General features: G+C 36.9%; 1 protein-coding gene across 2 annotated transcripts; it reads right to left on the bottom strand.

Annotated features, from left to right (window-relative positions):
- Positions 1-46,661: 46,661 nt before the first annotated feature.
- On the bottom strand, positions 46,662-60,287 carry LOC122295501 (cucumisin-like). 2 transcript variants are annotated; one of them, XM_043104536.1, is made up of 11 exons: positions 60,129-60,287; positions 59,873-59,961; positions 57,485-57,669; positions 57,089-57,332; positions 56,460-56,970; positions 56,204-56,307; positions 55,826-56,044; positions 55,578-55,689; positions 55,097-55,310; positions 54,900-55,007; positions 46,662-47,207 (listed from the first exon to the last, which is right to left on the bottom strand). In XM_043104536.1, exons 1-11 carry the CDS (start codon positions 60,222-60,224, stop codon positions 46,795-46,797), a joined length of 2,295 nt encoding a protein of 764 aa, XP_042960470.1. In that variant the 5' UTR covers positions 60,225-60,287; the 3' UTR covers positions 46,662-46,794. The 2 variants fall into 2 exon arrangements, with proteins under 2 accessions (XP_042960470.1, XP_042960471.1); XM_043104537.1 differs by having other exon boundaries at positions 57,485-57,579.
- Between the last annotated feature and the right edge of the window lie 11,802 nt (positions 60,288-72,089).

Genomic DNA, 72,089 nt, shown 5'->3' with positions numbered 1-72,089 from the left:
TGGGGTGGCTGAACGCCGTCATCGGCATATAGTGGAAACCGGCATGTCCTTAATCCATCAAGCTCATCTTCCACCATCCTACTAGAACTTAGCTTTTCAAGTCTCAGTTTACCTAATAAATCGCATGCCCACCCCTCTACACTCTCTCAAATCTCCCTTTGAGGTTCTATTTAAATCCAGTCCAAATTACCACAAACTTCGGATTTTTGGTTGTCTATGTTTCCCATGGCTTAAACCTTATTCTCAACATAAACTGGATCCTAAGTCTCGTCCATGCATCTTCGTTGGCTATTTCATCTCACAGAGTGCGTACAAGTGCCTCGACCCTGACACTCATCGTATTTTTCTATATCGGCACGTTCGCTTTGATGAAACTATTTTTCCTCATTCTCACAAACCGTCCACTTCTTCTTCTCCACCTGCGCACTCCTCCTCTCAGCTTCTCATACTTGATTCTCCTATGCCAACTCGGTCTAAGACACCCTCCAGTGATCATGCTATCTCGGTTCCTCTGTTGGAAGCTGCTAGTTCACAAACATCGTCACTGCCTTGTGTTAGTATCTCCCCTGCGTAGCCTTCATGTGATAAGGTACCTTCTCCCCTGCCTTCTCCTACTGCAGCTCCTGAACCAGTCATTGAACCCAGACCACCTCAGCCTTCTTGCATGGTTACTCGCTCCATGAATCACATTCATAAACCCAAGTGACTTTTCATGGCTACCAAACATCCTTTACCTCCAGCTTTAGAACCTACTGGCATTCAGCAAGCTCTCAAAGACCCTCTTGGCATCAAGCCATGAGTGATGAATTCATAGCACTGGTTCGACATGGTACTTGGAAGTTGGTTCCTCCCCATCCTCGATAGAATCTCATTGGCTCCAAATGGGTGTTTCGCATCAAAAGAAAATCTGATGGCTCTATTGATCGCTTCAAAGCACGTTTAGTTGCCAAGGGATTTCATCAATGACCCAGAATTGATTACACTGAAACCTTCTCCCCAGTTGTCAAACCTGCCACCATACGCATCATTCTCTCCCTTGCCGTGATGAATGGTTGGTCCATTCGCCAACTCGACGTTAATAATGCGTTTTTACATGGCACCCTTCATGAAGATGTGTTCATGATGCAACCTGCCGGATTTATTGATGCCTCCTACCCTCAGCATGTTTGTCATCTTCAAAAGTCCATCTATGGACTGAAACAAGCCCCGTGGGCTTGGTATCATGCTCTCCATGACTGTCTTTGTCGTCTTGGCTTCACAAAGTCTGCCTCTGACCCATCGTTGTTCATTTACAAACAACACAACATCGTGACCTACTTTCTTGTCTATGTTGATGATCTGGTTCTCACTGGCAACGACTCTCAATTTATCTCTACAGTCATTCGTCAACTTGGAATTCAGTTTTCCTTGAAAGACCTTGGGCCTCTTCATTTTTTTCTGGGCATTGAAGTCATTCCTACAACTGCTTGTCTATTTCTTACACAGCATAAGTACGTACGTGAACTTCTTCTCAAAACAGGAATGGACGGTGCCAAAGATGTCACTCCTCCTTTGGCAACCTCAAGTCGACTCTGTCTAGATGATGGTTCGAGTGCTGCAGTCAGTACCACATATCGGAGTGTCATTGGTGCACTCCAGTACCTGTCCCTAACACGTCCCGACATTGCGTTCCCTGTCAACAAGCTTGCTCAGTTTATGCATGCACCTTCTGAAATTCACTGGACTGCTGTCAAGAGGCTTCTCCGGTACCTCAAAAATACCCTCTATCATGGTATTCATCTTTGTTGTTCACCCACTCCTCAGCTCCTTGCCTACTCCGATGCTGATTGGGGAGGTAATCTTGATGATCGCTCTTCTACCTCAGCATATATAATTTTTCTTGGTGTCAATCCCATTTCATGGTGCACTCGAACACAGCGAGCTGTTGCTCGCTCTTCCACCGAAGCGGAGTACAGGGCACTTGCGAGTGCCACTTCTGAAATTGCATGGCTCCAGTCCCTTTTCCATGAGCTTGGCGTCACTCTTCCATCTACTCCAAAAATTTTATGTGACAATGTCGGTGCTACCCAATTAAGTTTAAATCCAGTACTTCACTCTCGGATGAAACATATCGCCATTGATTTACATTTTGTCCGAGATTATGTCAGCAAAGGTATACTTCACGTTGCCCATGTATCCACTCAGGATCAACTTGCTGACTTAATGACTAAGGCACTCTCTCGTCCGCGGTTCCAGCTTTTACGTTCCAAGATTGGTGTCGCTGATGGGAGCACCATCTTGTGGGGGCGTAATAGATGATCACAACAAATCTTTTTAATCACAGCAAATCATTTTCCTTGATTTTGTCTAGCAAGAATTACGAAGTCAACTGTATTCACTTTCCATATTTTTCAGCTCATGTATTACTCTGTTTTACGTACAGCAGAGCCAATCACGTGCTCTTTCCTTTCTTGTGTATATAGGTATATTTGTATAAATAGAAACCTCCTCTGTAATATACAGTGTGACAGAAATTACAATAAAATACAAGTGTTCAAATTCTCTATAGGTAGCAAGTGGAAATGGAAGCTGCTTTCATCTGGTGGTAAGCTTGTATTATGAAAACAGGTCTTTACATGTATGACCCATTGCTCATGCAATTTGGGATCCTCGTCTTCAATGCCTATCCATATACTTTGAATATACACCCCAAAAAGGTTATTAATCAGCTTCATTAGTTTTCTCAACCTTTTTCCATTTGTACTCTCTAAAAGTACATGGAACATTAGAGAAGCCAAAATAAACTCATGGTCAGAAAATTGGAGTTGAGAAGGATCTATATGATTCAGAAGGGTTATTTAGCTGTACAACCTGCTCTATTATAAAAATATCTTATTGAAGGCTCCCGCTGGAATGTAACTTTATCGAACCAGCATGGAGGCAGTCGATTAGTATAGGAAGTATCCAAATTCCCCATTTCTTTGAGATCAAGAGTAGATCAGAGTCTGGAAACACGCAAAGGAAGGGAATTGTACCATGAAATCAGCTTGGCATGTATTGCAAAAGCGTACCCAGGTTTTTTACTAGCCAAAGTAATTTGGAGTAATTTGATCTCTCATTAGTATTTGTTAGGAAATTAGCATTTGATGCTATATCTGTTGATGCAATTATCAGAAGATGTGGCATTTCATTAGTTTCAATATGTCATTGCCGTAAATGGCATCTAATATTGAAAATATTGAGCGCTTATTTGCTGAAGGAGATTAAGCTTGTTGATATGGGAGCATTTTGCTGCAATCCTTGGTTTTTCAAATCTCATTTCATTACTATAGACAGACAGGTTTGTGAGATGGTGAGTAAGCTTCTATTTTGGTTTCCATAACTCTTGTTTTTACTTTACAGGGGACGTATGGCTAGCTCGAAATGCAAAATGGCAAGGAACCTGTGGCTGCAGCAGTAGTCCAGAATATAAAGCTTTGTGTAATTGAGTGTAATGGCCTCATTACACCATCTTTGCAGCTTCAATTTCATGCTCAGATCTCTCTCTACAGGTTTTGGGTAGTAATCCTATTGAACTCTGGGTTTAGAGGCCTTTACCAGGGACTTGGCAGCCTGTCCCCCTTCTGGACATTTAAAGTTTAGTATTAATGGGTCTGCTCTTGGAAATCCTGGTATGGTAGGATGTGGTGTTGTGTTGAGGAATGCAGATAGCGAGCTTATGTTTGCATTTTCACTTTATTTGGGAAATAGAGCTAACACACTGGCAAAGTTGATGGCATTGAAATGAGGTTTGTTGAATTGTTTACAGCTAGACTATTCAAATATTCTCTTTGAAACTAATCAGCTATTGTTGCTCAATGGTTTCATAATTCTACTTCTCCACCATTGTAATATTTTCATATTTGGGAGGACATTCTTGGATTCCAGCAAGCATTAGATTATTCTATACATCATTCTTATCGAGAGGGTAATTTTGTGGCTGATCATCTTCCAAAGGTAGGAGCTTCGGCCATCTCAGCCTATTCTTTGGCTAATCAATTGCCATCTTTGGCATTGGGGGGAATGTAGGATGGATGTTACAAGAATGTCTCGATTTAGTCACTTTTATCTGATAGCATGTTAACATTTTTTATTTTGTTTTGTAGATTTCAACTGCAATTAATACAGGGTATAGATATAGTTTTTTCAAGGCGTTGGTTTTGATGTGATTTCTTCTATCCCCCAAACTTTACTTGTAAGAGGTATTTATTTGCCAAAAGTGTGGGTTATCAATAAAATAGGAGTATCGCCTTTTTCTTTTTTAAAAAAATATTGTTTTAATTATTTTATCTCTATCTATCTCCTCCATTATGCTCTGCATGCCAGATGCATGCACTCAAGAAAAACCCAAAAATCATGTAGAATGTTTGTTGTCGTTGTCTTTCTTATCGGGACAGCCATAATGTTTGACGTTTGCGAATGAGTATTAGAAAGTGAGACCAGGTGAAGAGGGTCAAAGTTTCACACATGTTGTCTTCAGTAATAAGAACTAGCATTCGTTTAATGAAGGGATAAGAATTTAATGCATTGGTTTATGTGACAAAAAGATAAACCATACAATAACTTATTTTTGGGTGTAAGGATTGAAACATAGAAATCTATTTCAGATCATATAGCAAAACCCACAAGGATTCAATGATGAAAGCACTTCCAAATTTGGTGGCAGTTGGCAGAGAAGATCATGCAACTTTAGGTGTCAAGGTCAAGGTCCAGGTCTTCACATCATTTATGCAGAAAAGATTTATATAGGAAAGATTATGCAGCACATTGAAGATATAATATGATTAAAGACTTTGATGATTTCTCATTTTTCTTTTGGAAAATGATCCGTAACAGTTTGAGTGTACAAGTTCTACGTATTTATTTTGAAAAAAAGTTAGTAAATTTAAAATTCATGTAAAAACTCTTTTTTTTAAGATGAGTCTCATGGAGTGAATTGATGATTGAATACTTTAAAACTGTATATAATCTTACTCTTTTTAATATATTTAAGATGAAATATCAGTTAAAATCTCTACTAATTCATGTTAGATATAGTAATAAGTTATGCACACTCAATTTGAAAAAGATGTGTTTATTATTAAAAAATTAATTTTTTCATAGAAATCCCACGCGACTTACGTATTTTATGACTATAAATATTATTTCTCTTCCTCCATGATAGGTTTGGAGCATGGGATAAGACAAAATTCTCATATCATCATTACAACTTTATCAAATTCTCACACAAAATATTATAAACAATTCAACTATTTCAAATTCCAATTCAACTTTTTCAAATCACTAAACAATAATAATATTAAAAAACATCTTAAAATTTCATCTAAAACTAAAAATTCTCATCTCACTCCCCAAACCTATCTACTCTTCTAACTTATTATTCTTTAGGCTTAACAATTGAATCTTAAATTAGAGTACTCAATATAGTTTTGAGGTACAAAGGGTAATTTCATTTTATTAATTTTATAATAAACCCACAATTTTAAGTTTCTCAATTTTCGCTTAACAGAAAATAAAAAAATTAAACCAAAAGTTTTTTATTTTTATTTTTCCAAATTAAACGTGGGTTTTTTGAATCAGAAAAAAGAGAAATTTAGCCAATTTTTTTTCGTTGTTCAATTTCTATTTTAAAAATGTTTAAAAACAAAACGCAAACCATTCCAGCAACGGTTGGAAAAGGAAGAAAAAACCCACAAAACCCTCAGTTTTTATACATCCACGAGCCGTTAGTTTATTTCCATCGTCCAATTTGAATAGAGAGAGACTTCTAGTTCTAGAGAAATCCCTCGTTAATCCTCACCTGTATTGGTTTGGTCTTTGCTCTCGATTTTGCTCAATCAGTATACCTTTGTTGTAAAAAATTGCCTCTCGATTAGTTGTTTTCAATGCTAGCGGTGACTTCTAATCTAAGCCGAGGTCGCGAGAATCAGACGTGCTCGAGCACGAAATCATTTGTCTGCTCGAATTAAAGATTGATGGTATGTACTCATTTTTATCTTCTCCGTTTTGTCTGCTCGTGGTTAAATATTTGAGATATGTTGCCTCTTTCTCTTCTCCCTTTTGGATTGATGAGCATATGCTTCTTGTTCTTCCTCTTAGTTAAGAGTGCTTCTCACATTTTCTTGTCCAATTTGTGTTGATAATCACTTATAAAAAAACAGTTAATCTCCTATAAAAAAGTATCTTGTTGATGGTAGATGTGCTAGTAGTCTGTAGTTCTGGTAGTTATCCTTGATACAGACTAAATACATTCGTAGTCATTTAAACCAAGTGTTTATTGTAGATATTTGTTCATTTCCTTGTAGTTCAGTCTCTTGTGGATGGAATTGGGTTTTGGCTTCAAACGTACAGTTACATCTCTGGATGAATTTTGGTCTTTATGCTTGCACAGGAAAAGCAGGTTGGGCTGCACCTCGTCTTAAGGATGCTGTTTTATCTCATGACAAGTTACGTGAATATGTGGAGGTGTGCCCATATTGTTTTAGCCATACTTCAGGAATTCTGGGTTGTGTAAAGTGGAACCTGATTTCTAGGAGGTTCCCACGTGGTCCCCCCCGCCGGGGTGTTGGGGGGCTTTAAATTAGTTTAGTGGTTTCTGCCATATGAGATGGTGGAGCAAATGCTTCTATGATAACTCTCTTTTGGAAATTGAAAAATTCCATGTATTATTTTGCTATCGTGTTTAAATGATAAAGTTTTTTATGCATTCTTTTTCAGATGATTATTGCAATGCGGACACTATATTAGAAGTGCAAACTGGTGCGTGGAGACCTCAGGGAGTATAATATACTTTATTTTGAGGTGTGTGTGTGCATACACATATGTGTTCATCCTTTTCTTTCCTCGTATTGAATTGATTCCATGTGCACTTGGTGAACATCTAGATTTATCTTGTGATTTGCAGGGTCACTTGTATGTTATAGATGTCTCTCAATCAGTTGAGATGATTTTCTGCCTTGTTTTGTTCCAAGCTGTACAGTTTCTACAAAAAAGGTTCTGCTATAGTTTTAACTATACTTCTTCCTCTATTTGAATCACTTATCAATTATGTTTAGGCCTCATTTTTTATGTGTTAAACTAGTAAAGATCAGTATGTATTTTTTTACCTTCTACTCAAGCTAATAACTAAGTAAACAACCAAGGATTTCATTTCAACTAGTAAGTTTTCTGTTAGGATTTTCTGGTTTATATCTCTTGCTGTTTTTATGCTATGTCTACACATAAATCATGCTTATTTCCAATTTTTCTTCAACGCTAGTTCATTGCTTGTGTAGTTGGGATTATAGTTGAAGGAGGGGGGTTTTGAAACAGGTATACAACTAACTTATTGGCTGTACAAGCTAGTGCAGAAAATTCAGTAACTTTAGCTCTGATTCCTCTTAAGTTCTAGCCCCATAATTTGCCTTTATCTCATCTCTTTAACTCAACCTCAATATGTAGGAGTACCAAATGACCTTAAAATCTCAGACCAAAGCCAGCTCTAAGTAGCTGGAACTGAGGGGAACAACAATACACAGCCCCTCTCTTTTCTTTCTATTGTTCAGCTCTCATCCGCTCCAACATTCCCTTGTTTTAGGCCACATCAAGAGGTAGAAAAACCTTCATAGAAACCACGAAAACAATAGTGAAGTGTATAGAAAAAGGAAGAAGCTCGAAGGTTAGAGAAACAAATCAAACTAATTCAAGTTTGAGGTGAAAAAAAAAACTGTCCTAACTTACTATGTTTTTGGTTTAATTTAACAGTTCCTCTTCGGAACGGTCATGCCGTTCTCAACACTTAAACGGCAACCAATAACAGCCCGACACGTCAGCGGGCTTCATCTTAATTCCATGCAGCACACGACAGGAGATAGCCCAATAGATTTTGTAAAAACAGAGGGAAAATCGTTCCTGGTTCCCTCAACGTCGCAGCCTTCACTCACGTCGTCCGTCGCACTGCAGCCCGTCGCAACCTCCAGTTCAGGTCGTCGCAGCCTCTAGTTCACGCCGTCGTAACCTCCACCTTAGCCCGTCGTAGCATTCACTTCCGGCCCAAAAATCACTTCGCACACTTCAGCCTCAGCCCGTCGCACATGGTCGGTTTTGCATCCAATAAATTCTTGTTTCCAGATTTATGTTCATCTTGTTTTCAGATCTATTACGTTTTGGGTTTTATTTCGTCTCACATTCAGTCGATCTGTAAAGCCATTATAAGTTATTATTGTAATCTTGAATCTGATGCCATACGCTTGACAGATTTATTGAATGTAAACTCCATTTCCAGATTCGGTGTGGATGATTCGAAATAAAATCCCAGATAATATTTGGGTCGGTGTGTTTGTTCATCCTTATGTTGTGAATATTGTTTTAGCAAAATGGAGTCATACACTCTGTTATAGGTGACTGATTTGGAAGGTAGAAAACATCCCATTTTAGTTGTTCATCACTGCTAAATCCACTTAAGGTATATATCAGTGTTAAAAAAAAAAAAATTAGTCGGCCATCTAAATCATTAAAAGATGATTATTGGAATTTTCATCTTGTTGAAAATTTATTTTGGCATGTGGTTGGTGGAGGTTGGAATCTAACATGGCGTTAATTATAATGCATATATGCACGTCAAATTCATTAACTGTTATGCTTCTATGTTTTTTTTTACAACAAAAATTTTTATTACAAGAATTGCTATGCTTCTATATTTATAACAGAAATATTTATTACAAGAATTGCTATGCTTCTATATTTATAACATAAAATTTCAACACAAGAATTGTTATCCTTTTTTATATTTTTTTATAAGATTTTCTGTCAAGTTCGGATAGTGATGAAGTTGAGATCATGATGAGTAGAAATTGTCCCGAAGTTGAAGATGTTAGTAGTGATGCTGAAATTGGAGTAGCACAAAATGATATGAATGTGGGTGTGGGAGACTGTGTGAATGAGGGAGATGAAGTGAATGTGGAAGAGCGAGATCGAGCGGTGGAAGATGGAGTTAATGTGGAAGTGGAAGTAGAAGATGGAGATGAAGTCAATAAGATTTCCAGTTCGAGTAGTAGTCTTATTGAACCATTCGTTGGGAAGGAATTTGATGAGGTTGAAGATGCTCAAGCATTTTACAAGGCGTATGCAAGACGAACGGGTTTTGCAATGAGGACCAACCATACTCGATTATCAAAGGATGATAGAAAACTAATTCTAGTAGAGTATGTTTGCTCAAGGGAAGGATTTCGGCATGAAAGTCGGAAGCAAATAGAACGGAGAATCCCTGAACCTGCAGAGACAAAGATTGGGTGTAAAGCAACGATGTGTATAAAAAAAGATTGTCAAAAGTGGACAGTATGCAAGTTCATCCGCGAACACAACCATGAGCTACTTACACCGAGAAGCACTAGTTTGCTTCATGGACATAGAGGCGTAACACGTGTCCAAAAAAAACTCATTCTCACTTTGAATGAGTCCGGTGTACCAACAAGGAAGATAATGTCGGTGTTGAGCAAAGAATCAGGTGGTGATTTTAATGTTGGATGCATTGGTAAGGACGTCGAGAATTTTTTGGGAAATAAAAGAAGGAAATTGTTTGAAGAAGGAGATGCACAAAGATTGTATGCGTACTTTCTTGATAGGCAGTGTAAAGAACCTGGGTTTGTGTATTCCATGCAAGTTGATGAGAATGGGTGTATGGGAAGTTGTTTTTGGGCAGATGCAAGATCAAGGGCCGCATATCAATATTTTGGAGATGTGGTCATGTTTGATGCGACTTACTTGACAAATATCTATAAGATGCCGTTCGTGCCATTTTCAGGGGTGAATCATCATCACCAAACTATAATGTTCGGTTGTGCATTGTTAGTTAATGAAACAGCTGAATCCTATATTTGGCTATTGAGAACTTGGCAAGAGGCAATGCTTGGGCGTGCCCCTTCAACCATAATTACTGATGATGATAAGGCGATGGCGAAGGCCATTAGTGAGGTCCTCCCAAATACAACCCATAGGTTGTGCCTGTGGCATATTTTACAGAAATTCCCAGAACATTTGGCACATGTGTATAACAAGTTTCCGGACTTTCAAAAAGAGTTCCGTCATTGTATCCATGAGACAATAACTGTTGATGAGTTTGAGCAGGAGTGGAGTTCAATACTAGCGAAGTATGGTCTAGTGGATAATGATTGGCTGCAAAATCTTTACAACCGAAGGGATAAGTGGGTTCCAGCTTACTTGCAAACCACATTTTGTGCTGGTATGTCAACAACCCAAAGGAGTGAGAGCATGAATAAATTTTTCAAAGATTATGTTCGTTCGAGTACAATGGTGAGTGATTTTGTGCATCAATACGAGAAAGCCTTAGATGCACGTTATTTCAAGGAGAAAGAGAAGGACGTGCGCACAAAATCGACACGGGCGATTATGAAAACGTTATGGAAAATTGAAAAAGATGCAGCCTCAATCTACACAAGGAAGTCTTTCATGATCTTCCAGGATGAGCTATTCAATAGCCAACGGTACATTCCAACCAAAGTTGGGAAAGATGGTGAAAGTAAGATATACGAAGTCACACGGAATGACAAAGAATATCCTATTTATCAGGTCACCTTGGATAGTGGAGAAGTGAAGGCAATATGTACTTGTCATATGTTTGAGTTTGTGGGGATTCTTTGTCGGCATATCCTATGTGTCCTTGGGAAGAAATCGAAATTAGATTTCTTGCCACATCATTATATTCTAGAGAGATGGACCATCAATGCTAAGAGCCGGACTATTCTTGACATACCAACTTCTGATGGGAATGTAATGAGACAAGATGATCCAATGTTGAGAAAAAGTAAATTGATGATGCAATTCTATGATATTGCCAAACTTGGCTCACAATCAATCCAAAAATGTCAACACCTCTCTCTTGCCTTAGACAAGGTCCACAAGGAGTTACTGTCAATGGAACAAGTTGAAGGAGAAAAAAATTTGGAAGATGAAAACATGTCAATGAATGATTCACAAATGTTCAAATCACAAGTCGTATCAAATTTTTCACAAGTTTTACAAGATCCTCCACGGGTGGCAACTAAAGGCCGACCGAAATCGTTGAGAGCAAAAAACCCAAAGGAGACTCAAACTGTGAAGAAAAGGCATTGTAGCATCTGCAAGATTGAGGGTCATGCTAAGAACAACTATCCTTCAGTGAGGTTGTAAGATAGTCTGAAAATTTGTGTTGTAAATTTTTCATTCTTATTTCAATAAATTTTTTATGGTTTATTATATTTTATGTAGGGATATTGGAAATACAACTGGTAACATATCACAAAGCTTGGACCCGTCAGTTAAAAAATGAGGTTGGTAAAACAAGTTGGTGTTTTATACTATTTCAAGGATTGAGGAACTTGGGATGGTTTTTTTATTATGCTGAGTGATTCAAATTGGCATGTTGAATGTTAATTTATGGTGAAATACATTTTTTTTTACTGTTACAGTTAATAGTGTTGACGAAGCACTAGGTTGCCTTTGAGGAAGAACATGGAGGATTGCGGTTCAAAGGCAGTTGGAATTGATTTCCATAATGTTATACTCATGTTTAGTTTCAGTTTCGATTATCGTGTTTCACTTTCAGTTTTTTATTTTTTTTGTGCCTGTGGCAAATTTGAATCTGGTTATGTATGTTATATTTGAAGCTGGGAAGGTTAAGACAATATTAAGTTCAATGGGAAGTTGTAATAGATTGACAGTTAACAGTCATTGTAATGGAAATGAATTGGTTTTGACATGGAGGATTGAAAACTTGTCTGAATCTGGAAATGATTTAGTTTTACTTGTAGCATGTATTTTCAGCATGTTTGATTTAGTTTTCAGCATGTAAATGGCAAGATTCTGCAAGTCTATGTATTTTCAGCATGTAAATGGCAAGATTCTGGAAGTTGGTGTATTTTCAGCATGGTGCGGTTCACAGGTTTCATGTTTAGATTCAGCATCCTGGAGTACATAGTCTGAAATGTAAGTGGACGAAGCACTTTCAGACATGTAAGGGAAATGACTTCCAGATTCAGACATGTAATGGAAATGATTGACAGATTTGATTTCCAGATTCAAACATGTAATGCTAATGATTTCCAGATTTGATTTCCAGATTAGTAAAACCAGATACAAGAAACAGTTTTAGATTCAGATATAGAGATTACACGATCATGTCAAATTCAGAAGTACATCATTACATTTCCAAAATACAAGCCAAAAAACCAAGCTAAGTATCATTACATTTCCAAGATACATTTTCAACATTACAAGCTAAGTATCATTACAAGTCGGAAATAAGTTCAACATTACAAGCTAAGTATCAGTACAGATCCAAAATAAGCTAAGTATTACATCATTACAATGGACGAGGTACATTGTTGATGAGAACCAAAATTATTACAACCAATATCAGCACAAAACAAGACCATGACAAATATAAAGCTTTTAAGGTTCCCTTATACTTCTCCATATGCTTGAATTTGACTTCTTCAGTCATTGCGCGTTCTTTCATTATTAAACAGTTCCTTCTTTGAGCTAGATCCAACGTCATCTTGCAACATGTGTTTAGTTCCATTTCAAGATCGATCCATTGAAAAAATTCACATTGCTTGTTGATCTTGTAATTTGGGCAGTTGTAAAACCGCCTGCCAAAACTAGTATCCTTGCCTGAAATCCTAAGCTTGGATGGAGTCCCACAGTAGCAAAATGGACGCTCGAAACTGGCACTACTCTCACTGGCACTACTGTCATCGTATTTCATTTTCTGTCGATTCTGGATCAGTAGGAGCCCAAGTAAAGGTGGGGTTTTATTGCAACTACTGCAAGCAAATATTGGAAGAAAATATTGTATCAAATTTGAGGAACAAGGCAGATTCTAAGTAATAAAGCAAGCAGTTAATGCAAGCAAAAGGAGAAAAGGTTGTACAGTGTGATTTTGAGGAACAGATTCTAAGATATTTAGCAACTACTGAAAGCAAAGTAATAACGCACAGTGAAGATTCAACACTGAGGAACTGGGCAGATTCTAAGACAAAAGCAACTACTTCAGCAAATTAATACATATCATACTCAAATAACATATCATAAAGCACAAGTTACCTTAATTAGTACAGAAGATTCAAAGAACATGACCAAACAAATGTCCTTCAGCTAAATAATAAGTACCAGGCTAATTGAAAGAGTATTAAAAGTAAATTAACAGTGAATGAATGAATTAAACAGATTTCATAAGAAGATTCACACTCAAATGGCAAAATGATTGATATATCATATACAAATAAATGACCAAGACTACAACAGTTTATCTTACTTGCACAAACAGATAATGATTGATATATCATATACAACCAAAGCACAAGTTACCTTAATTAGTACAGAAGATTCAAAGAACATGACCAAACAAATGTCCTTCAGCTAAATAATAAGTACCAGGCTAATTGAAAGAGTATTAAAAGTAAATTAACAGTGAATGAATGAATTAAATAGATTTCATAAGAAGATTCACACTCAAATGGCAAAATGATTGATATATCATATACAAATAAATGACCAAGACTACAACAATTTATCTTACTTGCACAAACAGATAATGATTGATATATCATATACAAATAAATGACTTTGCACCTGAGTTTTGGAAGCAACTGAACAGAGCATGTACAAAACCCACATCCATGGACCAGAAAACGCTCAACAAAACAACCAAATTTATGTTCAACAACTACCACCAATATAAGGGAAATCCTTTGGGGATTGCTAAAACCATCTATTCTATCCATATAAAATAAATTATTGGGCTCTTATAAACAAAATACAGTATAGAAAATTTATATAAAATCTACAACTACAAGCACGAACATGGCTGTTCAACATTCATCTTAAGCATAAATCAAATGCAAACAAAATAATGAAAATGGAAATGATTGTACAAAAACAACAAGGAAAAGAGCTAGCAATCAGAAGTATCAACAAACCCAACAATGAGAAACAAATGGTATTTCGTATCAGGGGCTTTGTTCTGGTTCGATGGGAGGGAAGGGGTAGGGGTTAGTGCAGTTGTAGAGGAAGAGGAATCGGGAAGGAGGGGGGTGAGGGTTAGGGCTCGAGGGAGAGGAATCGGGAAGGAGGGGGGTGAGGGTTAGGGCTCGTGGGAGAGGAATCGGGAAGGAGGGGGTGAGGGTTTGATTGAGAGGAATTGGGAAGGAAGGGGGTGAGGGGGTGAGGGTTCGACTGAGAGGAATCGGGAAGGAAGGGGGTGAGGGGCTAGGGCTCGACTGAGACGAATCGGGAAGGAAGGGGGTGAGGGGGTGAGGGTTCGACTGAGAGGAATCAGGAAGGAAGGGGGTGAGGGGCTAGGGCTCGACTGACAGGAATCGGGAAGGAAGGGGGTGAGGGGGTGAGGGGGTGAGGGGCTAGGGCTCGACTGAGGGAGAGGATGGTGGAGACGTCGCAGGAGGGAACGAGGAGGGCTAGGGCTCGAGGGGGAGGGGCTCGAGGGAGAAGGGAGAGGGGAGAGGGGAGAGGAGAGGTCGGGGGAGGGAAGTTGGGAATACCAGGTTGAATGCATTGCGGTCACATGGTATGGCAATGAGGTGTCTATGTGGCATGATTTTATTGGATGCCGTTTTTCAAATTAGACCGGCGTGACCGGTAGGAAGATAATCTCTTAATTTAATTGCTGCAAATCAGTCCCATTCCTCTCCTCTCTTCAGTTCATCTTGAGCTTGATTAATTCTCCATGAATTTGTGTTAAACCATTGAAATAACTCCTCATAGAGACATCAAATAGCAGCTAAGAGAGATGCAAAAAGCAACAGTCGCAGCTGCAAGACAAAAGGAAAATCTCAACAGATGTAATGATCTGTTTCAGCCCTTTTACCTTTCAAAATTCTCCTCTCAAGCCATAATTGGCCACATCATTCAAGACCCCTTGTATAAGAATCAATCTTTAGAAGTGTCAAATAGCAGCTGCATCATAGCACATCTGAAAGAACCCAACAATTCTGCAGCTATTACAGCAGCAATTTGCAGCCCCTAGTCTAGAGTTTTTCTTCAACTTATACTTCTTCTTTCTTTTCAGCATCAACTATAAGTGTATTAAATTCCTGTACCTCAACAACACTATAAACAAGTGCATAGTAGTGGTAGGAACTGGAAATAGCAACCTAAACAACAGCAAAACAGAAAAAGCAGCACTGCTGCAATTTCTCGGCTTTCTCCAATTTCCCGTTGTATGCTTCTATTCTTTTGGTTCTTTTATGCCTAGTACGTTAAGTACTTATTTTCCTTACCTTCCCTTCATTTCCTTTAGTCTATTTGCACTATAGCATTACTAAGTGATGACAAAAACCGAAACTTAGTGGCCATGACAACAAATAACATCCACGTAGTGCAGCAACAACTGCAACAGTAGTAATAGCAGCAGCAGCTGTTTATCCAGCCCTTCACCAATCAATTTCCCTTCCATCAAACAATAGTTAGATGTTCCACCCAAGTTACTTTGTAAAGGCACCATTCAGCTAACATATAAGCTTTAAGTAGGCCCAATTTGTAGGTGGCAGCAAAAATCTTCCAACCTTGGTTTCTTGAAGCTCCTTTCAATTTCTACTTCTTGATCTGTCCCAGCACTTCACCTTTCATATTTCACTTCCGTAAGCCTTAATTGACCACACACACCCCTAAAAGGTTCCTTATAGTAGCATTAACCGGCCTCAACAAAAGTGTCAAACCGCAACTGCCATGTAGCAAATGAGAAACAAGCTAGAAGTTATGCTGTAAATTCACAGCAGCAGTTTTCAGCCCTAGTCGCTCAATGTTTGTTTTAATTGCCATCCTTTCTTCATCATTTTTTCCCTCTATTATTAGTGTTTTAATTTTTCAAATCAAGTATCATCTTCTCCTCTTCAGCCTAACTAGTAGCTATAGCAGTTTTGAATCTCAACTAGGATTAGAATCAATAACCATAGCAGCAGGTGTTCCAACTTATTGGTTAACCTGCTAAGCTCCCTTTCTATTTTCCTTAAACTGTTCAAGCAGCATGCATACAATACAACTCCCTTTCCTCTGTTTTGACTCCTCCATAACCAAGCCAGAATGTTTCCACCAAGAATAAGGTGGACAACAATGGCAAAAAGGAAACCAGAACATGAAAATTATCAGCAATTACATAAGGTCAACCATTTCAACAGCAAGTTTCAAACTGGGCCCATTTAGTCACCTTGCACAAATGATTCTTATCACTTCATGACCATCAAACAGCCACCAGTAGCCTCGTTTCAAGCCACTGCACAATGAAGACTCACCATGAACCACAGTTGCCAAATACTTTGGACCATCTAAACAGCCACCTTTCAACACTCGGATTCTAGTCTCTATCTCATAATCCTTTCATACCATCATAATCTCATCACATCCTCATCTTCATGACATTCATGATCTATCTTGTTACATCATCATCTTCATATCATCATGATCTCATCACATCATCATTGCATCATCTTTTCATATTATCATCATCCTTAGTTTTGAGATCGTCCTCATTCGTTTCATTATTGTTATCATTATTGGTATTTGTTTTTGTATACTATTCTTTTCCTTAATTTATTTTTAATATTTGTAAGAGATTTTGTGATCACAGGTTGTTAAGAAATGAAGTTATCTCGAAGTAACAAAACTACAGGTTTGATATAAACCATTTATTGCTTTTATCAAATAGATGTCTATCTTTATAAAATTAAGATAAGTATTGTAAAAATATTTTTATTGTTACTCGCATTCTCTATTACTACTATTTTAGGGGTTTATCTTGCCAATATCTTATAAACATAAACTATGTTGTCCCTTATTTGTGATTTGAGAGATAGGGTGAATAATTAGAGAGAAATAGGCATCGGGGCTTTTACTATCATTTTGGAGAGCATCCACTCTTCATTAGAGTTGTTACATGCACATGCCCTTGCATGGAGCGGGAAGGGGGCTTAACGCTGACTGTGGGTGCCCCTATCTTGATACCGGGAGCAAATTGGTCCCACCACCATCAAACCACCCCGTTCAACACGACATTTTTTGCAAAAAAGTCCAAACAAAAACCAACAATCTTACAGATCCAAACAAACAAATGTACATATCAAAAAAATACAAATCCAACGAAAAATAAAAAAAAAAATCAAAAAATTAGAGATCAAACGAAACAAAGAAACGAAACCAAGTATAATTGTGCATAGACCCCGGGATCATGGTATTTGGTAGCTGATCTCTATAGCACATCGTAGTCATAGTGGACCATTAAACTTGCAGACTTGTCACTCATAGTCACAGTGAGTCACTAGCATATAGACCGACAACAAAAATTGTGTTATTAAGTCGTAGAAGCCCACGACCAAATTGTGGTCTTACCGTTGTAGATTGCGCCTTGGCCATGAGTACCCGCGATAATGGAGTGAATAGACAAGTGGGTTAAAAAGCGGAGGAGAGGAAGGGAAATTGGGAGGAGAACAAAAAAGAGAGAAGATAGGATGGTGCCCATTGAAGCATAAAAGTCTGAAACGAATGTGGAAAAGAGAAGATGGAGGAGGAGAAGTGAAAGGTGGAGGGTGATGGCCGCAGGAAATGAAAGAAATGACAGTAGAGAGAGATTGAGAGAAAAAGTGGTATTTGTAGTTAGGGTTTGTGTTTCTAATATATAAGATATTATGATTTATATATATATATATTTATATATGTTTTTACATATATTGAAGGCATGTGGGCCGAAGGCCCATCCTGGCACCAGGCCACTGGACTTTCAATTGGGAGAATTAAAGCTCGTCCACAAGCGAGTAGTAGGCCTACTATCCATCGCATAGTTGGCAAGTTGTTGGGTAAACTCTTACCGATTTGCTCGGCTTAGCTCCTAATCTTTTCATATCATTTATCCTTTTATTATCTTCTCATATCATTTATCATTAAATTATTTTTTCATTTAATCATGATCTCATTACATCATTTTCATAACATCATGTTTAATCTCTTTACATGACCCTAGTCATCATCATCTCACCATTTATCATCACATCATATTTTCATACCATCATGATCTCATCACATCCTCATCTTCATGACTATCACGATCTATCTCGTTACATCTTCGTCTTCATATTATCATGATCTCATCACATCATCAATGCATATTTTCATATTATCATCATCATTAGTTTTGAGATCATCCACATTAGTTTCGTTATTGTTATCATTATCAATGTATTTGTTGTTGTATACTAGTATTTTCGTTAATTTATTTTTAATATTTGCCAAAGATTTTGTGATGACAGGTTGTTAGGAGATGAAGTTATCTCCTCGAAGTTACAAAACTACAGGTTTGATATATACCATTTATTGCTTTTATCCAATATATGTATGTCTTTATAAAATTAAGATATGTTTTGTAAAAAGATTTGTATTGCTTTTCACATTCCCTTTTACTACTATTATTGGGGGTTTATCTTACAAATATCTTATATACATAAACTATGTTGTCCTTTATTTGTGATTTGAGAGTAGGTTGGAATAACTAGAGAGAAATAGGCATATGGGATTTTACTATCATTTTGGAAAGCATCCACTCTTCATTAGAGTTGTTACATGCACATGCCGTCGCATGGAGCGTGAAGGGGGGTGTAATGCCGACGATGGGTTCCCCTATCTTGATACCTGGAGCAAATTGGTGCCACCACCATCAAACCACCTCGTTCAACACGACATTATTTTACGAAAAAGTCCAAACAAAATACAAACAAAAAATAACAATCTTATAGAACCAAACAAATAAACGTACATATCAGAAAAATATCACAAATCCAACGAAAAATAAAAACAAACTCACAAAATTAGAGATAAAACAAAACAGAGAAATGAAACCAAGTAACAATCGTGCACAGACCTAGAGATGGTGCTATTGGGTAGTTGATCTCTACAGCACATTGTCATCATAATGGACTGTTAAACTTGCAAACTCGTCATTCATAGTAACAGAGATATTTTAGCATGCAGACCCACGACGAAAATTGTGTTATTAAGTCGTAGAAGCCCACGACGAAATTGTGGTGTTACTGTTGTAGACTACGGCTTGGCCATGTGTACCTACAATAATGGAGTGAATAGACAAGGGGGTTTAAAAGCGGAGGAAAGGAAGGGAAATTGGGAGGAGAAGAAACAAGAGAGAAGAGAAGATGGTGGCCATTAAAGCGTGAAAGTCTTAAACGAATGTGGAAAAGAGAAGGAGGAGGAGGAGAAGTAAAAAGTGGAGGGTGATAGCTACTGGGAATGAAAGAAATGGCAGTAAAGAGAGATTGAGAGAAAAAGTGGTATTTGTAGTTAGGGTTTGTGTTTCCAATATATAAGATATTATGATTTATATTTATATATATATAGTTATATGTATGTTTTTACATATATTAAAGGTCGTGTGGGCTCAAGGCCCAACCTGACACCCGCCCCTTAGACTTTCAATCGGGAGAATTAAAGCTTGACCATATGTGGAATGCAAGCGAGTTGCAGGCCTACTCTCCATCACATAGTTGTTTGCAAGTTGTCGGATAAACTCTTACCGATTTGCTCGGCTTAGTTCATAATCTTTTCATATCATTTATCAATACATTATCTCTTTATTTCATCATGATCTCATTACATCATCTTCATAACATCATGTTTAATCTCTTTACATCACCATACTCATCATCATCTTACCATTTATCATCACATCATATTTTCATACCATCATGATCTCATCACATCCTCATCTTCATGACTATCATGATCTATCTCGTTACATCTTCATCTTCATATTATCATGATCTCATCACATCATCATTGCATCATATTTTTTCATATTATCATCATCATTAGTTTTGTGATCATCCTCACTAGTTTCATTATTGTTATCATTATTGGTATTTGTTATTGTATACTAGTATTTTCGTTAATTTATTTTTAATATTTGTCGGAGATTTTGTGATGACAGGTTGTTAGGAGAAGTAGTTATCTCTTTGAAGTTACAAAACTACAGGTTTGATATATACCATTTATTGCTTTTATCATATATATATGTATGTCTTTATAAAAATTAAGATATATTTTGTAAAAATATTTGTATTGCTTTTTGCATTTCGTTTTACTACAATTATTAGGGGTTTATCTTGCAAATATCTTATAAACATAAACTATATTGTCCCTTATTTGTGATTTGAGAGATAGGCTGAATAATTGGAGAGAAATAGGCACTGGGGCTTTTACTATCATTTGGGAAAGCATCCACTTTTCATTAGAGTTGTTATGCGCACACATGCCCTCGCATGGAGCAGGAGGGGGCCTTAATGCCGACATTGGGTGCCCCTATCTTGATACCGAGAGCAAATTGGCGCCAACACTATCAAACCATCCCATTCAACACGACATTTTTTGCAAAAAAGTCCAAACAAAATACAAACAAAAACCATCATCTGGATCCAAACAAACAAATGGACATATAAGAAAATATCACAAATCCAACGAAAAATAAAAATAAACTCACAAAATTAGAGAAAAAATGAAACAAAGAAACGAAACCAAGTAATAATTGTGCACAGACCCCGAGATCGTGGTATTGGGTAGTTGATGTCTACAGCACATTGTCGTCATAGTGGACTGTTAAACTTGCAGACTCGTCACTCATAGTCACAGTGAGTCTCTAGCATACAGACCGACAATGAAAATTGTGTTATTTAGTCATAGAAGCCCACGGTCAAATTGTGGTCTTACTGTCGTAGAATGCGACTTGGCCATGAGTACCCACGATAATGGACTGAATAGACAAGCGGGTTTAAAAGCGAGGGAGAGGAAGGGAAATTGGGAGGAGAAGAAACAAGAGAGAAGACAGGATGGTGGCTATTGAAGCGTGAAAGTTTGAAACGAATGTCGAAAAGAGAAGGGGAAGGAGGAGAAGTGAAAGGTGGAGGGTGATGATTGCTGGAAATGAAAGAAATGGCAGTAGAGAGAGATTGACAGAAAAAGTGGTATTTGTAGTTAGGGTTTGTGTTTCCAATATATAAGATATTATGATTTATATTTATATATATATAGTTATATGTATGTTTTTACATATATTAAAGGTCGTGTGGGCTCAAGGCCCATCCTGGCACCTGCCCCTTGGACTTTCAGTCGGGAGAATTAAAGCTTGACCATATGTGGAATTCAAGCGAGTTGCTGGCCTACTCTCCATCACATAGTTGTTGGTAAGTTGTCAGGTAAACTCTTACCGATTTGCTCAGCTTAGCTCATAATCTTTTCATACCATTTATCATCTCATCATCTTTTCATATAATTTATCATTACATTATCTCTTTATTTCATCATGATCTCATTACATCATCTTCATAACATCACGTTTAATCTCTTTACATCACCATACTCATCATCATCTTACCATTATCACATCATATTTTCAAACCATCATGATCCCATCACATCCTCATCTTCATGACTATCATGATCTATCTCGTTACATCTTCATCTTCATATTATCATGATCTCATCACATCATCATTGCATCATATTTTCATATTATCATCATCATTTGTTTTGTGATCATCCTCATTAGTTTTGTTATTGTTATCATTATTGGTATTTGTTATTGTATACTAGTATTTTCGTTAATTTATTTTTAATATTTGTCAGAGATTTTGTGATGACAGGTTGTTAGGAGAAGTAGTTATCTCCTCGAAGTTACAAAACTACAGGTTTGATATATACCATTTATTACTTTTATCATATATATATATATATATATATATATGTCTTTATAAAAATTAAGATATGTTTTGTAAAAATATTTGTTTTGCATTTTGCATTCAGTTTTACTACTATTATTACGGGTTTATCTTGCAAATATCTTATAAACATAAACTATATTGTCCCTTATTTGTGATTTGAGAGATAGGCTGAATAATTAGAGAGAAATAGGCATTGGGGCTTTTACTATCATTTGGAATAGCATCCACTTTTCATTAGAGTTGTTACACATGCCCTTACATAGAGCGGGAGGGGGCCTTAACGCCGACATTGGGTGCTCTTATCTTGATACTGGGAGCAAATTGGTACCACCACTATCAAACCATTCCATTCAACACGACATTTTTTGCAAAAAAGTCCAAACAAAATTTAAACAAAAACCATCATACGGTCCAAACAAACAAACGTACATATAAGAAAATATCACAAATCCAATGAAAAACATAAACAAACTCACAAAATTAGAGATAAAACGAAACATAGAAACGAAACCAAGTAATAATCATGCACAGGCCCCGAGATCGTGGTATTGGGTAGTTGATCTCTATAGCACATCGTTGTCATAGTGGACTGTTAAACTTGCAGACTTGTCACTCATAGTCACAGTGAGTCTCTATCATATAGACCCATGACGAAAATTGTGTTATTAAGTCATAGAAGCCCACGGCCAAATTGTGATCTTACTGTCGTAGACTGCATCTTGGCCATGAGTATCCACGATAATGGAGCAAATAGACAAGCGGGTTTAAAAGCGGAGGAAAGGAAGGGATATTGAAATGAGAAGAAAAAGGATAGAAGACTAGATGGTGGCTATTGAAGCGTGAAAGTCTGAAATGAATGTTGAAAAGAGAAGGGAGGTGAGGAGAAGTGAAAAGTGAAGGGTGATGGTTGTTGGAAATGAAAGAAATCGCAGTAGAGAGAGATTGAGAGAAAAAGTGGTATTTGTAGTTAGGGTTTGTGTTTCCAATATATTAGATATTATGATTTATATATATGTATGTTTTTGCATATATTAAAGGCCGTGTGGGCTCAAGGCCACTGTTAGCACCCGGCCCCTGGAGTTTCAATCGGGAGAATTAAAGCTCGTCCACTTGTGGAATGCAAGCGAGTAGCAGGCCTACTCTCCATCGCATAGTTGGCAAGTTGTTGGGTAAACTCTTAATGATTTGCTCGGCTTAGCTCATAATCTTTTCATATCATTTATATTTTTATTATCTTTTTATATCATTTATCATTAAATTATTTTTTCATTATCATGATCTCATCACATCATCATTGCATCATATTTCCAGATTATAATCATAATTAGTTTTGAGATCATCCCCATTAGTTTCGTTATCGTTATCATTATTGGTTTTTGTTGTTGTATACTAGTATTTTCGTTAATTTATTTTTAATATTTGCCAGAGATTTTGTGATGACAGGTTGTTAAGAGAAGTAGTTATCTCCTGGAAGTTACAAAACTACAGGTTTGATATATACCATTTATTGCTTTTATCATATATATATATATATATATATATGTATGTCTTTATAAAATTAAGATATGTTTTGTAAAACTATTTATATTGCTTTTCGCATTCCCTTTTCCTACTATTATTGGGTGTTTATCTTGCAAATATGTTATATACATAAACTATGTTGTCCCTTATTTGTGATTTGAGAGATAGGCTGAATAATTAGAGAGAAATAGGCACATGGGCTTTTACTATCATTTTGGAAAGTATTTAGTCTTCATTAGAGTTGTTACATGCACATACACTTGCATGGAGCGAGAAGGGGGCTTAATGCCGACGGTGGGTGCCTCTATCTTGATACCTAGAGCAAATTGGTGCCACCATCATCAAACCACCCCATTCAACACGACATTTTTTTGTGAAAAGTCCAAACAAAACCAACAATCTTACATATCCAAACAAAGAAATGCACATATCAGAAAAATATCACAAATCCAACGAAAAACAAAAACAAACTCACAAAATTATAGATAAAACGGAACAAAGAAAAGAAACCAAGTAATAATTGTGCATAGACCCCGAGATCGTGGTATTGGGTAGCTGATTTCTACAGCTCATTGTTGTCATAGTGTATTGTTAAACTTGCGGACTCGTCGCTTATAGTCACATTGAGTCTCTAGCATATAGACCCACGACGAAAATTGTGTTATTAAGTCATAGAAGCCCACGAACAAATTGTGGTCTTACCGTCATAGAATGCGGCTTGGCCATGAGTACCCACGATAATGGAGTGAATAGACAAGGGGGTTTAAAGTGGAGGAGAGGAAGGGAAATTGGGAGGAGAAGAAAAAAGAGAGAATATAGGATGGTGGCACCATTGAAGCGTGAAAGTTTGAAATGAATGTGGAAAAGAGGAGGGGGAGGAGGAGAAGTGAAATGTCGAGGGGGATGGCCATTGGAAATGAAAGAAATGGTAGTACAGAGATTGAGAGAAAAAGTGGTGTTTGTAGTTAGGGTTTCTGTTTCCAATATATAAGATATTATGATTTATATTCATATATATGTATGTTTTTACATATATTAAAGGCCGTGTGGGCTCAAGGCCCATCCCGACACCTGCTCCCTGGACTTTCAATTGGGAGAATTAAAGCTCATCCATCTGTGGAATGCAAGCAAGTTGCAGGCCTACTCTCCATCGCATAGTTGGCAAGTTGTCGGGTAAACTGTTACCGATTTGCTTAGCTTAGCTCATAATCTTTTCATATCAATTATCATCTCATCATCTTTTCATATCTTCTATCATTACATTATCTTTTGATTTCATCATGATCTCAATTCATCATCTTCAGGACATCACGTTTAATCTCTTTACATCATCACACTCATCATCATCTCACCATTTATCATCACATCATATTTTCATACCATCATGATCTCATTACATCCTCATCTTCATGACTATCATGATCTATCTCGTTACATCTTCATCTTAATATTATCATGATCTCATCACATCATTATTGCATCATATTATCATCATCATTAGTTTTGAGATCATCCTCATTAGTTTTGGTATTGTTATCATTATTGGTATTTGTTGTTGTATACTAGTATTTTCCTTAATTTATTTTTAATTTTTACTAGAGGTTTTGTGATGGGAGGTTGTTAAGAGATAAAGTGATCTCCTCGAAGTTACAAAACTACAGGTGTGATATATACCATTTATTGCTTTTATCTAGTATATGTGTATGTCTTTATAAAATTAAGATATGTTTTGTAAAACTATTTATATTGCTTTTCGCATTTCCTTTTGCTACTATTATTGAGTGTTTATCTTGCAAAGATCTTATATACATTAACTATGTTGTCACTTATTTGTGATTTGAGAGATAGGTTGAATAATTAGAGAAAAATAGGCACATGGACTTTTACCATCATTCTGGAAAGGATTCAGTCTTCATTAAAGTTGCTTAGAGGGGTTCGAGACAGCTTTGATTACGCTGAATGATACTTTGAGTGACATACATATACCTTTTTTTCAGATTTTAAACTTCCCCAAAGCTTTTTTTAGCCTGTTCTGTTAATAAATGTGCCTTTCAGTTTAAATGTGTTTTCATGGTGGCTGTATATTGTACAATTTTCAGTATTAAACAGAGAATATTGGTCAATCATTAGAATGCGAGGAACCTACTCCTGATTCTACTGATTTCCCTTTAATTCTTTAGGGCTTCTCTACCAGTTACAAATAATATAAGGCATTTTTTATAAGTAAAAAGAAATTTTATTAATACATATGGAGGAATAGGCATAATGCCCAAGTAAACATGACATATACAACAAAAAGCACCTACTTAGAAATAGATACAAGGACAAGACAGTTAAAATTAATTTCCTTCTGAAGCTTCCTTAATCATAACATTCTCAAAACTACTACAGCTCACAGCAATGCTACAACTAACTTTATGCTCAAATCAAACTAACTAAGGCAGAAATAATCCAGAAAATGGCATAATGGTTGTGTACCGAAATTTTTGTGCTCCACTTTCTATCCCAAACGAAATGTATATTGTGCATTTTCATATGCCAGAGCTTTTGCTGATGCTGCCAAGGACTCTGCCTCGAGTTTGGAAATTTCATCCTGTAACTCTGCAGCCAAAACATAATTCTCGCACTCAATTGCATTCTGAAGGCCTGCCTTGCAAGGAAAAAAGGTGTTCTAATGTAATCTCAAAGTTGACCGCTATGGCACAAGACAAGAATGAGGGTGAAAATATGGGAAGAAAAAAACAATAGAAAACATCAGATATGTCAGCAACTTCTTTACAAAATCACTCAAATGATCTGTAAGCAAGAGATATAACAACACTATGCAGACTTGCATCGACTCATTGTATTTTCTAGTTTCTCGGGTTTCTCTAGGGCCCAACAAATAATCTGCTGGAGCTATTATGAACCATTGTATCCCATTCATTGAAACATTAACACTGATGTCAATAGTTGGACACTTCAAACCAACTTCAGATAGGTTTCTGGTGCTATTGAAATGGAACCTGTATCTTCATTCCACCTTCAGCCACCCATAGATAATCTTTGATTCTAGAAAGGTGACACTTATAAGCCTTTAAATTTGGATCCTCCACCCAACAACACAACATGTTCAGTACCTGTGCCCATAGATATGTATGTTTTGCTTCAAAAGAACATATATGTTTAAATTGATATTTTAATATATTACAATACCTCAAATTTCTTTGCTTGCTCCACTTCAATGCATTGTGGGTTAAGATTCGGTCACACTGTAAGTCTCAAGTATTTAAATAGTCTGCTACCATATAGATACGTTAATGTGACATGACATGATCCTTGAAAAAGGTTACAATAGATTTGATCAATGAAATTGCCCCATCACAGAGAGGAAGAGAGTACAAGTAGGATTTCTCTATTTTTCAGATTGGGAGGCACCACGAGAACAAGTACAATTTACATGCATTGAATATCCTATTTCAATGCATGTAAAGAAAGTCAGCTAAAGTTGAGGTGTCACTGTTCCACCTCCTCGACTGGTGTATTATGCCTCTAATTATTCATGCTGACCACTTGGGTTTTAGTGAAAACAAGAAATATATAAATAAATATATAAACATCAGGAAATCAAACTTCTAATATGTACATCAATTATTAAACAAAACAGTTCAAATAATTAATTAATTACAAGAAGAAGATAAAAACTTCTAGCATACTTTGACTATCACTATAGAATCTACCAATCTACCAATAAAGTACAGCACTCAATCAGCTTCACTTTTGCATTTCAAGCACAATTATGATTGTAAAATGGTTTGTTTCTCTACTCCTCGATTGGTCATAAGCACGTTATGGTTTCTTTCTTTCATTGTCATAAAGATGGGTAGTAAAGATACTTTCCAAAATTTGATCACATGAAGAAAAAAATTATCTCATGATTAATAAACCACACTACTTAAGATGACCAAGGGAGCACTGAAAAAATATAATCTTTTATTCCTATGTTGCTCTCACGTTTTTAATCTAGCACATACTACAAATCAAGTTTGTCATCACAAAATAAATCATCAACATCTTTTTCTAATTGTTGTACATAAGACTTAGAAGGTATAGGGGATTTTAGATGATCACAAAAAGCAAGCCACCCTTGAATTAATTAATGAGCCTTCAGAAAAACTCATTTTAGAGTAACTTGTCTCATTTTATTTCTTTTTCCCCATTTTCAGTCATAAGTTGTATATCAATTGATCCAGAAACGAAGTAAGAATTTTGCAACAACAGCCTCCAATATAGAAATATTTTATTTAATTAAAATTTGAGGCCATTTCATCAAAGGTAGAGGTATAAAAATGAGAAACTCCCCTGCTGAAAAAGAAAGTCCATTCCTTCTCAAAATCTTTATTCTCACTTAACTTCTATGAAGAAATTATAAGCCAAACAATCTTGAAATATATATTAAACAGGTTCGTGACAGTTGGGTCAGAGTCAAAACAAGAACTCAATTGTTTCAGGTAGTGTCAGTTTTTACAACCTCTTGAGTAGTTCTAATTGGTGTTAAAAATTCTACAAGAATGTAAAGGTAAGGAAGAAAAAAAATAGAAATAGTTGCATTTGTCCTTGTGGTTTTGCGCTTTTACCAACACTGGATCAACCCAACACCATCGAGGCAAACAATCTTTGATACAAGTGTAATTAAAAATTACACAAATAAAAGGAAAGAAGAAAACGTACTAGTTAATTTCTACTTCAAAAATTCTATGATCTACTTTTCACTGCAAGAAATGCACAAAACGATCTGGATGAATTTTAATAGATGACAAATATAGCCTTGTTGAGGATGCCAATGACAGGTTTCAAAAACACCAAAACAGGGCCTGATCTATTTCAACTTTTTTTTTTTCATATCAATGTAAGTCCTCAGGGGAAAAAAAAAAATCACCAATCTAGAATAAAATGTCGATCTTAATCTGGATAAAACGAAATTACTTTTTTTTTTTTCTCATCACAAAGTTTTCTCCTATTTTCTTCAAGAAAGAAGACGGGCCAGCAAACTTGTTGGACGTGGCTAAGAGTTTTACTGAGTAGAATCTCCCTCCGAGCATACACCCTGTATCGATTGGTAGCAGTCGTGGAAAACCCCTGAAGCAACCGAGCCTAGAGGCTCAATTTGTTGAAGAGAACAGGCATACTCGAGCATGGAAAAGTTTTTCCCAAGCCCAAGATGAATCGGAAGAAGCTATGTAAAACGTGGTGAAGATTCTATCACGTGGTGGTGGAGATGGCGACGATGACATCAAAAGGAGCATTGGTGGTGTTAGAGGCAGAGGTAGAGGAGGATACAGTGGGGAGAGGTGCGCCTAGGCGAGGCCGAGGAAGAAGACTTTACAGTGGGAGGGGGAGAGGCAGGGTTGGGGACTCGAAGGAGTATGCATTTGGAGCGGGGCGTATGAAATATCATGTGTTTATATTTGGTGTTGATAGACTTAACGGAAGTAACCAAAAACAGAAAATCTGCTCATCCTCTGGTTGATTCATCGCACACCACGCTCCCTGACCTGGCCAACCAGGTTTGGGCACCACGTCATGGTCCTCCCTCACCCCTCACTCTAGCAACCTAGTTTCTCCCTCACCCAAACGAGTAACAAGATCTCCTCACCCGAAATGCCCTCTGTTGGGAATTTGGACCTCCCAAATTCACCCTCATAGGATGTACCATTTGTAAGAATAACAAGAAAAAAAGAAAAATAATAATAACATAAGATTTTACGTGGAAACTCCTAAACAGGAGAAAAATCACCAGACCCAAAGAAGAAAATCCACTATGTAAAAAATTGTTACAATCACAAAATTTGTTCTCATCACCTCAAACACACCCACAAAGTTTCTCCACTAGCAAAACTTTAACTTTACACATATTTCCCTTTTACAAAAAGATCAATAGTGGAATTTAACTAAAGTTAAAAGTTTTTAGATAAGGTTTCAACTGGTGTACTTAAATCGAGGAACCCAAGCCTCCTTATATAGGCTTGCAAATGTGCTCCTCATTCACTTCCCATCCATGTGGGACTTAAGTAAAGGAGCAAAAAGCCAACAATCTCCACCTTGCAACTTTGACTGGTCCCACAGCCAAGCTCCACCTCAATGAAGATCTTCATAACTTCCGTTGTGACATCCTGTTTTTATGTGTATTTTCACTGAAGGAGTATTTTAATTTAATTAATATATTAGTTCTTTTATTTTAAATTATTGTATTTTAATTGGATTTATTTAGTTGTGATATTTTTTTTGTGGACCTTTCTTTATATTAATTATCGTTTTGAATTTAAATTTCTGTGTAATTTAATTTAGTTTATTTTTGGATTTAAAATTTAGTTCTTAGTTTTTATTAGTTATTTATTATATTTTAACGTGATGTGGTGTTTAAATTAATTTAGTCGTTTTATAGTTTTTAAAATTTATTTTCGTCGGATCAGTTTTTGGACTCCAGAAGTGAGGATTGGACCTCATTTCTCTTCCCTCATCTTTTCTTTTTCTTTTCTCTTTTTCTTTTTCTCTTTTCCTTTTCTTTTTCTTTTCCTTCTTTTCTTTTTTTCTTTTTTTCTTTCTTTCTTCCCCGTTCTTCTCCCGTGCGCTGCACCTTCTCTCCCTCTCTCTGTCGCCGGTTGCTTCTTCAGCCCAGAACCGCCGCTCGCCGGCGACGTGGCTGGCACCACCCACCCAGAAACTTCCCCCTCCGACCGGTGAACCACCCCACCAAATCTCACCTCCATCCGAGCCGCAATTTGCCGCCGAGAGCCCATCTAAGCTGCATGTTTTTGTGCATTTTCACCGCCGTCGCTCCACCTCCGGCCACCATCTTTTCACCACTTCATCACCTACCTCTTGCTATCCTAACCCACCCATTTCAAGCCCCGATCCGTTGCCGGAGCAGCTCCCACAAGCTCAACTCCGATTTTCCCTTTTTCCGCTTCTAACGCCATTTCCACCGCCACCCACGGCCAAAACTCACTTCCATTAGCTTCATAAACATCTCTAGGCTATTCCCTATCAATTTCAAGTCTTGGTTTGTTCCCGTTCGAAAGTGGGTATTTTATAACTCACGTCCACAGTGTATTTTACACTGTTACGTTACTTTTTCTCCGCCGTTTGCAACGTTGTGATCCTTCAAAAAATATCTTATAGCATTGTAAGTATTTTCAAAACTCTATTTTAGATTTAAATATATTATTACTTTTTCAATAAATTCATTGACTGGTTGGTTAATTTTGGACTGAGTCGGGGGTCGGATGGATTTGACGATGGAGTGTTTGGTTATTGTTGATATTGTTATTTGTTGGATGAATTGTGTCTTGAGGTGTGCATTGCATGTATGTACATGTGTTGGAACTTGAAAACTAGGCTTTCAAGCGAGAAATGTTTTTGGTTTATGTGAACGATTGGAGTGACTGGTTTGAGTCAGAGGCATGTGTAGGGATGGTGGTAAGCAGGGACGGTGGTAGAATCCCACTTGTGGTTCCTGCCTATGGTGCACGCGGTGTAGGGATGGTGGTAAGCAGGGACGGTGGTAGAATCCCGCCTGTGATTCCCGCCTACGATGCACGCGTAGGGACGGTGGTGAGCAGGGATGGTGGTAGAGTCCCGCCTAGAGTGCTCTGATGGTTTTGTTTTTGGGCCATTATCGGGGATAATGGTGAGGTTTTGTTTAAAGGATATGTTTTGGGCCAAAATGGGAGTTTGGCGTGCGTGGAAAAATGTGGATTTATGGGATATGTGCATTTAGCATTCTTTCATGCATATTGTTGAGTTTAATATGTTTTTATCTTGTGGCGTTTGGATTTTTACTTACCTGCGGCACCATTTTGGTACCGTAGATTTTGATGCAGAGGTCGAGGAAGAGGAGGAGGCTGAGCCCGAGGAGGCGGCTCTGCCGGAGTATTGATTTGGAGTTTTATGCCTTATAGTTTGGTTTTGAAACAATATTTGAGGCTTGTAATATTTTATTATGTATGTTTTAATCAGGTTTGTATTAAACAAAGAAAAATTCTAGTACTTAGTTATAAGACTTTTGTTATCTGCTGCGTGTTTTTGTTTGCACACTTGATGCATGTACACACACTTGGCACTTGTCGATAGGGTGGTGACCCGTGTTGTCATCATCCCGACGTCTCGATTTCCACATGTTTGTACGTGGGATTTGGGAGCGTCACAGGTGGTATCAGAGCGGTTTGGCTTTGGGTAAAACCACATGTCCCGTAGGTGTAGTACCAGAAAGTTTTTAAAGTTGTGATTTGAAATTTATGTTAATTAAAGTTTGCTATTTGATTTTTTTTATTTGATTTGAATTTATTTGAGCTAGTTTGCTTGTATTTATTTATTTAGTTATGTTATTGCATGCTAGTATATTTTATTTTCTTGTTATGTGGTTTTGGTTTTGGTTTTGGTTTTATGTTGTTGGTTTTATTTGTTTCTTAAAGGGGGTCAAAGGTTGTGTTGTGGTAGGAAGATGGTAAGGCCAAGAAAGTCTACTCAAGAGCCTTGGGACGATACGCCGAGAGACGATGCCATAGCCCAAGCGCTAAGGCAAATGATTGAGTTCATGCAGCAAAATTTTAGGCCACAACAAAGAGGGCCTAGTGGAGTGGTGCAAGCTGGATGCACCTATGAGCGCTTTCTAGCGCATAGAACTCCACCCTTCACGGGAGAAGAGGATCCACTTCGGGCTGGAAAGTGGGTTAGAGATTTAGAAAGAACGTTTGAAGTATGTGGTTGCACTGAGGCGCAATAAGTACTTTATGCCAGTTATTTGTTGCAAGGCACTGCTTCTGAATGGTGGAATACAAAAAGAGTAATGTTAGTGATGGAATTGGGGTCCTTTGCCGCTGTGTCCTGGCAGCACTTCAAAAAGGAATTTAATGATCGTTTCTTTCCCGCTTCTGTGAGGCGGCAAAAGGCAAGAGAATTTAATAACTTGTTCCAAGGAAGCATGACCGTGGAACAATATGCCTGGAGATTTATAGAACTTGGGCGATTTGCTACTCATCTAATCGCCATGGAGGAGATGCAAGCCGATCGTTTCCAGGAAGGTTTGCGACCAGATATTGATTGAGCTGAAATATTGCACATTTTACCTATTTAAAACCAATGTATTTTAAATTCATCACAACATTATTATTGGTTTTAAATGGAAAAATGGTTAAAATGAATAAATCAAAGTTGTGATTTTAATTGATTAAAAGCATGAATTTCTGCTTGAATTCTACCAACTATTGATTACTGTGCATTCTAGTCCATAATTTTTCTTGCTTTCCATTATCATTTGCATTTGTACCATTGTTTTTCTTGTTCTTCATGTTCATAAAGTTTCTTGAGCTATCTTTCCATCTTTTGGGTTCAATTCATGAACCTCAAAAGATAGAAGCACTTCTTGCCATCTTTGAATGGAAGTTGCTCAAGCTAATTTTTCATTTGTGTTATTTTGTTGTTGAGTGTTTTCTTTTTTTTAATCTCCATCTCCATTTTTCATGCATACCATGGTTCATTATGTTCATGCCTTGTTCATACTTTGTCTTGAGCTTTCCCACCATTCAAACAATCCCAACTCAATCTAACCTCATACACGGCTACACCAATCACCCCACAAATCCACCAACTCATTTCCAACCCACCTAAATTATACATTAATTGAAAGGCTGCTTGTTTGGCTTAACTTACATCGGTTGGTGCAGCTAAATTAAGGTGAGGAACATGTGAAGAAGTTGGTGCAATCAAAGGTTGCTGCTGTCCATGCAAAGTTAAAGTCTAAAAAGGGAGGTGCCACGCATTACTTGACTTGTGGAGTTGGTGGTGATTATTAATGAAGAGCCGTGAATTAGAGGAATGAGTTTGCAACTTGGGGCAGCTATTTATATATATATATATATTGCTGGATGTGAAAAAGAAAGAAGAACCGTGTTTAACAAAGAGAGGAGAAATCGGTGGAAATTCATTGAAGCTTGACATGTATAAAGAAGAAAATATAGAGAAACATGTGCTGAAATTAAAATGCATGATGTGCTGGAATTAAAGTATGTTGTGTGCTAAAATTGAAGAAAACAAATTGAAGAAGTCGGCTGGAGAGGCAATGAAGAAACCGTGTATGAATTTGCATGAAGTTAGTCAACAAGTTAGGCAAGAAGTTAGGCATGAAGACTTGGTTGTTTGGTTTGAATTAAGAAACCAATTGAATAAAATAAGAGAGGAGGAATGCAATGCAAGACACGACAATTAAGAGAAATGCAAGAGGCGGCTGAATTGTGAAACAAATTGAGTGTGAATGCAACAAGAAGTGGCCGAAATTAAGGTGTGAATGCAAAAGGTGGCTGAATTAAAGTGTGAATGCAAGATTGAAGTGTGAAACCAATTGAATGAGAGATGAACTAGCCAAGATGTTCGGCTATAAAATGGGTGCAGTCCGAAGCTTACAAAAAAGAGAACAACTAGGACAATTCAAACTTAGACAAACACAACTCAACACACACAATTTTCTGCTATGTACTTGAAAGAATTAGCTCCTTTTTGTTTTAAGAAATTTTGTTTCTCCTTTTAGTTTCAAAGCTTTGTTGTTTTAGCATTTTTTTTAGTGTATTAAGATTTGTTCTAGAATTATATTTCATTAAGTGTAATACCTTAATTTCCATTAAGTGTGCTAGTTTGTTTCATTACTAGTTTGTTTCATACAATAAAAGAAATTGTTTTAGAAGTTTTAATTAAGTGTGCTATTTTGTTTCATGCAATAAAATAAATTGTTTTAGAAGTTTTAATTAATTGTGTTACCTTAATTTATTGCAAGAAAGGTTTGGTTTTAAGTTTTTGTTTTTGTTTTTGATTTTTCTGAAACATCATACGTGGGGAGTAGAGGAATTGTTCTAAAGTTTTTATTAAAGGTTTAGAGATTAATTTTCAAGAGTCATATGTGAGAAGTTGTTTCCTTGTTGTTTTGAATTTCAATTGAATAGTGAAAGGAAGTTTTCGTTTAGACTTTTCATTCTCTATTTTATTTAACTTCAGTTTAAAATTTATGGAATACTTTTGAGATTTGTTTAGCTTAGAAGTTAGGGTAATTTATTTTCTGTTTACTTATTTCGTGTTATTTATTTTTCGCACATCTTTAAGTTTTCATTTAATAGTGATTACAATTGTTATGTGTTATTTTGAGAATTTGTGATTTAATTACAAAGATGAATTCTAGAATCTTGGTTTTGGGCATTTTCAATTTTCAATTCATGTTTTGTCAATTACTTTCTAATTTAGTTTAATTCTTAATTTGGTTTTATTAATTTCTGAGTTTAATTTATTAGTCCTTTATATTCCAATCCGAAAATCAAAATCAAAAGACATGAATCTAGTCCATGACTAGTACCCTTTTCCATCCATTGCATATACCATCATTTTATTTTCTCTTTGTGAAGTTTTTCACATTTTTTCAACGAGTTTAATTTTAAGCAACTTTCCCTGAGGAGACGATCTAGAAATTTATTCCTAATTATTACACGACATCCTCCTGCACTTGGGATAGCATTAGTGCTACTCATTTTTGAGTGAGTCAGATATACGCAGAATTGTAGTTTGCCACCGGATTACAACTTTTTAGGAATTAGTTGATTTGACCACTCTAGCAGAGCGTGAGATTAGTTTGAGTGTGGGCTCCCCTCTAGGTCAGAAGAGGCTGAACATTGATGGTGAAGGAAGCAGTTCTGGATCACCACAAAAGTTTATGCAGAGGACAGGAATCCGATCGTTGGCATCCCCCGGTGTGCGTATGGGAGGCCAAGTTCCAGTTTGTGGCAAATGTAATAGAGCTCACGGAGGCAAGTGTCGTCTGGGTAGTAACCAATGTTTTGAATGCGGTCAGACGGGACACTTTGCTCGTGAGTGCCCTAGTCGAGTTCAAGGAAGCCATGGAGCTCGTCGCGATGGTAGAACTAATCAGAGGCAATTAGTTCGGGCTCGGATGTACGCAGTGACTTCTAGTACCGTTGGAGGCGAGGTTCCAGAGACTCAGGATGCGGGAGCCATGGCATGTAAGGGTCTAACCTAATCTTTTGTGATGAATGTCTTGAGTGGTTTGTTTTTATATTATCGAGACTTGAAGGGAATGGCATGATCTGGGAGATCTCTTAGGGAAGTAGGATAATTGAGTTCTTTGGTTCCGTGGAGTTGATGAAATGGTCTATAACGTAATAGGTTGTAAGTTCAACAAATTTCAAGGGTTGATTTTATGAAGTTTCAGCAAAGTTTTAAGGTTTTGCAAATTTTAGGAAATGATTGGTTATTATTTAAGATTTTAGATTTTGAAAGTTTCGGGAGTCAATTGTTTTATTATTAGATATAAGTTCATTGACCTAACGGATTTTGGGGGAAGGAGTTTTGCATAATTTAAGGTTATAGGGTCGCAGATTTGAAGGACTGATTTTTTAATGAGATTGAAGTTTTTAGTTTCGTAGGATTGGTGTGCTAGTATGATTTATTTTGGAGATTGATTAGGCTATAACATTAAAATGGGGTTGAACATAGTGGGATGATGGATATAGGAATTTTCAAGGAGAATATTTATTTGAGAATTAAAGGTAATGACCTAGTTTGTGTATTTTTAGGATTGACGATGTTGATCTTGTTCGTGTGTTTGTCTAAGGATTGAAAATATCGATCTTTTTTAAAAAAAAAAAAATTGTTATAGCTCGAGGTTATAGTGACAGGTTTTAGGATTGATCCATACCAAGTTTGAGGAAATTAGATGGTGCTTAGAATTTAAGTGATGAGTTTTCGAGATTAGGTTGTCGGGTAGAAGTTTTTTTTTTTAGGTGCTCCTCGTGGTGGGCCAGGTTGGGTATGAGCCTTTAAAGGGATGTTCCTTATCTTAGATGAGATGAGTATCTTTTGGGATGAAATAACTTGTTTTCAATTTGGGATGCTGATGTTGATTTGATACTAACTTCCTGTCTATGATCATGGATGTAGTCACAGAATGTTGATTTTGATTAAGGCAGCTAGAACCAATTGAGGAATGAGTGATAATTCGTGATTTTTGGAAGTATATTATTATTTTCTATCAAAATATGGTAAAAGTTTTCTTGTTCGTAGGTGTTAATCGAGCTTGTACTTGATGTTGTTAATTTATGAGGACATAGTCATTATATATTTTGGTGAGTTATCAGAGTGCGCGCGAAAGCATGATTTTTGGAGATACTTAGATATTCAAATTTTGTGTTGATTTTGAGGAATTAGTAGTGATTCGAAGTTTTAATGGGAGATTAATCATTTGGTCGTGCAAATTTTGTTTTTTGATGGTTAACTTTGGAAGTGGCTATTAGGTTACCAAAGTTGGAATAGGATGAAAGTTCATAAGGTAAAAACAGAGACATCGTTGATATTAGCAATTTATGGTGTGAAGATAATAACCATTGGAATTTGTTGGGAGTTATCGATGTTTTGTATCTCTCAAATATGTTCGGAATTGTATCTTGTATCTTATTTTGGCGTTGATGTTTGACCTCACAAATTTCGAGGACGAAATTTCTTTTTAAGGGTGGAGGATGTGACATCCCGTTTTTACGTGTATTTTCACTGAATGAGTATTTTAATTTAATTAATATATTAGTTCTTTTTATTTTAACTTATTGTATTTTAATTGGATTTATTTAGTTGTGATATTTGTTTTGTGGACCTTTCTTTATATTAATTATCGTTTTGAATTTAAATTGCTGTGTAATTTAATTTAGTTTGTTTTTGGATTTAAAATTAGTTCTTAGTTTTTATTAGTTATTTATTATATTTTAACGTGATGTGGTGTTTAAATTAATTTAGTCGTTTTATAGTTTTTAAAATTTGTTTTCGTCGGATCAGTTTTTGGACTCCAAAAGTGAGGATTGGACCTCATTTCTCTTCCCTCATCTTTTCTTTTTCTTTTCTCTTTTTCTTTTTCTCTTTTCCTTTTCTTTTTCTTTTCCTTCTTATTTTTTTCTTTCTTTCTTCCCCGTTCTTCTCCCGCGCACTGCACCTTCTCTCCCTCTCTCTGTCACCGGTTGCTTCTTCAGCCCAAAACCGCCACTCGCCGGCGACATGGCCAGCACCACCCACCCAGAAACTTCCCCCTCCGGCCGGTGAACCACCCCACCAAATCTCACCTCCATTCGAGCCGCTGTTTGCCGCCGAGAGCCCATCTAAGCCGCAAGGTTTTTGTGCATTTCCGCTGCCGTCGCTCCACCTCTAACCACCATCTTTTCACCACTTCATCACCTACCTTTTGTTGTCCTAACCCACCCATTTCCGGTCCCGATCCGTTGCCGGAGCAGCTCCCACGAGCTCAACTCCGATTTGTCCTTTTTCCGCTTCCACCGCCGTTTCCACCACCACCCACCGCCAAAACTCACATCTATTAGCTTCATAAACATCTCTAGGCCATTCCCTATCAATTTCAAGTCTTGGTTTGTTCCTGTTCGAAAGTGGGTATTTTACAACCCACGGCCACAGTGTATTTTACACTGTTACGTTGCTTTTTCTCCGCTGTTTGCAACGTCGTGATCCTTCAAAAAATATCTTATAGAGCTGTAAGTACATTGCATGAGGTGTGCATTGCATGTATGTACATGTGTTGGAACTTGAAAACTGGGCTTTCAAGCGAGAAATGTTTTTGGTTTATGTGAACGATTGGAGTGACTAGTTTGAGTCAGAGGCACGTGTAGGGATGGTGGTAAGCAGGGACGGTGGTAGAATCCCGCTTGTGGTTCCCGCCTATGGTGCACGCGGTGTAGGGATGGTGGTAAGCAGGGACGGTGGTAGAATCCCGCCTGTGATTCCCGCCTACGGTGCATGCGTAGGGACAGTGGTGAGCAGGGATGGTGGTAGAGTCCCACCTACAGTGCTCTGATGGTTTTGTTTTTGGGCCATTATCGGGGATAATGGCGAGGTTTTGTTTAAAGGATATGTTTTGGGCCAAAATGGGATTTTGGCGTGCGTGGAAAAATGTGGATTTATGGGATATGTGCATTTAGCATTCTTTCATGCATATTGTTGAGTTTAATATGTTTTTATCTTGTGGCGTTTGGATTTTTACTTACCTGCGGCACCATTTTGGTACCGTAGATTTTGATGCAGAGGTCAAGGAAGAGGAGGAGGCTGAGCCCGAGGAGGCGGCTCCGCCGGAGTATTGATTTGGAGTTTTTTTGCCTTCTAGTTTGGTTTTGAAACGATATTTGAGACTTGTAATATTTTATTATGTATGTTTTAATCAGGTTTGTATTAAACAAAGAAAAATTCTGGTACTTAGTTATAAGACTTTTGTTATCTGCTGCGTGTTTTTGTTTGCACACTTGATGCATGTACACACACTTGGCACTTGTCGATAGGGTGGTGACCTGTGTTATCATCATCCCGACGTCTTGATTTTCACGTGTCCGTACGTGGGATTTGGGGGCGTCACATCCGCTATCATGCTTCACCATAAAAGCATACCCACTCAGAATAAACCAATTCCAAGCATTTCATTTCAGCCCATGTCGAAAACAGCCTTGCTGAAAATTATGGTGTAACCTCCACGTTTAGCTTTATTAAAAGTTCATCAGCCATCGACATGAATTTCCACCACACACCGTGCATCAATGCCAAACCAATGCCTGTGTGCAAACTTGTGGACCCGCTAACATTAATACATCCTCTATCATGGCAACTTTAGAAATTAGCGGCACGCCATGAGGATATACATGTCTCTTTTTCCATGGAGAGAGATACAACATTAGCATCAATACTAGTATTTCTATTTACTGACTTGGAGCTACTTGCCAAACCCGCTCCTTGTACTAGCCGTTTCACCAGTCGCTAATATTACTACTGACTTCAGAGGTTGGTCTGCCCTTCAATGCCTTGTGCAATCCTGATTGAATCAAGACATCCTTGACTTGTATTTGCCACAAGCCAAAATTGATTATCCCATCAAATTTCTCCACCTTAAATCTGAATGGATTTGACCTACTTCCTGACATTACTTAGATGAATTTACCTTAGAATGAATAATACCTCACTAAGTAAGTTCCCAGGAAAGATTGGAGGGTCACAATGGATACGCTTAAAATTTTCAATCTTCTAAACAGAACCTCCTTAGATTGTACGTATCCACACTACCATACCAAAACTCCACCCCACAAAAAGAACCTAATGGCTCTGATACCAATTGTTGGGAATTTGGACCTTTCAAATTCACCCCCTAGGATCTACCATTTGCAGGAATAACAAAAAAATAGAGAAATAATAACAACACAAGATTTTACGTGGAAACTCCTAAACAGGAGAAAAACCACCAGACCCAGAGAAAAAAATCCACTATGTGAAAATTGTTACAATCACACAATTTTTTCTCCTCACCCCAAACACACCCACAAAGCTTTCCCACTAGCAAAACTTTAACTTTACACCTCTTTCCCTTTTACAAAAAGGCCAACAGAGGAATTTAACTAAAGTTAAAAGTTACTAGATAAGTTATCAACTGGTATACTTAAATCAAGAAACCCAAGTCTCCTTAAATAGGTTTGCAAATGTGCTCCTCCTTCACTTCTCACCCATGTGAGACTTAAGTAAAGGAGCAAAAAGTCAACACCCTCAAGCTGCTAACTCCAGCCTCTTCAGTCTCACCCTATAAATTAGCTCACCCCAGAAATTAGCTCACAAATTTTGCCTCCAATGAAAACCCCAACCCCTTCAATTTCTCACTCTAGAAACCTTCGAAGATTTCTCTCTCAACAAAGACCCCAGCCCCATCTCCCTCACCCCCTTCAGTGAGAATGCTGGTGATAATCCTGGTAGCGCTTATGGCAGATGAATTGGCCGCAGACAACGAGTCCAGTGAGCTGGAAATTTGGGCTAGAATGAAGAATTTGTGCTGGTTGCTCTTCTTGAAGATGAAGAATACGATAGTGGTTTAACAAAAACGAAAATGAAGGAGAGCCCACCACTACAACGAGGTTTCCAAACTAACCCAAATGCACAAGAACCCAGTATCTATGTAGCTTAGAGCATATTATTCTTTCTCCCCAAAAACTTTCTCCAAAGATTGAACCAAAAAATAGAACAAAGAGAAAGAAAAAAAAAAGAAGAAGATTCGAAGTGTTGAGAATGATGCTGGGTTTGGAATTGGATGGGTTAGTCCCAAAGCGGCACTCCATTTTACACTATTTATTCTTACGTTCTTCTATCATCAAAACCAGAAAATAAAATATTTTATTTTTATTTTATCTTTTTGAGAAAAAAAGGGTGACCTGCTCCCTAGCTTATTATCGGCCCGTTTAAATAGTAAAAGTATTTTATTTCATCTCATATTATTATTATTATAATTTTTTAAATTTTCATACAAAATATAATAAATAATTTAATTTTTTTTAAATCTCAAAATAATAATAATATTAAAAAAATAATATTTTATTTAATTTTTATCTAAAATCATCTTATCTTATTTCACTATTTAAACTGCACTAGTGAGATTTCGAGTATTGAAAGTCACCCACGTACGTTAATTCTACAAGTTTCCAACTCTGGCCCCCAACGGCTACGGCCCTACCCCATAAATTCAATAATTAGTTGGATACACAGCTCGTTAACCCTTTAGGTCACAATTTACACGTCCTTAATTATGATTAATGCTATATACCATGCCCTCATATAACTTTTATGATCTTATTATATAATATGTAACATATTTATCATTATTGAATGATAAAGAACCATCCAATAATAATAAATATATCACATCTTATATAATGAAATGAAAATGAGATGATACGTAACTAGTATATTATATAGAATTTTCTTATAATTATATGAGGTTTGTTAGTTATCATACCACACATCACATATTACACATCTAACACCACACTTATTTTATTATTTTTATTATTATTTTCTTGTTTTATTCCTCTTAAACTAATTAAGTTCTTCTACTCATCATCAATATACCATATATTTGGCAATGGAAGAAAATTAAAAAAATTAAAAAATTATGTTGTGTGATGAGTAGAGTTTTTAAGAAAATTAAAAAAATTATGTTCTATGATGAGTATAATTTTTCTAATTATATTTACCACAGTAGAAGCTACATATACAACTACGACACAACTCCACCTTCTCTACGCGCGCACGCGCGTGTGTGTGTTTTTTTTTGGTCAATGAGAGCATGAGAGATTATTGAGATCCATTATTGGATGTTTCTAATGAGAGCATTTTCATTTTTCACAACAAGCCGATCATCTTGATTAAATAAAAGAGTAATGCTATTTAAATATTTTTACACTACATACTGTCTATACGATATATACAATTTGATTTGTAAGATTCAAATTTTAAAATTTATATTCTAAATCAAAGTATATCATATGTATGGTATGTGGTGCAAATATCTTGAAATAAAATTATTCTAAATAAAAATATCAACTATGAAAAAAAATACAATGAAAAGAAGATTATATATATAGTATTTTTCTACTTTCTTGGCCTCAGTGAAACCAAAATATAAAGTAAAAGATAATCTTGTTAAAAGAGGCCAAGTGTTATAAACCGATTTATATTACTACCTTTAGCCGTCATAATAGCCGTCATTATTGACTGTCCTTCGCCGTCATAATTGACCACCTGTAGCCGTCATAATTGACCGCCTGTAGTCGTCATAATTGACCGTCCTTAGCCTCCAATTATGACCACCCGTAGTTGTCATAATTGACCACCTGTAGCCGTCATAATCACGAGTCGATTTCTCGCAGAAATAATATTGATATGCTTTTGAAATTGATGCAATTTTATTAAGGTTTTTATTAGCTTGATAGTTACCTAGAGTTTAGGTATGCATGATTAACTATATATTTATATGGATCACTAGATATGAAATGCATATAGTCCTGAAGTACTTATTCTATCAAGTTTCAAAAATCCTTATATGATCTAAAACAATCTAAACGCATGTGGAACAAACTATTTTTGATATATTTTTAGTATTTATATTAACTTTTATTGCAGTTTATATAGATGATTTAAATATCATTGAGGCTTCAGAAGAGCTCATGAAAACTGCACATATTTGAAATATAAATCATAAACCCTTTTGGCTTCAAGGGGGAGATGGATGAAATTATTAGTTCTGAAATACCATCTCTTAAGTACAATTAGTATTTCAGATTCATATTACGGTTTTGTAACAAATGTGCATTATTAAAGGAGAAATAAAATGGAGCACACAGAACATCTACCAGAAGATAGAAACACAATATGAATATTTGTGAAGTATTATGTTATTATCTCGAAACAAAATTACAGAAATTTGAGGCTCTTCGCTTCATTCTTTAAACGATCTTGCTTTTCAAAAATTTGCATGACATCCTTGTCTAAAGGAGTAGGCAATCGAAAAAAGGAGTTAAGCAAGGATTTTAAATTCCTATTCTCTTGCTTTATTGCTCTTATCTTCGTGTTGGACTCCAGAAGAAGTTGTTGAAGGATATAAATTTTCTCGTTGAGTTTGTCAACCTCACAAGTTTTGGATTGTAGTCGTTGAGAAAATACGACAATGATTGATGAGTATTGGGTATCGAGGAGACTCACAAGCTTGTAGATAGCATCATTATCTGACTTATTAGTCAGATCATTATTGTATTACATTATAGCTCCTACGGTAGAAGCAAAAACAACTGGTGAACGAGGGGTATAATACCTCATATATTGGTCACGAGAAGATTGATGGGCCATTGCAGAGTAAGAATGCATAAAGAGATTGTAGAGTAAGAATGCAAACTAATTACAGATGGGATGCGAATGAAGATGAGCTGAATATTTCTTTTATAGAGAAAAGTATGAAAGTAAGACAAAATTATATATATTAATAGAGGATACGCTAAACACATATATCATTAGTACAGTTATTTACTAGACCATGAAATTAAAAGCAGCTTGCCCCTACTCTCTTAGAAGTTGGATTTTTTCAGATATCCACAGCGATATTAAATGCAGTTTGTCCTTATTGTCTAAGTATTTGGACTTCTTCAAATATCCGTTGATGCTGATCCTGAAGATCACGAGCATACTGTTTTAGCGTCTTATTCTCTTTCTTCAGTTTCTTGTTCTTACGACTCTTCGCAGAGAGCTTCTAATGCAATTAGGATATTTGATTATTGAGTTGGTTGACCTCATTCACTTTAGCTAATAACCTCCGAGATATGGTCATAACAGAGGCAAAATATTGAGCACTAAGAAATCTTGATTCTGAAACGACATCAGAATAAATCCTTCCAGAAAGACGAATCTCTGCTCCTATCATAAGAGTAACATCCTCAGGTGAGTAAAAGGAAGGACAAAACTTCTCTATTGCTTCAAAGCATCTCTCGTGAAGCATCTCTCTATAAGAGACAAGAGATGTAGCATCATAGCCCTATGGCGCTTGACAGCTATAGAAGAGCTATAAAATCCTGCGGTGCTTGTCTGGTCTAAAAAGGTGGCTACCGTTTTTATTGAATATAGAGGTTGGCGGCTTAAATTTGATGACTTCTCCACTAACTATGTTATTTACAAGAACTCTAAAAGAGCACAACTCCAGAAGAGTAGTGAATTTAATGTTAAAACGATATTGAATCAATATGACGAATTTGTTTACCAAAACATTACCAACTGCATCATTTAAAGAGTTGGTACACAATATGGAGATGCATCAACGCAAAGACCTTTCACTATAAAGTTTTGAAACACTTTTATATAGACAAAGCTCATCCCCTGAGTACTCCAATGGTTGTTTGATCACTTAATGTGCAGAAAGACCCATTCCATCCTTGTGAAGACGATGACGAAATTCTTGGTCTTGAAGTACCTTATCTCAGTGCAATTGGAGCCCTAATGTATCTTGCAAATTGCACTCGGTTTGATATTGCATTTTCAATTAATTTACTTGCAAGATATAGTTCCACACCAACTCAAAGTCATTGGAATGGTATTAAACATGTCATTCACTACCTCCGAGGTATGATTGATATGAGATTAATTTATCAACATAGATAAAGTCCACAATTAGTTGAATATGCGGATGCAGGTTATCTTTCATATCCATACAAGAAGATCATTGCAATTCATGAGGAGAAAGGTGAAATTAATGTCAAGAAGATACAGTTAAGTGATAATCTTGCAGATTTATTCACTAAAGCATTATCAACTGCAACATTTAAGAAGATTATGCAGAACTTTGGAATACAGAGACTTGAAGACCTATTATTATGTACTTTTCAGGGGAAGTAATGTCTTGAAGACTTGTGCTGATTGTACTATTTTTCCTTCGCTAAGATTTTTTCCCATTGGGTTTTCCTTTGCAAGTTTTTTAATGAGGCAATCTTAAAGCGCTTAGCGATACACATGAATATTGTACTCTTTTTTCTTAGCTATTGATTTTTTTTCCCACAGGATTTTTCCTTGGCAAGGTTTTAACGATGCATATTCTTTATATGTGGTCATCCAAAGGGGAGTGTTATAAACCGATTTGTATGACCACCTTTAGCCGTCATAATAACCATCATTATTGACTGTTCTTAGCCGTCATAATTGACCGCCTGTAGCCGTCAATTATGACTGCCCGTAGTCATCATAATTAACCGTCCTTAGCCGTCAATTATGATGGCCAACACCTCCTTTGTACTCCTATATATATGGGTATCTTTCAAGGTTTTCAATATTTGAATAACAAACACCTCTCTCTCACGTTCAAGATCTCTCTCTCTCTCTCTCTCTCTCTCTCTCTCTCTCTTCATTAGTTTCATAACACCAAGAAAAATTTTCTTTGTAAACCTCTAAATGCATTGTTGAATTAGTCAATGAAAAAAAAATCAATTTTTTATATGGTTGATGTTAGTCAATACGTCAATGCTAGCGCCCTCGCTTTCCGTCTTTTATTTCCCTTTCATCTGTCGAGTCTTTTCTTCTCCACGAGTTTTTTTCCATGTTGAGACCCAAAAAGATAATAAATTTTCCTAGAACCATAAACACTACACAGGATGATTTATTTATTTCCACGTCTAAATAACTTAGTGCAGTAGAACATTAAAATTGCAAGATAGAATCTTTATTTGGTAGATGCACCTAATCAATGCCCTATATAACTTGAGCGAAGTCTTAGATAGAAATGAGTTTTCCGACACTTACTTAGGGAACAAACAATGCAATGGGGCTCCTCACTTGGAAGGTACCGTCGTCTCACGTTAAAGAAGCAGAGACTATAAACTTACCTATACTTCCTTCAATCGTGAGCGTATATGGTTATATAGAATTCTCTTATAGTTATATTAGGTTTGCTACTCATCATACCACACATCACATAACATACACCACATACTACAATAATTTTTATTATTTTTATTTTTTCTTAATTTATTTATTATTTTATTATTTCTAATTAACTAATTGAGTTCTTCTACTCATTATCCATATAACATACATTTGGTAAGGGAAAAAAAAATTAAAAAATCATGTAGTATGATGAATAGAATTTTTCTAATTATATGTCCCACAGTAGAAGCTAAACAACTAGGACACGACATCTCCACCTTCTCTACGTGTGTATGTGTGTTTTTTTTGGGTTCAATGAGAGCATGAGAGATTATTGAGATCCATTATTGGATGTTTCTAATGAGAATTTTCAGTTTGCCAATGAGGGAAAACGATCCGACCATCTTGATTAAATAAAAGAGTAATGGTATTTAAATGTTTTCATACTACACACAATCCATACAATATAATTTGATTTATAAGATTCAAATTTTAAAATTTATATTCTAAATCAAATTATGTCATATGTATAGTATGTGTGGTACAAATGTCTTGAAATAAAATTATTCTAAATAACAATATCTACTATGGAAAACAAATATAATGATAAAAAGATTACATATATAGTACTATTTTTCTACTTTCATGGCCTCAGTGTGAGACCTAAATATAAAATAAAAGATAATCTGTTAAGCGAGGCCAACAAAAGTTTTATTTGTAATGCTCTAATTAAATGCAATGTTCAATTAGTCAATGAAAAAAAATCAATTTCTTATAGGGTTGATGTTAGTCAATACGTCAATGTTAGCGCCCTTGCCCCTATAAGAAAAATGGGTTTTTAAATTGTTTGCGAATAGTCTTTTTATTGCAATAAATTAGTTACAAAAATTCATTTTTCTTGTACTGACTTTCTGTCTTTTATTTTCCTTTCATTTGTCAAGCCTAATTGCCTTCTCCACGAGTTCCATGTTGAACCCAAAAAAATGATAAATTTTCCAAGAACCATACACACTACACAGGTTGATTTACTTATGTTTTTTCCACATCTAAATAACTAAGTGGAGTAGGACATTAAAATTGCAAGATAGAATCTTTATTTGGTACATGCAATTGCAATAGAATCTTTATTTGGTACATGCACCTGATCAATGCTCTTTATAACTGTAACAAAGTCTTAGATAGAAGCGAGTTTTCCGACACTTACTCAGGGAACAAAGACAGCAATGGGGCTCCTCACTTGGAAGGTACCGTCATCCCACATTAAAGAAGCAGAGACCATAAACTTATCTGTAGTTCCTTCGATCGTGAGCATATACGGTAGCTTTTGTCCAAGATATGTGAAAGATAGAATGCTAGGAGTTACTTTGATAGTAAGTCCAAGTGGGGAGTTCAAAATAGCTTTATACCTAGACGTCGGTGATCCAACATTGGTGACAATCCGATTGAAAACATGATTGATGGATGTCAAGGGCGGCGTGGATAGAGCAAATGCAGGATAGTTTAGATCATTCACTGTTCCATTAGTGGCATCAGAACAACTACTATTGTCCCCAGTCAAAAGTTGTAATGATTTGGTATTATATCCTTGTCCGCACAGAAATTTTATGTAGTCAGCTGTGAAAAAGCAGTGGTTCTACACAACACTACACCTAGAGGGGGGGTGAATAGGTGTAATCTAATTTTTTATGACTTTTTGAAAATTAATCAAACAAGCAGATAATAAATGAAACAAATAACACAAATAATCAACACATAATTTTGTTCACGGAGTGGAAACTCATTTGAAGAACCTCTTCAAAATCTAAAACCACTCCGGGTGTAAGACACCACCTCAAATCCACTATAGAAACTTTAGTTTGTTACAACCAATTTAGAACACTCACAAAACCTTTGTAGAAGCTAAACTTGGCTTGCAACACCACGAGTGACCCACTCGATCTCTACATGCATGTAGTGTCGGAACTCCGACCTTCCTATAGCTTCCCACGAGAACCTCTCGATCTCTGCATCAACGGCAGCTCCGGACTCTTCCGGCCAACAAAAATGTCCACTTCAATGGACTCAAGTAAAAGCTGATTTTTGTGTATGTTGTGGTGGAGAAATGTTTTTCCAAGAAAGAATCAATCAAATGGGGGAGAGATTGCTCTAAGATGTTCTTGGAGGCCCTTAGGGTTTTTGCTCTGATTCTCCACACATAGAACAGAAGCTAACATGTTCTATTTATAGTTCCCATCAAATGAGGCGTTCAAAACCCTACATTGTAAGTGATCTGGAACATTGGCTCGAGCGAAGTGTCGAGCGAAGGTCGAGCGCCGAAATCTGCCTGAGTTCGCTCGAGCGCCATGTCGAGCGAGTATCGAGCGGTCGACTCTGCCTGAGTTCGCTCGAGCTCAGTGTCGAGCGAGGGTCGAGCGACACACTCTGCCTGGGTTCGCTTGAGCTCAGTGTCGAGCGAGGGTCGAGCGGTTGAATCTGCCTGAGTTCGCTCGAGCTGTATGTCGAGCGATGGTCGAGCGGTTGAATCTGCCTGAGTTCGCTCGAGCCGTATGTCGAGCGATGGTCGAGCGGTTGAATCTGCCTGAGTTCGCTCGAGCGCTCTGTCGAGCGAGGGTCGAGCGAAGTCGCTTCTTCTGACCAATAATGAGCACACTTCAAGCCCACTTCAATCCTTCCGCAACAACACTTGTTACAACACTATTTTACACAGGTTTTCACAAGAATATGCCAACACGCTCATTTTTCCCTCAACAATCTCCCCCTTTGGCATTTCTGTGACAAAACCTCTAACCTATACATATGACCTAATCCTAGCACACCCAATTAGATCCATATTCTTGAACATGTTGAAAAATTTCTGCACACGCTTAGCAAACGGTTAAACATACCCATTCACATATGCACAAAAACGTATTTGCAATTCTCAAATCATAATTCATGTCAAGTACAGGTTTTAGAAGAGAAATATTTCATTAAACAACAAATCATAGATTGAGTTCAAGAAACATTTGTCAGACAATCAGCAGCTAACAAGAAATATAAATCAACAGAAATAACCAAAAGCTGCTGTTCCCCCAAAACAAAAAAAAACAAAAAATGTGTTAGTACAAGTAACACTCCCCCTGAGTTAATACTGTACTACTCCCCCTCAACAATATCTCCCCCTCAACAATCAATCTCCCCCTTTTTGTCACAAGAAGCCAAGGGTCTCAATCATCACCATCGACATCCTCATCATCCTCATTGAGCTGCCTCTCGATGTCATTGAAGCGTTGAGTCACAAGTTGTTGCAGGTTGTCAACTTTCACCTCAAGAAGTCGAACCGGGCGTCAAGGCGAGCTAGATACTCAAGTACCTGCTGAAGACCGGGCTCCGACGAACCGGGGGCTGAGGAAGATGGCTGAGAGCTGGATGGGGCCGAGGTAGACGGCTGAGAACTAGATGGTCGAGAGCTCGAAGGCTGAGAGGAGGGAGCGGGAGGGTGCTCAACACGGATAGGCTGTGGAGTTGTGTGAGCACGACTTAGCTGAACCGTCCTACGACCAATAGGAGCCTTAAGAGCAATCCTAGGCTCCTGAGGATGGAAAGCAACAGATTGGGAGAGAGCTATTCGGGTGATCAAACACGGTAAGGGCAAACCAGTCCGTGTTTTGGAGGACAGATACGCCTCAACAATAACCCGACACAAAAGACTTCCTAGATCAATGGAGACACCATTGATCAAGGCATACAGCAGACGGGCACGGTCAAGACCCATATCACTATTATGACCAGTAGGATCTAAGTTCGTAAGAACAATCCTACTAAGAATGAGGTGATCGGGGGTAAAACGAGCAGTTGAAATAGGGGTTGTCCTTCCCAACTACTAGGTTGGCCACAAAGACAAGTAGCAATGACTTGTGGACTTGGAGGAGATGTCCGTGAGTAGGGAAACCTAGGATAGAGCTCACGAGGGGCATTTAGCAGAGTCGCTATCATGCCCGGAGTGACTCGGAAAACAACATTCCTGAGACTGACTTCAAATGAGTCATCAACAGATATGTCATGAATATTGGAGTAAAACTCCCTAACCAACTCCACAGAAGGAGTGGGATGACCAGTGGTCAATGCCTGCCACTGACGAGACTCAAAAATACGGGGAATTATAGTCTCGGTAAGCTCACCTAATGTCACTTCACGCTCGACTATGGGAGTACGATGCGAGAAGTTCTGAGAGTATAACTCTTGGGCTCGGGCACTATGGAATTGGGCTTGAACGGGTGCAGGAGGGTTTTGGCGAGGACGAACACGTCGAGACATGGTGTCGGCTGTAGACAGAGTCAAAGACGTTAGACAAGGCTAAGGCAATGCAAAGACGTGATGGATGCATGCATGCTGACGCAACAATGCCAACTAACAATGCAAGACTCGGTGCATGCCCGATGTCACTCCTCATTTTTCAAAACAATAACAAATGCATAGGTCAAATTGTCCCATATGCATGCCAATGCCTACTCATGTGAAAGACCAACATGCATGCTAATGCCAACCGCATTCATGACACATGCAATGACAACTCAAGCCATTTACAAGCTAATGCCAACTCATTTGCAAGCGGAAGCCAAACCTCATGTATGACCCATGTGCAAACCAATGCCAATTCTAAACCAAAATGCCTTCAAAACATAATGCAATCTTAGTGAAATGATGTCTCAAACCTAGGATAGACATGAAATAGATATGGGAGCAATGCTATGCCAATGCATGATGAAAAACCAAAAACACACTTCATTGAGGCATTTTATCGAATACTTGGAGTGCATCCAAGTGAGAAACTCGGGTATAGACCCATGGGAGTTTCAAAAAAAAAACTCCTAAATACAACCAATCCCAACAATGGCTATACAATAGCCTCAATAAAACAAGATAAAAGAAAAACAATCGAAGAAAGACTCTCAAACACCCAATCCGAAACCCAAATGCATAACAACACACGGAAAAACCCTAAAATAAAAGCATCAAATCACGAAAATACAAGAGAGAAAAGGATTTACCTTGGTTTGAGGATGATTTCGGGAGGAAAACACTTGTTTAAACGAAGAAATTTGAGAAAAGGAGGAAGAAAATCGCACGGGAGGGAGAAAGATGCCACTGTGCTCGAGCGGCTCGAGCGGCGCTGGGTTTTTATACCAGGCGTTCGCTCGAGCGAACTTAAAACCCTCGAGCGGCTGTCGAGCAGTTTTCGCTCGAGCGGGGTTGAGCGAGTGTCGAGCGAGACCTCCAGAAAAACACATTTTGCCCAGTTTTGAGGCACACAACACTCACATGACTTAGACAAATACTGGGAATGTCAATTTTCACACCAAGAGTACATATCAAATGTAGAGAAGCATCATATTCCCATACAACACGCAGTTTAAAACAAAGTATCACAAGTAATATAGACGTGCGTGTTTAAAACGGTCCTTGCTCAATCAAGAAATGTCAACCGTAAGGCGTGAGTGGGGTTGGGCTGAACATGAAACCATAGGTGCTTGGGAAGCTCATTCAAGACACAGAAAGTCAAACCTAATGCTGCTAGGACCTGAATCTTTCTGTTTAAATACTTGTCTCAGTATGTTCAAGAAAACAGAGAACTTATTCTGTTTTTCACCCTCCCTTTTCTTTTCCCTTTTTTTTTTTTTTTTTTATTTTTTTTATTTTTTTTATTTTTTTTATTTCAACTTCACTTTTTCTTTTCCTTTTGAGATACATATTTTTGCACAAATGAACCATGATGAGGTCATCTAGCCCGTGGTCAATTCTGTATGAAGATAGAGCTTCCTACCACTTTTGATTGCCTCCCCAATAAACTCACAAGGGGTGAAATGTCAATTGACCGAGTTTGGAGTGAAGTGTGTGATGCCAGTCACAGATTACACGAGATACTCATGTTCCAAATCTTTGTAAAATATAGAAATATGATACAAATCTCAAAAGACACATGCACTTAGATTTTAGAATTAACAACCCCACTATCATATAGCCCAATCATGAAGTGCATGTAGGGGCAGCAAACAACGATAAATAAACTAGACAACAACAAACAAGAAAAATAAACAACAACAAAATAAAACAAAAATGCATGTAATGTATGTAATGCATGCCTGTCAGTCTACAACACCAAAACCATGTGTGGCTCGCGTCTTTCCCTTTTGGATGATCCACCTTGGTATCCATTTCTTTGAGAAAGGCTTTTCAATTTTCTTGGTGTGCCTCTTAAGCTCAAAACAGTTTGGTCGGATGTGACCAATTTTACCACAATGATGACACACGGGGCTTGCTTTGTGAGGTCTTTGTCTCAAGAAGGTTGAGACATTCTTAGAGTCATTCATGTAATTCTTACCCCTTCCAGAAGGATAAGCAGTTCTACTATTAACAAATGCAGGAGCATTCACAAAATGACTCATTAATTTAAAACAGTTTGGTCTAATATGGCCTAGCTTCCCACAATGATGACATATGGGGCTCATGTTGCGAGCTCCTTGTCTTTTGGGAGGAGGAACAGACTTTTGCACTTGCACAGGCTTCTTGCCCTTTTCAGATGGATGAGCCTTCTTTTTCTCAGTCATTTCAGGAACAAACACTGTGGTTCTCACATTTTTACCGAAAGCTTTTGAGCTTGAAGGAGCATCAGGATTCTCTTCAAAATAGCCTAAACCACTTTTATCACTAGATGACTTTCCTAAACCTAGGATTTTGTCAAGCTGGTTTGTCCCAATGGAGAATTTTTGCAACTTAGTATTTAACAAAGTTAGCTCATTTTCATGAGTTGTCACTTTATCTTCCAAAGTCACATTTCTCTTTTGCAACTCATCTGTTAGACCAATGGCTTCTCTCAGTTTGCTCTGAAGCCCTTCATTTTCTCTTTTGCATAAATCTATTTCCTCAATATGTGCTTTATTGAGTTTCCTCAATTTCACACATTCCTTGTACAACTTCTCATAGATTTCCTGCAAGTCATCTTCATCCCCGGATTCATTTTCAGAAACACTCTCAATTTCAACCACAGATTCACTGTTATGACTTTTTCCTGCAACAGAGGAAGTGAAAGCCATGTAGTTGAAATTTTTCTTCCTGGGAGAACTCTCTTGTGAGTCACTTGACTCAGACTCACTATCAGTCAAGGAAGCAGCATTCGCTTTCTCTTTGGCCCTTTTGTAATTTGCACACTCAAGTCGAATGTGACCAAAACCATGAGATTCATGGCACTGAATATTGTCATTGACAGCTCTAGTTTCTCTCTTATACCTCCCTTCTCGGTTTTCTGAACTAGAACCTCCATTGATACCCTTGAACCTTCTCTTTTCTTGTCTTGGGTTTTTCTGGGCAAACATCTTCCTGAATTTTTTAGCATAAAATGCTATCTCCTTGTCACTCATGGCAAGTTCGTCAGAAGATTCACCAGACTCTTCTCTAATAGCTTTGAGGGCTATGGACTTGTTTTTCTTATCCATAGGAAGAGTATGTTCATAGGTTTGTAAGGAACCCACCAACTCTTCAACTCTCATGTTGTCCAAGTCTTTGCTTTCTTCTATAGCAGTGACTTTGGGACGAAACCTCTCAGGAAGAGATCTAAGGACTTTTCTCACAATTCTGTCCTCAGGAATTCTATCCCCTAAATTAAAACGAGAATTGACAATATCATTAAGTTTGCTATAGAAGACATCAAAAGTTTCATCATCCTTCATCCTAAGTTCTTCAAAGTTGGTGGTCAGCAGTTGAAGTTTAGAATTTTTTACAGCCTTGGTACCTTCATGGGTAACCTCAAGAATGTCCCATGCCTCTTTGCAATTTTCACACATGGAGATTCTTTTGAACTCCTCCTGGGACACGGCCATGAATATCGCATTTAGGCCTTTGCTATTCCAACTACACTCGTTGACTTCATCCCTAGAGTAATTTTCCACACCCTTGGGGGTTTCGACTCCCTCAATGAATACAACCGGTTGTTTCCATCCCTTTGTTACAGAGGTCCACACTCGTTCATCCACAGACTTAAGGAAAGCTCTCATTCGAACCTTCCAATACGCATAGTTACTTCCATCAAAAAATGGTGGAGATGTGAGTGATTGAGACCTATCCATATAAACCACTACAGCAGGATCACACTCAGGAACTAAATCCTAGCGGAGTGAACCCTCTCTGATACCAATTGAAAAAGCAGTGGTTCTACACAACACTACACCTAGAGGGGGGGTGAATAGGTGTAATCTAATTTTTTATGACTTTTTGAAAATTAATCAAACAAGCAGATAAGAAATGAAACAAATAACACAAATAATCAACACATGATTTTGTTCACGGAGTGGAAACTCATTTGAAGAACCTCTTCAAAATCTAAAACCACTCCGGGTGTAAGACACCACCTCAAATCCACTATAGAAACTTTAGTTTGTTACAACCAATTTAGAACACTCACAAAACCTTTGTAGAAGCTAAACTTGGCTTGCAACACCACGAGTGACCCACTCGATCTCTACATGCATGTAGTGTCGGAACTCCGACCTTCCTATAGCTTCCCACGAGAACCTCTCGATCTCTGCATCAACGGCAGCTCCGGACTCTTCCGGCCAACAAAAATGTCCACTTCAATGGACTCAAGTAAAAGCTGATTTTTGTGTATGTTGTGGTGGAGAAATGTTTTTCCAAGAAAGAATCAATCAAATGGGGGAGAGATTGCTCTAAGATGTTCTTGGAGGCCCTTAGGGTTTTTGCTCTGATTCTCCACACATAGAACAGAAGCTAACATGTTCTATTTATAGTTCCCATCAAATGAGGCGTTCAAAACCCTACATTGTAAGTGATCTGGAACATTGGCTCGAGCGAAGTGTCGAGCGAAGGTCGAGCGCCGAAATCTGCCTGAGTTCGCTCGAGCGCCATGTCGAGCGAGTATCGAGCGGTCGACTCTGCCTGAGTTCGCTCGAGCTCAGTGTCGAGCGAGGGTCGAGCGACACACTCTGCCTGGGTTCGCTTGAGCTCAGTGTTGAGCGAGGGTCGAGCGGTTGAATCTGCCTGAGTTCGCTCGAGCTGTATGTCGAGCGATGGTCGAGCGGTTGAATCTGCCTGAGTTCGCTCGAGCCGTATGTCGAGCGATGGTCGAGCGGTTGAATCTGCCTGAGTTCGCTCGAGCGCTCTGTCGAGCGAGGGTCGAGCGAAGTCGCTTCTTCTGACCAATAATGAGCACACTTCAAGCCCACTTCAATCCTTCCACAACAACACTTGTTACAACACTATTTTACACAGGTTTTCACAAGAATATGCCAACACGCTCATTTTTCCCTCAACAAGCTGCATCAATATCATAGATTAAACCGGGATTTGGAGCCGTTGAAGGATTTATATTACCTGCACCGTATGCAAATTCAGCCTCTGGATTCTTTCCAGCACTCATGGGGTCAGCTGCCAGTAATACACCAAATGGGGAAGGAGTGAGAAGTGGTAATACATGACAAATTAAGATTGATGGGTTGTAAATAGCTATATATTACCGGTAGTCATGAGAGCCGACTTAATAGCGGCAGGTGACCGTTTGGGATGCAATGATTTGATGTAGGCAGCAGCTCCTGTAGCGTGTGGGCAAGCCATGGAGGTGCCCGACAGAATATTGAATGACAGTTTTCTATTATCACCTACAACCCCAGAAATTGGGGAAATTGGTGACCATGCTGCTAGAATGTTGAGTCCAGGAGCTGCTAAATCTGGCTACAAAGAATTAAAAGCAAAAATGCTAAATGTATTTAAGGAAAAATTTATAAAAAATTTACTTCTCCACATGTTAGTTATTAATATGGAAATTTGAAATTCAAAATTTGAATTTAAAAAAAATAATTAAATAAGTTTTGTAAGTAAAAGCGTAAGTACATATAGCACTACTCAAAGTACTTAAATCTTAACAATATATAATGAAGAAATATTACAAGAGCGCAACACAAATAAAACCATGATTATTATGAGGAAATTAATTATCACCTTGAAAATGTTAGGCGTAGCTACATTTGGACCCCTTGATGAGAAGTAGGGTACGTAAGGTGCAAATGCATCCTTCCGCTCGTTAGTCTTGAGAATAGTTGCAATCGGGCTCCTATACATATATAGCATATGCACATTAGGATTATTAGTGGGGTTTGAGGTGGTTTTCGAGAGTCGATGCCTATTGGTTGGACCATATATAAGAAATGCATATATAGCCCCTAATTTGAGATATTTTGTGTCTATACCTTGTTGAATTTATGTAGAAGTAGACGTTGCTACCATCTTCGATGCCAAGGTAAGATGCGGACAAGGGAAAAGAGTAGGCAGCATCCCTGCGCCCTGGGCCTTTAATCACAGTTCCAACCGCACTTGCTTGAAATGCTCCTTCCCCATCAACCACCAAATCACAAAGTACAATTTTCCCTTTCATTAAATTCTGATCCAATGAATTTGGCAGACAATACCTGCAGTACTGTAGCATTAGTTCCACTAACTGCTATATATTTGTGAGACGAAAAGAACATTACATTCACCTTCTAGTTTACTGGAGTTATTGGAACACAATCAAAAGGCTACTGGGATATGTATTCTTTTTTTGATCCTATGCATGGTTACCTAGTTACCTGGAATAAGAACCTTGAGAACCCACTGTGGTGTTTGGTGCATCTCCGCCATAAACTATCGGATACATTTCATTCTTGAGGTCAAATGTATTAATTGAAACTCCCTACACATTGAGCAAAGTATACTAATAATTAATTCATTAACAGGCATTCGATGGGATTGAGAAAACAGCTGGATATATTCATACATACTCAAAACTATAGCTATGGGTAGTAGAGAACTAAGATGGGGCTTGATCACTTTATAATTATATACCTCATAGATCTTGTTGTTACCCAATTGGACCTCAGTGAAGAACTTTCGATCTATGGCGCTTGCAGCCACAGAAAGAGACCAGGGTGAAATGTTTGTGAGGGTTGCTAGACCTGGACCCCTGTTACCAGCTGAGTTTGATGTCAATATTCCATTTCTCATAGCATGAAAGGCACCGATGGCAATTGTATTTTTAAAATAGCTATCAGCAGTTCCACCAATTGAAATAGATATTAGGTCGACACCATCAGCAATAGCATCATCAAAAGCTGCAAGAATGTCAGCGTCACTACAGCCATCAAGCCAACATACTTTGTACACAGCAATGCGTGCTGATGGAACCCCTCCTCGTGCTGTTCCTGAACCAAGCCCCTGTACGCTAGCCATGTTAACAACGTTCCCAGCTGCTATGGATGCGGTATGTGTCCCGTGGCCGTCTGAATCTCGAGGAGATCTAATGTCATTTTCCAAAAAAACTCCACTGCTACGGTAATATTGTGCTCCTATGATTTTACTGCCCAAGCGACAACGCCATTAATTGTAAATGGTTCTCTTTGACTGACTATTCCTATATATATGTGTGTGTATGTGCAAATAGGCAAAAAAATGAAAAAGTGGTTGTAAATATATACTTGTTGCATGTAAAGTTGGTTGAGGCTCGGCAGGTGCCCTTCCATTTGCTAGGCGACGGACCAAATCCTTTGTCACTGAAGCTATCAGACTCGGGCCAGATTCCACTGTCAAGAACTCCCACAATGATGTCGCTTTCAACAGTTGTTCTTTCAACTTGTTGCGAGAAGCCAAGGAAGTCCCATGACCTTGTTGTATGGAGCTTATTCTGTTTGTTAGGGAAGACGGACACTACGCCATCCATTCCTACATGTTCATTGTCACAACGTACGCTCGTTTTACTGTATTTATGCATGCATGATATAAAACATGGAGAGAGAGAGAGAGAGAGAGAGAGAGAGAGAGAGAGAGAGAGAGAGAGAGAGAGAGAGAGAGAGAGAGAGAGAGAGGTCGCAAACCAGCCATTTTTTGAGCTTCTTCCTCGGTTAGCTTCGCTGTAAATCCATTGAAACTCCTCTTGAAGCTATAAAGTAGAGATTCCGGTCCAGTATTGCTGAATCCAATTATATAAATTTGACAAGTTAAATGCCTAAATGCTTTCCCATCCCAATCGAATAACTTTGATGGCATTAATTTCATCTCCCTTCGGTCAAAATATTGAAAAGAGTAATAGTTAATATATGGATTTTTTTTTTTTTTTTAAATGAGTGAGATCTATCACTAAGAGATTAAATTTTTAAAGTAGATTTTATATTAAGGAAAATAATAATATGACTACTAAATATGCCCACTAAGTATGCTCATTCATCTATTTTTATTTTTTTGCTAATTGTTAAGGAAGTGAATACTAGTGAATTTATTTTTTTTAATTTTTTCCTTAATAATTAAGTATGTTTAGAAAACGATTAAAGAAAAATTAAAAAACTCATATCTATTAGTGTGCACATTTAGTGGGTACACTTGGTACTCACCCTAATATTCTCCTTAGAGCATCCCAACCGGTACGGCATACGGTACTTTTTCCCATAATTGGATTGAAATTTTAGGGATATGCTTAAAATCATCTCTATATTCGGATCTCTATTTTGGGAAAAGTGTTTGTGAAATGTATAGTGATTCCCCATATTTGGAGAACCACTGTACATCCCCAAATTATTTAATTTTTATTAATAATTTATTTTAATCATTTATACTTTCTATTATATTTATCTACTTAAAATCATTTACAATTTTTATCATACTCATATTTATTATAGTTTTAAATAATAATTTTAAAAATAATTTAAATAATTATGAAAATATAAAAAAATTAACTATAAAAATATTATCATACCCACAAAAAATAATTTAAATTTTTGTTTAAAATATTCACTAGAGTAATAATTCAAAACATAAGAAAAAATATTGAGTAGTTAAATTTGTAAAAAGAAGTGAAAGAAAAAAGTAATAGAAAAAGAATAAAGAAATATTATTTTAATAGAATAGAGAAAAGATAGGGAATGTGATGTAGGAGATTTTTGAAAGATGAGTAAAATTTAGGAAAAAATTTTAGGGAATGTCATTTTTAGCTAAATTATAGGGAATTTTATGGGAAACCCAATGTGAATGCTCTTATATTAATTTACTTCTAAAAAAAAAATACAAACACTTGCACACTCAAGCCCATTTGGATAGTGAAAATGTCTTATTCTATCTCATTATTACAACTTTTCGAAATTCTCACACAAAATATTATAAATAATTCAATTTTTTCAATTCTCAAAATAATAATAATATTAAAATATAATATTTTATTCAATTTTTTACTTACACGTAAATTTATCTCATATATATCAAATCACTCTCAAATGGCACCTCCATCTCCATCAACATTAATTTTCAATATCTAATAAAAAATGAACCAGAAGAACTTTTTTGTTTCTGCATTTGAATTTTAGTTGTCAAAGAGGCCTTGTACATGATTGGACAGAGCACGTGTATATGATTAATGCGACTAATTTTGTATCATAAAAATTCAAAGTTGAATTGTTTTGAAGATATGGTTCCTTTAGCAATAGTAGTATGTCATTAAACATTTCTTATATGGCACGGACAACCACGTCGTGTCCACTATATATAAGATCATTTATAAATATCTAAAATAGGGGCAAAATGGTAATAAAAATATGTAGTGCTCTTAAAAAGAGTTTCGATCGTGAGTTTTACTACGTATAAGAAAAGTCGTGTACTAATCTGCGTACTAATACTGATAATTCTTTCATATTTAAAATTTAAATTACCAATTTTTTTAATAAAATCTACATTTTGACCAATCATATTATATTTGTATACATATTAATGCATAATTATGCTCGCAACTAGACTTTTTCTTCGATCGCAGGATGTGTTAAGGAAATAAATGGATATGATTAATTGTAACAAATAATAAGTAGATTTCGTTCTTTACGTCTAATTTGATTTTTTTTTTTTTTTTTTCACTGGATATAAACCAAACTATATATTTCAAAGTATAGTTTTACACAATAAAATGAATTAAAGAATTTGATATACATACAAATTTAAGTTAACTGATCTCTTAAAATTTTATTATTTTTTCAAGTTAAAATCATTAAATTAAATAAAATTTAAATATTAGTATAAATGAATATTGTAATATTAATTAGATAATTTCGTAAATTTTTTAATACGGTCGCTGCAAATCGTTTCTCTTTAATAAATAAAGGTTGTTTAAGTGTAAGCTTATAAAAAAAAGAAATATATATTCCATAGTAAAACTCTTATAGTAATCACAAGAATTTCAAGCATTACATAGCACCTAAATGTGCCGTTGTACTGCGTTTTATCACCTGTCAATGACTTCTTGTAGCATGCTCGTGTGAAGGGATGATGTGGAAACCTCGTCCTGCCGCCTTTCTCCCATATAGACAATATAAGCCTGCAGCATCCATGCATGCACGTACATGATGAGTATCTTTTATAGATATTTGGTCGGAATTTAAACGGTAGTAATTTGATCAGCTCGATCGTTTCCGTAGAAAACATATATAAGCTGAGATCAGCCATATGTGTGTCAGTGTGTATATATAGATAATTAATGTTTACCTTTCGGTCATTCTGTGAAGCTGAGTGACCAACAAAGAGAATCGTCGCGAGGCTGAGGAGGAGAAGCCATGAAAGACTAGAAGTTTTGCTTGCCATTGGAGGTTCAGGCTCAGCTATGAACTTAGCTAGATAGCGTGTACGTTTTATCCTATATATATATATATATAAACTCATCCAACCGTTGGAAACAAAACACAAAAGGTACGTACGTTGATCAAGATAAGTTTAATATTTAAGGCTGTGATCAGAGTAGTGGAAAGGTCTACACCAACATGATCAGTAGTACTAGTGAAGAACGAATTAAAGTCGAGTGGTTGATTTTCCAACTCCGAAAATTGAAGACGAAAGGCGATCATTATCCACAACAGCCTGTCTCGTGGCCCAGACGCAAAATACAAATGACAACTTGTCGATCGTATGAGATAAATCGAGCGTACCTTATGTTTATATAACTCTATATAAGATTGTGTATTGACGATCTACTCAGCTGAGATCATCAAGCTGTGGTCGGCGTGGATTGACGATCTAGCAAGCTAGAAGCCTATTATCTGATCTAATTTTTTTTAATTATAAGATAGCGACTGAGTACGTACTAGAAACGCTCAAGTACAAAAAAACCAGGCCTAGCTAAGATGAACCAAGTTTGGGACGCATGAAGTTACATTATAAAGTAAAAAATGGAAATGCAAAACATTATTCAATGGCATGGGACTCCAAAATAGCCGAAAACTAGTTTTGAAAGGGCGCGCGACGAACAATTTCGAGGAAGCGTTAAGAGATCCTTGAGTACGTAGTTCAAAATAAGAGTATCTGCCTCATGTGTAAGAAGTACTGTACGTTCGAGTGTTCGATGAAATGTTGATACCCCTTCATGTAATAAGTTTAATATGCCGAGTGTCATGGGAAGTGATAATTAAAACCAATGTTCTCCAACGTTTAGGCAGAACAAAACTTCAAACTGCATCGCACTTCATTAAATATTCCCTTCTGATCTATGGCCTGATCCTCGCGCGTGATTATTATTTTTTCTATATATGTTTGGCCAAGTTCGGAGTTCACTGCTTCCTTAAGAAGATATAAGGAATCAAGGACCGACTCAAGGCCTGCAATAAAATATCTACTGTTAATATATTCAACAAAAAATTGAATAGAAACGGCTACTTACCTAACCAAATTCACGCTCAAAAGTAACTTTGCAACTCCTCAAAACACCACATGCATATACACCTTCCTGTAACTTCATTAAACAAAATATGAATTTTTATTTGAATATTATTGGGACAGATATACGAGCATGCTTCGCCACTCTAGGCCCCCGGCCATCAGCGTCGATCGAGTTCCAAATTATGAGACTCGATATTCTGGGTTTAAGTTTCAGAGGCCGTTTAGTAGTAAACGACACTCCCATAGGTCTGGTTTCAGTTCATGGAGCCCGCACGATTTCTACAGTTTGGAATTCATGGGCTCATTTTTTTTCCCATCAATGGACTACATATATGTTTGAATATGTCATTTTTGGGCAAGCAACGGAATTGCAAAATGTCCCCAACTTTCATATATATATATATATATATATAGAGCATGCCCTACCCAAAAAGAAAAGATAGGACATGGGATTTACATTGAGATTGCGTTTCTTTTTTCTATTGTATATCCTCGCATCAGATCGGAAAAAAATAGAATTGGCCGTGTTAAGTACCTTTGAATGAGGATATGTATCCCCTTTGTTTGGTTTGAAATGAGTGATACATGTTGAAGTTGGACCCAAATGTTACAATCAAACAATTCATTACGTCCCAATCACATCCTTAATTTTCTTTCTTTTTCTTAGAAGGTGTCATGTCTATTCTCCATTATTATGGTATCCACAGACACATAATCATGGCAACAGTGATGACGTTTGTGGCGACTAATATATATCTTATATATGGATGATTATTTCCATAAGAGACAATCATCACGAAGCGATTGGCTGTTCTTCAAGGGAATAATAATGGATATGATTAAGTACAAACAGCCACGATTTTGGCCCCATCACTATGAATATGTATATCACTACAACACAATTTGTATTTTGTGACAAAAGAAACCGTCACAAAAAATGACCAAAATGTCTCCAAATACATTTGAAACCGTCACCACGACCGTCACCCAATGTACGTCATAGAATACAATTAGTGACAGTTTACTGTGTAACCGTCACTAAAAGTAGTGACGGTTGGAGGTGTATGTTCCATTTGGTATAACGTTCAAACATGAAATTTTTTTGTGACAGTTGAAAATAACATTTGAACATATGACATAACGCTCAAACGTCAACCCGACCAATTATCATTCGAATGATAGAAGTTGACGCTCGTTGATTATAGTTTGAACGTATCATTAAAACATTTAAACGTTTATACATCTGAACGTTACTTGCAATAAACGTTCGAATTTCAATTCAAACGTTAACGAACCAATGTTCAAATGTAACTAGTATAACGTTCAGACATTAATTCGAATGTTAACGAAGAAGTGTTCAAACGAATATGGGTACGTTCGGATGTTTGTTTGAACATTAATCGTTTAAACATTCGAACATTTTGTTAGTTGAGTGTGTTTACGTTCGAACGTTGAGTCATACGTTTGAATGTTATGTTTTAATTTTGTTAAATTACGTTCAAACGTTTGTTCAAATATGAACCAATGTTCGAACGTTTTTTATTTACATTCAATTGTACAGATCAGAAATACTAATTTCATAAAATTAAAAAACATACCAATTCTATCATATTATACACTATCGTTTAACAACTAACAATATTTTATAATGTTTCAAAATTAGATATTAAAAGGTATATAGACTGATAAAATTCATTTCTTCTCATTTCCTTCTCGCCCACCGTGATTCTATCTCAATGACATAACAAGTTCCATTTGCACCATCAGCTCCAGCTACACTTGATCTTGGACTTCACGACATATTCTTTCCTCTTGGTCTCTATGTTGGTCTTGCAAATGCATCTCTAAATGAGATTGTCACTTTAAGAGGGACTCCAACTCTTGATGTCTTGACCTCATATACTCATTCTTGTGCTGTGCTGCTTTTCAATTTTTGGTAAGATTATTAATTTGTGAAGTCAATAAAGTTGAGAAAGATGAACTGGAGGAATGCTTGAAAGATCGTCTCAAACCTCTTGCCATACTAGATTTGGGCTCGAGCACTTGCGTGAATATATCTATGTCACTCAGAAAGGATTCCCCAGAAGCTGACTGCATTTCCATTATTTTTTCCTGCGATTTGAAAGAAAACACACAATAAGTAACGTATTAAAATAAATACAAATAAAAAATAATATAGATAACATGTTGCATAATTTATTTAACAAAATTAACACCGCTTATATAATTATTTGCAGCGGCAGGATCCATCCACTCACTACACTCATTAGTGTGAGCAGCAACCTAGACATGAATGAAGGAAAAGTTTTTAGGATCATCACATTTCTAACAAAGCGACATTAGCAATTTTAAAAAGATAGTGTTAGTACTTATATAAAAGAATATCAAAAAAATAAATGAATTATATAATTTATTAATTATCATTTTTTCAACAAGATGGTGGAATGACCTTGAATAGGCACAATGATGGACAGTGAGTGCGGATCTATTTTGTGTATTTGTAGAACTTAAGTACTACAAAATTAATTAAGAATGTTAATTGTAATATATATACATATAATATATAGAACGAATATAAATGTAAATAATTAAAGGAAATAAATCTAGAATACCTGATAATCTGAATATACGAAAAGATCATAGCACTTTCTTCAATCGTCTAACTTCATTTGCTAGAAAAGGGACTACGCAGTCTCTTCCAACGTCTCAAACTTCTTGAAGTGGTCGTGACATCGTCTCTTGTGACGTTGGAATAGTGTAGCCATTAACTCATTCACAGTTCTTAAATCCTCACTACGGCCCAAGTCGAGGTTGAATTCATCCTAATAAGTGAATTATGTCAAAAATATAATATACTAATCTAGGTGAAAAAAATGGACTCTCAAAGTAAACTCACCAGCACACGACTCCGAATGTGCTCCTTAATCTCATTCGGAATATCTCTCCATGATCACATAGAAAATGGAGTATAAGCACGGACTACTATGCCAATATAGAAGGAAAGCGCTACTGCAGTATCATCCACTCCTCCAGTAGAATTATCATGAATGGTTACCTTGAGTTTTCTATGCCTTCAATTGTTTTAAGATAAATGCTATGTGTATAGCCATGAACGCGACGAGCATATGCATCAACTAATAGATAATAGTATAATTAATTAATTATATAGTTATTGAGACAAAGTATTAATATATAAGCAATTATCAACGACATTTCCTTATTGGTAGGTGTCAACTGACTGTCATTCTCTGCCGTGTTAACTTGATCTTCAGGAGTGGATTCCTCGAGTGGGGAGTCCTCATCGAGTTCGAGACTTGGACTTGGTGGAGGAGGCACATTTCTTTTTTGTCGTTTTGGCAGCATCCTTGATAATGATTAATATGATAAAAAAAAATTAATTAGAAGAAATTATGAAAAGTATAATATTCTACAGTCACCTATATTGTAGAATATTTTTACTACTTCTATTCTTCATCTTTGGATATATTTTCTATGCTTGTTTCAGAATCTCCCTCAATAACATCTTCGTCGTCACCATCAACCTCTTCTTTGTCCTCCTTATCCACTTCCTCCCCTTATTCTTCTTCTTTTGACTCTTCTTTTTCTTCCTCACTTACTTGAATTGAATTATCGTTTAATATGGACAGGTCGAGATGCACAGGTGGGACATCATCTCTACACAAGTGGAACAAATCGAGTGCACCAAGATCAACAAACAAGTTAATACCCTCTCTATCTTCTTGGTAAGCCTCTAAAATCGGAGTGTCATCTTCATCTCCACTATTCTCGTAATCCGCACTCGTACTTGCTTCATATATATTTTAAGGGATAAGTTTTTCTACAACTTGCCAAGTTATCTCTCTACTATATTCATCAGTGCTTTTCATTGGATCAATCAAGTAATAGACTTGGGTAGCCTGACAAGCCAATACAAATGGATAATCTTCATACCATTTAGATGCAGTATTGACACTCGTAAAGTGATTATCCTTATGTATTGAAACTCGACCACCTCCTAGATCCCACCAATCACATTTAAAGACATATGTTATTGACCCACCTAGATATTTCAATTCGATAATATCACGTATGACTCCCTAATAGTCAACATCATCTATTCCATGACTCTCCTCAACCAACACACCACAATTTTGAGTCTTTCTACTACGTTCATGGTCCAGAGTATGGAGTCTATAACCTCGAACCTTGCATGCAGTGTATCGAAGTGCTCTCTTCAAGGGACCATGGGCCAATGCATACAATTCTTGAGAAACTAATCTGGGATCACGAGTAGGTTGTTCCAAAATCTATCAATTGAAATAGTATATACTTATTAAAAGTTATCCAGAGTTAAAAGTTCAAAATCTAACATATATGTTATGACGCTCCCAACTCCCACGTACGGACACGTGGAATCGAGGCGTCCGGGATGATGACAACACAAGTCACATATCCCATCGTCACGTGTTAAGTGTGTGTACATGCAACACGTATACAACAAAACAACGCAGCGGATAATTAAAGCTGGTCAACTAAATACCAGAATTTGTTTAAATACAAGCTTGCTTAAAAAATAAACGTACTAAAAGTATTACAATTAACTAGCATAAATATAATAAAAATCAAACAATAAACAAAAGCAGAACATAAATCACAATCCACGAGTGATCCCCGATCACTCATGCAAAGCCGCCGCCTCCTTGGGCTTAGCCTCCTCGTCCTCTGAACAGGATGCCAAATGCATGAGATCCAAAAATAATATTTTTTCAAAAATAAACCTTTTTCCAACACATGCCAAAAATTCCATTTTTGGCCCAAACATTTCCATTAAAAATATTTTCTCGTTATTATCCCAGATAATGACCCACAATATTACCATTAAAATATTCCCTCGCCATTATCCCATATAATGGCTCAAACAAGAAATCCACCATTTTCTCTGAAAATGGTCCATGAAAATCCACTTATAAAAATCCCGCCATTTTTCCAGAAAATGGCCCACAAATATTCGTTAATCAAAACTCGCTATTTTTCTAGAAAATGGCCCATATCTAATATCAAAACCAGTTTCCAATTTATTGTATGCACCATGATCTCCCTTAGGGATGATCCGCACACTCTAGCTCCTATGCCACACTGCAGGTAACGACTACGCATGTGCTATCTACACGAGCGATACCCAACTTTGCGCCTAGCGCGTACTATGACCAGGCATCCTCTAATCCTGGCCGGCCGAGGAACCACGGAGTCGGCCGATGCCGTTACTGTATTGTTCGATCCGATTGTCATCTAGCGACAACTTAGGGGATGTCACTCAGTATTCTTCGCTCTCGAGTGACCAGAGGAGCTCCACTGACATAATGCCCCATCTCGGCTTGGGGTCGTGATACACACGCACACAAAAATCCATTTACACGTAAAAACCTAGTTTTCAATTTCCAACACATGTATATGCATGCACCATGCAACACATGTATATGCATGCACCATGCAATGCAAATAACATGACACAAAGTACCAAATCATCCAAACATAAATTACTCCGTCCTCAAATGCATCCGAGCCCAACTCCTCGGACTCAGTCCGGCATAACCAACCAATCATAATTTATTGTAAAAGCAATAATATATTTAAATCTTAAAGGAAGTTTGGAAAATCTTATAGCACTATAAAATACTTTTCAGAGGATCAACAAGCTACAAAAGGTAGAGGAAAACAACGTAATAGTGCAAAATGCACTGTGGCCATGGGTTACAAAATACCCAATTTTGAATAGGGACAAACTAAGACTTGAGATTGATAGGGAATGACTTGGAGGTGCTAGTGAAGCTAGTGGAAGTGGAGGTTGGCCGTGGGTGGCCGCGAAAACGGTGGTGGAAGTGAAAAATGACCAAAATGGAGTTGAGCTCGTAGGGGTTGCTCCGACAACGAATCAGAGCTGGAAATGGGTGAGTTCAGTCGGCAAGAGGTTGATGATGAAGTGGTGAAGAGGTGATGGCTGGAGGTGGAACGACGGCGGCAGAATGGAGGAAAAACTGTGCGGCTTGGAAGAGCTCACGGCGGCTAACGGTGGCTCAATTGGGGCTGAGATTTGGTGGGATTGTTCACTGTCTGAAGGGGAGTCGAACGATGGGGGTGGTGAGATGCACAGCCTGTTGATGGGGGTGCTACTGTAGGGTGAAGAAACAGACAGAAGAGGGAAGAGAGAGAGGGTGTCGTGTGGGGTGGGGGGGGGGGGGAAGGGAAAAAAAAGAAGAAAAAGAAAGAAAGGAGAAAAAGAAAAAGAAAAGAAAAGAAAAATGAAAAGAGGAAAATGAAGGAAAAGAAATTGAGATCCAATGCTCACATCTTGAGTCAAGAAATTGATCCAACGAAAACTAATTTTAAAACAACGAATTAAATGAAATAATTTAAGCATAGTGACTTAATAAAATAAAATAATAAAATCTAACAATAAAATAATTCAAGCTAGAGAGTAATTTAAATGCGAAGTATTTATTAATATAAAAAGAACACATTATTTAAATCTCACAATTTAAAAATTATAAAACAATACAACAAAAAATATGTTTAATTTAAAATAAGAGAACCACTTATTATAATAATTTAAATAATCTTTTAGTAAAAATACACGTAAATACGGGGTATCACATCCTCTCCCCCTTAAAATAAAATTTCATCCTCGAAATTTATGAGGTCAAACATCAGCGCCAAAGCAGGATACAAGATACCACTCAAAGCACATTCGAGAGAAATATACCATCATTAACACCCAAACAATTAAGAATACTTCTCTCTTATGTCTACTCCTCTATGCGATTCCATCATACCTGCACTAGTCTCCCAGTGGCCCATCACACCAGTACTCCTAGGGTGGCTACGTAAACCAAAATCTCTATTACCACAAGAATCTTAATACAACACCTAATAAATGCCAATGGTTATTATCTTCACGCCATAGATTGTACTAATCTCAATTGACTCCTAAGCTAAAAACTTCCAAACCTCTATTGTATCCTACAAGTTGGTAACTTATTAGTCACTTCCAAAGTTAACCATCAATACTCATAATTAGTACAACCAAAAGATTATTTTCCAATTACAAGTATCTTCTCAAAATTTCGAGTCACCACTAATTTCTCAAAATTAGCACAAAATTTTAACATCTAATTATCTCTAAAAATCACGCTTTGGTGCGCACTCTGATAACTCGCCAAAATGCAAAAATACTATGTCCTCATAAATTAACACCAGTACAAGCTAGCTCAACACCTATAAACAAGGAAACTCTTTACCCACATTTCGATAGAAAATAATATACCTTAAAAAACAACGATTTATCACTCATTTCTCAGTTGGCTCTAGCTACTCTAATCAGAATCCATACTCCACAAAGTACATCAATAATAATTGACAAAAACCAATACCAATCAACCTCAACGTCCCAAATTGAAAACATGTAACATCATCCCAAAATACACCTCTCTCATCTAAAGATAAGGAACATATACAAAAAGGCTCAAGTCCTTCCCGGCCAATCAACAAAAGTGCCTATAACTTCTACCCGACAACCTACACTTTCAAGCTCATCACCTACATTCTGAATATCATCTAATTTGGCAGTGACTAAACTCACTACAAACTACCATTGACCTCACCAAGACATAATCGAAACCCTCTTGGTAACTCACTCACCTACTTGTACTCTCAAAAACTCTAGTATTAAAACTTCTAATTCCTTCAATCACACATCACAAATAAACCTCAAGGCAGGCCATACTGTTTAAATCTTCAATCCATCAAAAACTAATTAAACAACACTCATGGATCCTAATACTTTATTACCTCATACATATGGTTATGCTACCAACTGTTGATGCCTAAGTTTCAACTTCCAAGATTTTATCATACACCACACATGTTGACCTCACAATCTCTCTTCAAGTTAAATAACAATATCCCTAATTCTCCCAACTGGGTGCTTGATCTCCAAAGAAAAGTATAGCGTCACAAATTTAAATTCCTATATGACTTCAAGTCGCAATTAATTCTTGAAGATAATCATAACAATTATTGCCAACCAACATTCCATTGAGTAACATGCTTCGACTGAACACTCCAATCAACTCACCAATAACTCCAAGTCAAAATCTATTGAATTAAATACTATTGTACAGAATCCACTTCAAGACCTATCAAAGCTATTTCTTCCAAGTCCAAAAACGGGACAAAGGCTTGTACTCTTCAAATCCATATACACTCACCACTATTACGTGTCGGTCTCATGCATCCTTATCCAAAACCAATAATCATTCAAATGTACAAGTGATCCATTACTACCATTTCCTTCATCTGGACTTATATCCGGAAATCAACATGAATCATTCCTGAATTTGCTCAACTTATATCCTTAAAATTAGCAAATAGCTATTGCTTAAAGTTTTGCACCAAGATTGACCTTAAACCTGCTAAGAATCCATTCCCAAAAGTTTGCGGAACATATAGCCTTAAATCCAATCGCATCCAAACAAAAACCAACATTCTTACAGATCCAAAAAAACAAATGCACATATTAGAAAAATATCACAAATCCAACGAAAAATAAAAACTAACTCACAAAATTATAGATAAAATGAAACAAAGAAACGAAACCAAGTAATAATCGTGCCTAAACCACGAGATCGTGGTATTGGGTAGTTGATTTCTACAGCTCATCGTCGTCATAGTGGACTATTAAACTTGTAGACTCATCACTCATAGTCACAGTGAGTCTCTAGCATATAGACCCACGATGAAAATTGTGTTATTAAGACGTAGAAGCCCACGAGCAAATTGTGGTCTTACAGTCATAGAATGCTGCTTGGCCATGAGTACCCACGATAATGGAGTGAATAGACAAGCGGGTTTAAAGTGGAGGAGAGGAAGGGAAATTGGGAGGAGAAGAAAAAAGAAAGAAGATAGGATGGTGGCACCATTGAAGCGTGAAATTTTGAAATGAATGTGGAAAAGAGAAGGAGGAGGAGGAGACGTGAAACGTCAAGGGGGATGGCCGCTGGAAATGAAAGAAATGGTAGTAGAGAGATTGACAGAAAAAGTGGTGTTTGTAGTTAGGTTTCTATTTCCAATATATAAGATATTATAATTTATATTCATATATATGTATGTTTTTACATATATTAAAGGCTGTGTGGGCTCAAGGCCCATCCCAACACCCGCTCCTTGGACTTTCAGTCTAGGGAATTAATGCTCGTCAATCTGTGGAATGCAAGCAAGTTGGACGCCTACTCTCCATCGCATAGTTGGCAAGTTGTCGGGTAAACTGTTACTGATTTGCTTAGCTTAGCTCATAATCTTTTCATATCAATTATCATCTCATCATCTTTTCATAACTTTTATCATTACATTATCTTTCCATTTCATCATGATCTCAATTCATCATCTTCATGACATCAGGTTTAATCTCTTTACATCATCACACTCATCATCATCTCACCATTTATCATCATATCATATTTTCATACCATCATGATCTCATCACATCCTCATCTTCATGACTATCATGATCTATCTCATTACATCTTCATCTTAATATTATCATGATCTCATCACATCCTTATCTTCATGACTATCATGATCTATCTCATTACATCTTCATCTTAATATTATCATGATCTCATCACATCATCAGTGCATCATTTTTCTAGATTATTATCATCATTAGTTTTGAGATCATCCCCATTAGTTTCGTTATTGTTATCATTATTGGTTTTTTTTGTTGTATACTAGTATTTTCATTAATTTATTTTTAATTTTTGCCAGAGCTTTTGTGATGGGAGCTTATTAAGAGATGAAGTGATCTCCTCGAAGTTACAAAACTATAGGTTTGATATATACCATTTATTTCTTTTATGCAATTAATGTATGTCTTTATAAAATTAAGATATGTTTTGTAAAACTATTCATATTGCTTTTTGCATTCCCTTTTGCTACTATTATTGGGTGTTTATCTTGCAAATATCTTATATACATAAACTATATTGTCACTTATTTGTGATTTGAGAGATAGGCTGAATAATTAGAGAGAAATAGGCACATGGCTTTTATTATCATTTTGGAAAGGATTCAGTCTTCATTAGAGTTGTTACATGCACATACCCTCGCATGGAGCGGGAAGGGGGCTTAACGCCGACGGTGGGTGCCCCTATCTTGATACCTAGAGCAAATTGGGGCCACCATCAGCAAAGCACCCCATTCAACATGACATTTTTTTGCGAAAAAGTCCAAACAAAAATCAACAATCTTACATATCCAAAAAAACAAACGCACATATTAGAAAAATATCACAAATCCAATGAAAAACAAAAAAAAAAAAAACTCATAAAATTACAGATAAAATGAAACAAAGAAACAAAACTAAGTAATAATCGATCGTGCACAGACCCCGAGACCGTGGTATTGGGTAGCTGATTTCTACAGCTCATCATTGTCATAGTGGACTGTTAAACTTGCAGACTCGTCACTTATAGCAAAGTGAGTCTCTAGCATATAGACCCACGATAAAAATTGAGTTATTAAGTCGTAGAAGCCCATGAGCAAATTGTGGTCATACCATCATAGAATGTGGCTTGGCCATGAGTACCCACGATAATGGAGTGAATAGACAAGCAAGTTTAAAGTGGAGGAGAGAAAGGGAAATTAGGAGGATAAGACAAAAGAAAGAAGATAGGATGGTGGCACCATTGAAGCGTGAAAGTTTGAAACGAATGTGGAAAAGAGAAGGGGGAGGAGGAGAAGTGA

The sequence above is a fragment of the Carya illinoinensis genome, chromosome 15, assembly GCF_018687715.1.
Source record: "Carya illinoinensis cultivar Pawnee chromosome 15, C.illinoinensisPawnee_v1, whole genome shotgun sequence".
NCBI classification, from domain to species: Eukaryota; Viridiplantae; Streptophyta; class Magnoliopsida; order Fagales; family Juglandaceae; genus Carya; species Carya illinoinensis.
The sequence above is the reverse complement of the archived record's forward strand: the minus strand, read 5'-3'. Positions and strand labels throughout refer to the sequence as shown.

Bases quoted from the DNA above. Each gene is read 5' to 3' on its own strand.
- LOC122295501 (XM_043104536.1), bottom strand. From the start codon at position 60,224: ATGGCAAGCAAAACTTCTAGTCTTTCATGGCTTCTCCTCCTCAGCCTC. The intron at 56,308-56,459 runs GTATATAATTAT...CTCAATGTGTAG, and splicing joins GTAACAACAAGATCTATGAG to GGAGTTTCAATTAATACATT. The intron at 56,045-56,203 runs GTAACTAGGTAA...ACAGTACTGCAG, and splicing joins TCTCAAGGTTCTTATTCCAG to GTATTGTCTGCCAAATTCAT.